The sequence below is a fragment of the Bombina bombina genome, chromosome 2 (assembly GCF_027579735.1).
Source record: "Bombina bombina isolate aBomBom1 chromosome 2, aBomBom1.pri, whole genome shotgun sequence".
In the NCBI taxonomy this organism is placed as follows: domain Eukaryota; kingdom Metazoa; phylum Chordata; class Amphibia; order Anura; family Bombinatoridae; genus Bombina; species Bombina bombina.
The window spans coordinates 495,381,339-495,453,427 of NC_069500.1; the positions used below are offsets into that span (position 1 = coordinate 495,381,339).

General features: G+C 39.2%; 1 protein-coding gene across 4 annotated transcripts; it reads right to left on the minus strand.

Annotated features, from left to right (window-relative positions):
• Nucleotides 1-1,680: 1,680 nt before the first annotated feature.
• Nucleotides 1,681-58,751, minus strand: LOC128649133 (rab5 GDP/GTP exchange factor). 4 transcript variants are annotated; one of them, XM_053702219.1, is made up of 9 exons: nt 58,737-58,745; nt 57,999-58,228; nt 50,148-50,302; nt 35,993-36,138; nt 35,773-35,842; nt 35,267-35,402; nt 33,778-33,869; nt 29,195-29,451; nt 1,681-2,306 (listed from the first exon to the last, which is right to left on the minus strand). In XM_053702219.1, the coding sequence occupies exons 2-9, from the start codon at nt 58,220-58,222 to the stop codon at nt 1,989-1,991; spliced, it is 1,398 nt and encodes a 465-aa protein (XP_053558194.1). In that variant the 5' UTR covers nt 58,223-58,228; nt 58,737-58,745; the 3' UTR covers nt 1,681-1,988. The 4 variants fall into 4 exon arrangements, with proteins under 4 accessions (XP_053558194.1, XP_053558195.1, XP_053558196.1 ...); XM_053702220.1 differs by lacking the exon at nt 58,737-58,745 and adding an exon at nt 58,393-58,706; XM_053702221.1 differs by lacking the exon at nt 50,148-50,302 and having other exon boundaries at nt 58,737-58,751.
• Between the last annotated feature and the right edge of the window lie 13,338 nt (nt 58,752-72,089).

The window sequence follows — 72,089 nt, forward strand, 5'->3', positions numbered from 1 at the left end:
GGTGAGGAGCCATCGATGAGTTGGATATAAGTGGGTATGGATTTTTGTGTTGTAGGGATAAAGTTCTGGCTAGAGTGATGCCCATGTAGCATCCACTGGCTTTAGAATCCACCATGGCAGCAAGAATCATCAGTTTATTATTCAGCTGTATAGAGAGGGCGAACTAATAAACATGGTTTTACTGCTGAGAAGAGGGGAACGTTCCTTACTTCCCAAAGATTTAGGTTTAACCTTGCTTTCTCGGACCTGGTGTCCTGACTCCACAATACAAACATAAAGCTTGGGAGCATCTCCAAGCATTTTCTGTCTCATACAGTGTTCCTCTAGCCATGCCGATCTGCATGGGTTCTTCAGGAGAATTAACTGGTACAGGTGAACTACAAAGGAAAGTTAGACTGGGAGTTAAAGGGTACATCCGTAGCCATTCTCTCTTCCTCTCTCTCAACCATCTGTCTATCTGAATACTTAGGGATATAGTGCTCTCCAGTGTATCTGGGATGCCAACTCTTGCTAGCTCATCTTTAAGAGACTCTGATAAGCCACATCTGAATTGGTAAAGGAGTGCTGGCTTGTTCCACTTTGAATCCAAGGCCAGATGACGAGAGTCTGTTAAATACTCCTCAACATATCTTTTCCCTTGTTTAAGAGTTCAGAGAGAGGCAGTAACAGTGGATTCTTTATATGGGTCATTATATAGTGAGTCCATAGTATGAAGAAAGTTATTCCAGGATTTTAGAATAGGGTCATGGGTCTGTAAGAGGTGTTGTGCCCATGCTTGAGATTCTGCTGTAAGTAGAGATATTGCTGTATGCACTCTTATAAAGTCAGTAGAATAAGTGCATGGTTGTAAGAATATTTGACAGGACGTTATAAAGCTGTAGTATTTGCTACGGTCCCCATTAAATCTCTCTGGTAGTGGTACACGGGGTTCAGATACAGCGCCTCCAGGGGGACTTGGTACCGCAACAGGAGCTGAAGCAGACGGAGGTGACAGAAGCCTGTAGCATCTGGTCAAGCCGAGATTGATTTGTTTGTAGGGAAACTTGGGCGGTCTGTATCTCTTGAACTGATTGGGTGAGAGCTGCTAACTGCTGGGTTATGGCCTTGAGTGCTACAGATATCCCAGCAGGGTCCATTTTATGATCAGACACCAGATAGGACCCCAATAGCTTGGGAAGTGGTATCACAAAAATAACAATTATAGTCCAAAAATTACATGCTCTAATTCATTAGTGCATGTAATTTCAACACTATCAACCCTAGACTACTGTATGTTTAACCCCTGCAAAGAACTTAAGCACAATGTAGAAATTCTGCTCGGGACTCTCAAAGCACTGCTGACCCCGAGCAGAAAATGTTCCCCATCTGTCTTGCGCAACTAGCGTTTTCTACTCGGGACCAGTAGTGCTCTGTGAGTCCAAATAGTGGTGCAGTGTCAATATTCATAATACTACTTGCTCTAATGAATTAAAGCATGTCACTTTTTTACTATAATGGCCCTTTAATAGAATGCTGTGTGGATGCAACACCATCTCAACACTGTGAAACAGTGGTAATACACTTGTAATATAAGAAAAATGAAGGACATATGCACACTGTCAGAGTGTTTGCATTTACTAGGGTTACATTAACTATTATTTGTTTACCTCCTCTTGAATAATGACAGTGAGAGTAACACCGTATGTTAAAACACGCATGATTATTTTTTTATTCTGATGAATGTTTTGAATGGTCTCATACTGCCACACTGGAGCTATTACAAAATAGAAACCTTGTTACTGTGTAATGTCTTAATCAGCACTTGTCTTGAAAATAAATCAGACTTTGAATATGTAGAATTTAATACAATTTATAGAAAAAGTTAATAAATAGTCTTCCTTCAAGTTGACACACATAGAAATAAGTCTATTAGCAGCAAAGTGTAACAAATTCATAGGATTTGCATATGTCCATCTCTTACAGTACATTAATAGTACTGTATAATATTTTTAATTGAGCTTTGTTGTAGTCCGATTAATGTCCAATGGGAACCTACAAATTATTTCCTGGACTTCTCCTTTGATTAATTGAGGCCAGGCTCTCACCTCTCGTTTCAGCCACTCAGCCTTCTGGATCAGTACATCCTGCCTGCAGCGTAGCTCTACAAGGTGTTTTGTATTCAATTTCATCTGCTGCACAGCACCTTTTTCATTTTGTAAACCATTTATAAGAACTTCACTCTGGTGCTTCATCATTTTCTCAAACTCTTCGTCTGTAATTCCAAGAGATGAGGCATCCAGTGTATCAATGAATGAAACTGCACAGCACTTAGAGAGAGAGAGAGAGAGAGAAATAATTAGCTTAACAATTTACAAAAAAAGCAAACTCTCACATACCATAGGAGCAGCATGTGATGAAAATCCTTAATACCCCTACGAGGAATAGGTAGGAATTCTGTAATGACACAATTTCTTCAGTGGCTCTTTCCCTATGCTGCTCCACCTTACTTTGGCCTTGAAGTTTTTTACCTGTTATATGGTAGCAAGATCTGATGTTCTCATCCCAAATGATTTTAATATATTTATAAAGCAGTTTACCTTATAGAACTATCACCTGCAGGTGGTGGATCAAGCCTTAACCACCTACATCTTTGAGAATGACAGTATTAGTGGTTATTTCTTTTGAGACTGTTTTATATGTAGGGTATGTTGGAAAGGAAGACACAATTTTTCAGAATGTCATTTATGCTTGTGTCATACTGACAACTTATCAGTTTAACACCCACGTGCAACCAGGCATAAATGTAAATACTGATTCGTTCTCTAACCCTTGTTCCCTGTCTGCATTTCAAGTATCTATCACTGAAGATAAATATAGAACAGAGTTCTACTCCATCTTATGTCAGACTTTTGTTTTTTACTTTCCTACTGTTAGATATTTCTGTTTCACAATTAGTAAATACAAGGGTCCAGGAAACAAACTTTAATGAATATGGGCTTATTCTCAACATACCATAACTGCCTAAATCTTGTAAGGAATCCCACCTTTTAGTATGTTTAACCCCTTAATGACCAGCAACAAACCCTTTACGAGGGAGGGTCTAATAGCGCTATTATACCCAGACAATCCCGCAACGTACAGGGTATGTCACGGCATTAAGGGGCTAATATTTGTTCTCATTTCATGAACCTATGCATATTATACGTAAACAGTCTTATAATTATTTATTCACTTCATTGCAGGATTGCTGTACATGGACCCTTGTCTTGTAATTGCCCTATGTGCCAAAAGTTGCAAGTCCTCCCCAAGCAGTTTGCCAGTTAAGAGTTTCTAAACCTGAATATATATATATATATATATATATATATATATATATATATATATATATATATATATATAATTCCCAGACTTTTCTCTCTCAATCTGGAGCCTCTGTGACTAGACTAAAACAGTTTGGGCCTACTTCTAAACAGATTCTAATCTGATTTTCAGTGCCCATATAGGAGCTGCCAGTGGGTACTTAAGGGCTTCTTATTTATTTTGGGGGGATATAAGGCTAATTACATTGGGAGATTGTATAAGTGTCTGAGGGAGTGTTTTTTTTATATAACTTTAGTTATTCAATAGTACTTGAGTACATACATAATCACCAAACAAAAATTACAGATATAAATAGGTATAAGCATTCTGACACTATCAAGTTATTGACAAGGCACAAAAGTACACTTATTTGAAAGGGTGATTAGTGTAAACATCATGATACCTACAAGATATACATAAGATGACTCATAAGGTTTAGACATTGAAATTACAAAAATGAAAAGGAATAATTAGATAGTACGTTCCCATGGGAATAGGACCCTCAATTACCCCTGTATTTGTCTGAAAAATGTTGACTTATATTGTATTGTTTCACCATTGTACTTATATCTATCTTCGTACCCATGGACAGCGCTGCAGAATCTGTTGGCGCTTTATAAATAAAGAATAATAATAATTAGCATCATGAATCTATAAAAGTGTGGACAATGCAAAAAGGTAAACTTACTGGAAGGGAAAATTGGTATTTACGTCATGACATCCAATTATAAATAGGACGGCTTGTAAATTTTAAATAAAAGGGATGCTGTGCTCAAGACCTTTTTTAATTATTAATGAACAAATTTAATACAATATTTTTTTTTATAAGACTAAATAAACAAAATCAAACTAAACAACACAATTTATGCTTACCTGATAAATGTATTTCTCTTGTGGTGTATCCAGTCCACGGATCATCCATTACTTGTGGGATATTCTCATTCCCAACAGGAAGTTGCAAGAGGACACCCACAGCAGAGCTGTAATATAGCTCCTCCCCTAACTGTCATAGCCAGTCATTCGACCGAAAACAAGCCGAGAAAGGAGGAACCATAGGGTGCAGTGGTTACTGTAGTTTAAATTTAAAAATTACCTGCCTTAAAATGACAGGGCGGGCCGTGGACTGGATACACCACAAGAGAAATACATTTATCAGGTAAGCATAAATTGTGTTTTCTCTTGTACGGTGTATCCAGTCCACGGATCATCTATTACTTGTGGGATACCAATACCAAAGCTAAAGTACACGGATGAAGGGAGGGACAAGGCAGGAACTTAAATGGAAGGAACCACTGCCCGTAAAACCTCTCCCCCAAATATAGCCTCCGAAGAAGCAAAAGTATCAAATTTGTAAAATTTTGAAAAAATATGAGGCGAAGACCAAGTCGTCGCCTTGCAAATCTGATCAAAAGAAGCCTCATTTTTAAAGGCCCAAGTGGAATGAGCTGTAATCCTTTCAGGAGGCTGCTGTCCAGCAGTCTCATAGGCTAAGCGGATTAAGCTTCTTAGTCAAAAAGAAAGAGTCCAGAGTAGACAACAAACAAAGCAGATGTTTGACGAAAATCTTTAGTAGCTTGTAAGTAAAACTTTAAAGCACGGACCACGTCCAAATTGTGTAACACAAGGATGGAACAACAATCTCTTGATTGATATTCTTGTTAGATACCACCTTAGGTAAGAACCCAGGTTTGGTACGCAGGACTACCTTATCCGTATGAAAAATCAGATAAGGAGAATCACATTGTAAGGCAGATAGCTCAGAAACTCTACGAGCCGAGGAAATAGCTACCAAAAAAAGAATTTTCCAAGATAAAAGCTTGATATCTATGGAATGAAGAGGTTCAAACGGAACTCCTTGAAGAACCTTAAGAACCAAGTTTAAGCTCCATGGTGGAGCAACAGGTTTAAACACAGGCTTGATTCTAACTAAAGCCTGACAAAATGCCTGAACGTCTGGAACATCTGCCAGACGCTTAACTAGCTGACAATCCTTTTTCCAAATCTTCTTGGAGAAAAGATAATATCCTAGCAATCCTGACCTTACTCCATGAGTAACCCTTGGATTCACACCAATAAAGATATCTACGCCATACCTTATGGTAAATTTTCCTGGTGACAGACTTTCGTGCCTGTCTTAAGGTATCAATAACTGACTCGGAGAAGCCACGCTTTGATAAAATCAAGCGTTCAATCTCCAGGCAGTCAGCCTCAGAGAAATTAGATTTGGATGGTTGAAAGGACCCTGAAGTAGAAGGTCCTGTTTCAGAGGCAGAGACCATGGTGGAAAGGATGACATGTCCACTAGATCTGCATACCAGGTCCTGCGTGGCCACGCAGGTGCTATCAGAATCACCGATGCTCTCTCCTGCTTGATCTTGGCAATCAGTCGAGGGAGCAGAGGAAACGGTGGAAACACATAAGCCAGGTTGAAAGACCAGGGCGCTGCTAGAGCATCTATCAGTGTTGCCTTGGGATCCCTGGACCTGGATCCGTAACACAGAAGCTTGGCGTTCTGGCAAGACGCCATGAGATCCAGTTCTGGTTTGCCCCAACGATGAATCAGTTGTGCAAATGCCTCCGGATGGAGTTCCCACTCTCCCGGATGAAAAGTCTGACGACTTAGAAAATCCGCCTCCCAGTGCTCTACACCTGGGATATGGATAGCTGATAGGTGACAAGAGTGAATCTCTGCCCAGCAAATTATTTTTGAAACTTCTAACATCTCTAGGGAACTTCTCGTTCCCCCTTGATGGTTGATGTAAGCTACAGTCGTGATGTTGTCCGACTGAAATCTGATGTACCTCAGAGTTGCTAACTGAGGCCAAGCCTGAAGAGCCTTGAATATCGCTCTTAGTTCCAGAATATTTATATTTTGAAAAAGTTTTATTAAGTTTTTAATAACAGGTTATACATAACAAAATTCAGCATGTTCAATCAGATTAATTGGACATAAAGCAAACAATCAGCAGGATATTAATGGTGTCAATCTCTTACCCGTTTTGGTTTAAGACCACTTTATAGCATGTTATAGCAATATATATCGCATTATTTCATAAACGGATATGAAAATTTTTTTTGTTTTTAACAAATGTTAAGCATTAACAGGAACAACAGAATCGAAGTCTGCCCATAAAATGGTATCAGAAAAAAAGTTGTCAGTCACCAGCTGGCCAACTGGTCAGCTGGTCAGCTGATCCCGGCTCTCTCAGAAGTGTGCTGCAATGCATTGATTGAAATTATTGAAGCTCTGTGTTTCTTTGCATTCTAGCTTCATGGTACATAATGAATGGCTCCCACTGTATGATGAATTCATCTTTGGTATGTAGATTCTCTGCAGCTAAGCTAGCCATTTCATAATGGTGTATTATTTTTTTTACAATGAGAGGAAAGTTAGGTGGAGTGGATTTCCAATACTGTGCTATACAAACTCTGACCACCGTACAAATGGTCATGACTAGTTTTTGGTGTTGTCTTAAGATATTGGGAATCGGGAAGTGTAATAGGGCCTGTTCCGGAGTCAGTTGTATATGTTTATGGAAAAGATCGCTAAGAAATGTTGAAGTGTTTTCCCAAATTTCTTTCGCTCTATCGCACTCCCACCACATATGTATGTACGTCCCCCTTTCATTACATCCTCTGTAGCAGAGATTCAGGGAGGGTCCTTCTGATCCTCCGAATCTAGTCGGATATATATACCATTTAAATGCTACCTTGAGATAGTTCTCTTTCAGCATAGCATTGTGTGAGAAGGAGAGGCCTCTGTCTAGATTAGTTAGCCAAGTCTCCAAGGACCAAGTCCTATTAAGGTCTTGTTCCCATTTCAGAATATGCGAGGGTTTCGCCTCTCTAGATTTGCCATTAAATATAAGATATAGTGTAGAGATTGTTCTATGCACCGGATCTTTAGCTAGGCATAAAGATTCAAAAGTTGTACTCAATGGTAGTTTGGAAAGCTCAGTTACTGCTTGAGTTCTTGATTTTAATTGTAGGTAATGGTACCATATATTTTTGTCAAGTGGGTCAATATCTCTATATTGTTCAAAAGAAAGAAAACCTCCCTCAACATAAACGTCTGCAATTCTGTACAGTCCTTTGTTAGCCCATTTGGTCTGTATGTGGGAATCTATTGTGGTTTGTGGTAATACTAGAGGTGTAAGTTTTGATTTGTCCTGTATCAAGGGGAATTTAGCGGTTAGTTTGTTCCAAAGGAAAATAGTATGGGACAGCGCTACATATTTATTTAGTGAAGGGTGGCTATTCTTTTTGGGAGTCCATAGTAGTCTATATATCTGGTCAGTGTTAGCTATCTGTGATTCTATCTGTTTCCACAGGGGTTGTTTTGTATTACTAAACCAATGTATGGTTTGGGCCATCCGAGCTGAATAATAGTAAGAAACTAAATGTGGGAGGCCCAACCCACCATCCTTCCTGTGTGTGCTCATAATTTTTTTGTTTATCCTAGGGCGTTTTCCCTGTCAGACAACGCGCAGGATATCTCTTTGGAGTGCATTGAGCTCAGCTATGGGGATGGAGATTGGTAGGGACCTGAATAGATATAGGAGCTTTGGTAGCAAGGTCATTTTTGTAGATATGATTCTGCCATAAAAGGAAATTTTAAGCTTCAACCATTTCGATATTAAATTTCTTATATGGGCAAACATTGGGAGATAGTTTGCATGGTATAGCAGAAAAATGTCAGTTGTGAGATTGATACCTAGATATTTAAGCTTTCTATGGGCCCAAGTGAAGGAGAAGTTAATTTCTAATAGTTTTTTAGTGTGTTGGGGCAGATTTATTCCAAGAGCTTCACATTTATCCCTATTTATTTTATATCCAGATAGAATACCGTATTGTTGGAGCATTGAGTATAGGGGGGGGAGAGATAGGAGGGGTTTAGTCAGTGATAATATGATATCATCCGCAAATAATGAAATCTTATAGTCATTGCCCCCTATTTGAAGTCCAGAGATATTAGGGTCATTTCTAATTTGAATGGCTAATGGCTCAATACAAAGGGCAAATAATAGAGGGGACAAGGGGCACCCTTGTCTCGTTCCGTTCCTAATTGGTATTGTTTTGCATTGATATCCTGACAGTTTCACAAAAGCTGACGGGTGAGAGTAGAGTGTGGTGAGGGCGTCAAGGAAAGCCCCCGAAATACCTGTTTTTTCTAATACTGCGAACATATACTCCCAATTAATTCTGTCAAACGCCTTCTCTGCATCCAAAGAGAGGAACAGAGAAGGCGTTTTTTCAGTAGTGGCAAGGTTGATCAAGTCAATTATTTTACGTGTGTTGTCCGGAGCTTCCCTGCCTCTAATAAAACCTACCTGGTCCGGATGGATCAGTCTCTCAAGGATAGGGTTTAGTCTGTCTGCCAGAATTTTTGTAAATATCTTCATATCTTGGTTTATCAGTGATATAGGTCTATAATTCTGGCAATGGAACTTATTTTTACCCGGCTTTGGGATGACTGCTATTCTAGCCGTTAGCATCTCATTGGGAATTTCCTTTTTTTGCATTATAGAATTAAATACCTGGGCCAACAGGGTAGCTAGTTCGTCTGAAAATAATTTGTAAAAAATTCCGGAGTAACCATCCGGACCAGGTGTTTTAGAAGTCTTTAAGTTTTTAATGGTGCGTTTTATCTCAATCTCAGAGATCGGGGCGTTTAGTCTAGATTTTTCTTCCTCGGTGATTGTTGGGAGTGAGTTTGCGTTTAAAAAAGTGTCTAATTTCGCGGATCTGTCGATCCGGCCTTGGTGTGTGGGGAGATTGTAAAGATTGTGATAAAAGTCAGCAAAGGTGTTCGCAATTTGGAGGGGGTCATTGGTATTCTTATGATCTGATAATTGTATTTGGGGGACTGTAGTACATCTAGTTATTTCCTTGAGTTTGTTGGCTAGCATTCTGTCGGGCTTATTCCCATATATGTAGTAGTGTGAGTCGATCTGTTTAATAGATCTAGCTGCTTCTTTGTTTAGTAATTTGTTTATTTCTTCATTTATGTTTTTCAATTCTAGTCTCTTTTGTTTAGTGGTATTAGCTGTAAATTGGGATCTTAACACATTAGCCTTAGCCTGTAGTTGTGTCATTTTGTCTTTATGTATTCTGTTTCTGTGATTGGATTCAGTAATCAGGTTGCCTCTTACATAGGCTTTGAGCGCTCCCCAGATAAAAATGGGATTAGGCGTGCTATCTGTATTTAGTCTAATGAATTCTATAATGTGTTCCCGTGTTTTCTGAGAGACTAAAGCGTCTTGTATTAGGTTGGCGTTAAGGGTCCAGGATTTGGTCCTGGCGGGTTGATAATTCCCGCTAAAGTGGTTTCCACGATAGAATGGTCTGACCAAGGGCAATTGTTTATTTTAGCGCTTGTTAGTCGAGGGACCAGGATTTGGCTAAGAAAAATGTAATCTAGTCTGGACTGGGTAAGGTGCATTGGGGAGAAATAGGTGTAATCCCTAGCCTTGTTATGTAGAGACCTCCAACTGTCTATCAGATTGTGGTCTAAGGTAAAATCTTTCAGAATGTTTATGGTTGAGCTAGGGGGTCTGACCTTTAAAAATTTGGTAGTCGTTCTATCCAGATCTTGGTCCAGGGCTAAATTAAAGTCGCCCCCCCATGATAATCTTATATTTTTTCCATTGTGTTAGTAATTTGCTTAGTTTAGTGATGAAGGGGCCCTGGCGCTCATTTGGGGCATAGACATTAACGATAAGGATCGGGGTATTTTGAATTAAACCTCTAACCAACAAAAAACGTCCTTCTCTGTCAGTAATAATTTCTTCTTCTTTGAAATTTAGGGAGGAGTGAATTAAAACGGTGACCCCGCATTTTTTTTTCCCACTAATTGCGTGATATTGTGTTGGGAAGACTTTATCCCAATACTTAGGAGTGAAATCTTTGGTAAAGTGGGTCTCCTGCAATAATACTATGTGGGCATATAATGCTTTATATGTGGTGATAGCCTTCTTTCTTTTCATATCGGAGTTAAGCCCTCTGACATTATGGGAGAGGATTTTTATAGACATATTGGGGTAAGAGATGTTTTAGCATTGAATGAATCCCTGTGAAGGATTTGCAAGTGAATAAAAAACTGCGAGCTGTATAAGGTTTTGGATATGACCCAACACATTGAGATGTTCTGAGAGTGAGAGAGCCGGGACCTACCTGAAGGCCAAACCATGGAGAGACACCTACTTCCATCCCACATCGTGGGAAGCACAGTTGCAAATGAGGTAATACATTTGAAGAGATCAAAATCATCTGATGATATGCCTGAACGAACAAAACACATATTATAATGAGCAAAATTAAACTTAAACTTTACAATGGTTTCCCTTGTCAGGGAGTAACATTTCAATGAGGTGGGTGAAGGGCACTTTTACAGGTGCTTAGGGCATACCTTCCTGTGGGAGGATTGGTGGGGGATAGGGGAGGGTGGAAGGGTTGAGTGAGTGTTGGATGTCAGTGGTAGTATGGTATGGCTGAGAATGCAAGTTTTGTGTCTTGTGTCATGATCAGAAGTGTTAAAAAAGAGTGTAAGAGGGAGGGGAAGAGGGGTAGGAGGAAGAGGAGGGTCAATAAGAGGGGGTTAGGGATGAATTAGTGTGGAATGTGCGAGAGAAATAGAGGGCAAGAGAGATAATGCGTAGGGAGAGTGGCATATGTCTGAGTTTGATGGTGGGGAGGAGAAGGAAAGAGGGGGAGGAGCAAAGACATGGTGTAATAAAACATATGAATGATATTAGTGACAATCATGACATTCTCAACACTCTATAGCGGTAATATTAATTATAGCAACAGTATTAACATCAGTAACTTCAACTATAACAAGAACGACCCCTGAGTGAGGCCAATAAATAGCCAAGCCTGCAAAAAACAGGATGAGCAGACTTGACTGATACAGAGTTCTCGGACCTGCAAGCTATTTTAACTGTTCAGTTATGTTGTTAGGGCCTGTTAGCCTCAGGTCCACTTTCAATAACCCAAAGCTTTAGAAACTTGAGAATTAAGATTCTTCTGGACCTTTTATTTTGTCAGGTCGGGGAGGATTCTTCTTCAGAGGGGGACTCAGCTTCTGAATGGATATTTGAGACAGTCTAAATTTTCCTATGTTTTTTCGTTTGGTCCACTGGGGTCCATTCCCTTTGAATGTGTTTCTTCTGGGGATTTTTGTTAAGGGGGGTTTGAGGGGGCTCAAAGGGGATCTCCAATCTTCTAAGAATCGATAGTCCCTCCCTCAAGTCCGAGCAAGCATAAGTGACATTACTATGTGAAAAAGCCAATTTGAAAGGAAACAGCCATCGATATTTAACTTGGGCCCTCGAGAGGGCTTGCGTAATGGGTTTGAGATCCCTTCTCTTCCGTAATGTGATTGGTGCTACATCTGCATAAATTTGGATGGAGTGGCCCTCAAAATTTATTGTTGGCAATTGTCTAGCCGCTTTGAGGATTAGTTCCTTCACATGGAAATAGTGGAGTTTGAGGACAATGTCTCTTGTGGAGGACTGTTGGGGTTTGGTAAGAGCTCTGTGTACTCTGTCCATTAAGAGTTTATCTAGTTCTACATCTGGGACCAGTTGGTGAAATAGAGAGGTCATGGTCTCGTCCAGATTTTTATATGTTTCCGGTAGATTTCTGATTCGTAGGTTGGATCTGCGGGACCTATTCTCAAGGTCTTCTATTTGATCCTCTAGTTTATTTATATATTCTGCATGTTCTGAGATAGATTTGTGTATTTGAGGTATTTCTTCTGCTATTACATCTGTTTTTTCCTCCAGTTCAGCAGTGCGAGAACCAATTTCCTTGATATCTTGTCTGAGATCCGACAGAGCGGATTTAAGCTCTTCCTGGAACACGGATTTAATTTGAGAAAGCAGCTCTTTATTTTGAATTTCTGATGGGAGAGGTGTTTCTATTTCTGTTAGGCTGGTGTTCAGAGGGTCTCCTTGAGTAGGGGAGCTTTTATTCACCTGTTTGTGTTTCAATTGGGATTTTGATAGGCATTCTTTGACTGTTTGCGTTTTATTCTTCATCATGTGATGCAATAGGAGTCCAGAGGAACAGAAAAAATAAGGGTATGTAAGTAGGTAGTATCGCTTTGGTTTAGTAAGCAGCTCAGGGGTTAAACGATGGGAGAGAGGTTACTGTGTCAAAGTTCAAAGCATGAATCTAGTTCCCTGCTGCAAAAGGAAGGACAGAGCAAATTGAATCCCTTCACCCTAACCTCATTTCATTCACTGCGTATGCATTGTAACAGTTATGAGTTGAACATAAAGCTTGTGAGGCAGGATGTGTATGATCTGTTAATAAAAGGCCAGTTACAGTTCCTCAGTCTGGCGACTACTTATATGTCCCTGAAAACACTCCTAAAGTGGATCCCAAAGTGCAGTCTTTAGTTCTGCCCCCTTAGGCTTAGGAGGTAGGTATGTTGTTTCTTGCAGGGGTAATGTAGAAAGGAACTGACTGGCTCAGTGGGTGTCTCAGCACATTGATATAATTTTATATGGTGCGTACAACAGTTAGCGACCAAAAGTCCATAGGGTGATTATTCTGTTCTCTGCTGGGATGTGTAAGAATCAACTGTCCCCTAGTTTTCCAGCCGTTAGCCGTTTGAGTGAATGGGGGTCTAATCAGCCACGTAGTTGTTACGGCCCAGTCAATATGTCAATAAGTTCAGTAACTCCCTCTAAGGGTCTGGCCTAAACATCACCCATCAAAGGCCCGGAATGGTTAATATAAAACTTAGGTAGATTGCTTACCCTTTTCTTTTTGTTTTTCCCCGGTTTTCAGCCTTATTCCAGGTCTCTGGTGATTGTGCTCGTAAGCGGGCAGGATCCGGGAGGCCCGTGGGCCTTAGAGGGTTGCAGCCAAGATGGCGGAGTTTCGCGCCACTTCACTAAGCCTGTTCTCTGTGAGAATCGTACTTCCCCTGTTGTTTGGGGTGTCCGCTCTGGTGTCCGGCGTGGCCGGGTACTCCAAAAGCCTCCGAACAGAGGATTGTGATATGGGGTTTCCCCCGATGATAGCGGGCAGGTCCGTGCAGCTCAATACCTCCGGGTACGTGCAGTGGGCTAAATCGCTTACCTCCTCCTTCCCTCTTTCTGCAGCCGACCTATGTAACTCTCCGGAGCGGAGCCCCGACCCTCCGGAGTGCTGTGATTGTGATGTTGGAGGGGAATATGCGGTCCGTTTTAAGGCTTGCCAAAACTTAGTAAAATTCCTCTCGTCACAGGCCGCTGTGTCAGTACGCACATATAATCAGAGCCGTTTTAATGAAAAGCTCAGGAGAAACTGCTCCCGTGTTTATCCAGCTTTCACCTGGCTACTTTAGATGTTTTTGTGGTAAAAAAAAGAAAAATAAACTTAGGTATTTACAAGTAATATCTGTTTGAGTTCGGGAGCTCTGCACACATCAGTAGCTAGCCCCGCCTCCAGTTCCAGAATATTTAATGGAAGGAGAGACTCCTCCTGAGTCAACGATCCCTGAGCCTTCAGGGAGTTCCAGACTGCACCCCAACCTAGAAGGCTGGCATCTGTCGTAACAATTGTTCAATCTGGCCTGCGAAAGGTCATACCTTTGGACAGATGGACCCGAGATAGCCACCAGAGAAGAGAATCCCTGGTCTCTTGGTCCAGATTCAGTTGAGGGGACAAATCTGTGTAATCCCCGCTCCACTGACTGAGCATGCATAGTTGCAGTGGTCTGAGATGTAAGCGTGCAAATGGCACTATGTCCATTGCCGCTACCATTAAGCCGATTACTTCCATACACTGAACCACCGAAGGGCGCGGAATGGAATGAAGAACCCGGCAGGAATTTAGAAGCTTTGATAACCTGGACTCCGTCAGGTGAATTTTCATTTCTACAGAATCTATCAGAGTCCCTAGAAAGGAAACTCTTGTGAGTGGGGATAGAGAACTCTTTTCCTCGTTCACTTTCCACCCATGCGACCACAGAAATGCCAGTACTACGTCCGTATGAGACTTGGCAATTTGGAAGTTTGACGCCTGTATCAGGATGTCGTCTAAATAAGGGGCTACTGCTATACCCCACAGCCTTAGGACCGCCATAAGTGACCCTAGAACCTTTGTAAAGATTCTTGGGGCTGTAGCTAATCCCAAGGGAAGAGCTACAACTGGTAATGCCTGTCTTAAAAGGCAAACCTGAGAAACCGATGATGATCTTTGTGTATCGGAATGTGAAGATAAGCATCCTTTAGATCCACTGTAGTCATATATTGACCCTCCTGGATCAGTGGTAGGATGGTACGAATAGTTTCCATCTTGAACGACGGAACTTGTTTAAGATCTTTAGATCCAAAATTGGTCTGAAGGTTCCCTCTTTTTTGGGAACCACAAACAGATTTGAGTAAAAACCCTGTCCCTGTTCCTCCTTTGGAACTGGATGGATCACTCCCATAACTAGGAGGACTTGTACACAGTGTAAGAATGCCTCTCTCTTTATCTGGTGTGCAGATAATTGTGAAAGGTGAAATCTCCCTTTTGGGGGGGAAGCTTTGAAGTCCAGAAGATATCCCTGGGATATAATTTCCAACGCCCAGGGATCCTGAACATCTCTTGCCCACGCCTGGGCAAAGAGTGAAAGTCTGCCCCCTACTAGATCCGTTCCCGGATAGGGGGCCGTTCCTTCATGCTGTCTTAGAGGCAGCAGCAGGCTTTTTTACCTGCTTACCTTTTTTCCATGTCAGGTTTGGTCTCCAGACCGTCTTGGATTGAGCAAAAGTTCCCTCTTGTTTATTATTAGAGGAAGTTGATGCCGCACCTGCCTTGAAGTTTTGAAAGGCATGAAAATTAGACTGTTTGGCCCTAGATTTGGACCTGTCCTGAGGAAGGGCATGACCTTTTCCTCCAGTGATATCAGCAATAATCTCCTTCAACCAGGCCCGAATAGGGTCTGCCCCTTGAAGGGAATGTTAAGTAGCTTAGATTTTGAAGTCACGTCAGCTGACCATGATCTAAGCCATAGCGCTCTGCGCGCCTGTATAGCAAAACCAGAATTCTTAGCCGTTAGTTTAGTCAAATGAACAATGACATCAGAATAAAAGAATTGGCTAGCTTAAGTGCTCTAAGTTTGCCAAGTATGTCATCCAATGGAGTCGCTACCTGTAAAGCCTCTTCCAGAGACTCAAACCAGTACGCCGCAGTGACAGGGGCAATGCATGCAAGGGGCTGTAGGATAAAACCTTGTTGAATAAATATTTTCTTAAGGTAACCTCTAATTTTTTATCCATTGGATCTATAAAAAAAAAACACAACTGTCCTCGACAGGGATAGTAGTACGCTTTACTAGAGTAGAAACTGCTCCCTCCACCTTAGGGACTGTCTGCCATAAGTCCCATGTGGTGGCGTCTATTGGAAACATTTTTCTAAAAATAGGAGGGGAAGAGAACGGCACACCTGGTCTATCCCATTCCTTATTAATAATTTCTGTAAACCTTTTAGGTATTTGGAAAAACATCAGTACACACCGGCACTGCAAAGTATTTATCCAGTCTACACAATTTCTCTGGCACTGCACAGTCATTCAGAGCAGCTAAAACCTCCCTAAGCAACACGCGGAGGTGTTCAAGCTTAAATTTAAATGTAGAAATATTAGAATCAGGTATCTTTCCTGAGTCATTAACATCACCCACTGACTGAAGCTCTCTTTCCTCAGCTTCTGCATATTGTGAGGCAGTATCAGACATGGTTCTTAAAGCGTCAGTATGCTCTGCATTTTGTCTCACCCCAGAGCTATCTCGCTTACCTCTAAGTTCAGGTAGTCTGGCTAATACCGCTTACAGTGTATTATCCATGACTGCCGCCATGTCTTGTAAAGTAAACGCTATGGGCGCCCTAGATGTACTTGGCGCCATTTGAGCGTGAGTCCCTTAAGCGGGAGTCAAAGGGTCTGACACGTGGGGAAAGTTAGTCGGCATAACTTCCCCCTCGTCAGATTCCTCTGGTGATACATTTTTTAAAGACAGAAAATGATCTTTATTGCATAAAATGAAATCAGTACATTTGGTACACATTCTAAGAGGGGGTTCCACCATGGCTTTTAAACATAATAAACAAGGAGTTTCTTCTATGTCAGACATGTTTATACAGAATAGCAATGAGACTAGCAAGCTTGGAAAACACTTTAAATCAAGTTAACAAGCAAATCTAAAAAACGGTACTGTGCCTTTAAGAGAAACAAATTTTGTCAGAATTTGAAAAACAGTGAAAAAATGCAGTAAATCAAACGAAATTTTTACAGTGTGTATAATAGGCTAACAGAGCATTGCACCCACTTGCAAATGGATGATTAACCCCTTAGTTCAAAAAACGGATAAAAAAAACCCGAAATAGACGTTTTTTAACAGTCACAACCAACTGCCACAGCAAGCTGTGGCCCTACCTTCCCCAATAAACGACTTTGGAAAGCCTTTGGGCCCTTTAGAGATGTCCTATAGCATTCAGAGGGCCTTTGAGGGAAGCTGGATGTCACAGTTTGTAATTTTTTACTGCACCAACTGTAACTTTTATACTACAACAGTGGAAATTGTTTCTAGTCAAAATTTAAGCCAGCCATGTGGAAAAAACTAGGCCCCAATAAAGTTTTATCACCAAAGCATATATAAAAACTATTAAACATGCCAGCAAACATTTTATATTGTAAATATCATAAGGGTATTACCCCTGGGAGAAAGCATGATACCAGTCGTTATTAAATCACTGTATTCAGACTTAACTTACATTAATCCGGTATCAGCAGCATTTTCTAGTGTTTTCCATCTCTAGAAAAAAGTATAACTGCACATACCTGATAGCAGAATAAACTGCACACCATTCTCTCGCTGAAGTTACCTCATCTGTGTAATCCCCTCAGACATATGTGAGAATAGCAATGGATCTTAGTTACAACCTGCTAAGATCATAGAAACCTCAGGCAGATTCTTCTTCTATTTACTGCCTGAGATAAAATAGCACAACTCCGGTACTATTTAAAAATAAACTTTTGATTGAAGAAAATAAACTAGCTATAATTAACCACTCTCTCCTACAACGTCCTAGCTTGTTGAGAGTTGCAAGAGAATGACTGGGTATGACAGTTAGGGGAGGAGCTATATTACAGCTCTGCTGTGGGTGTCCTCTTGCAACTTCCTGTTGGGAATGAGAATATCCCACAAGTAATGGATGATCCGTGGACTGGATACACCTTACAAGAGAAACAGCCATTGTGTTCTCTGGGCCAAAGAGGAAAAGGACCATCAGCATCAGGTCCAAAAGCCAGCGTCTGTCATGGTATGGGGGGGTGTCAGTGCCCATGGCATGGGTAACTTGCACATCTATGAGGGCAGGAACACAGTATATTTAGATAGAACTTTTCAGCACTTACAGGCTTAATGTTGCACGCCACCTAAGGACCACTGCCTAGGTCCCAAATTCATAAATCAAAGAAAAAGCAGGCAGGTGACAGCAAATATTGTTACCATTTATTGAGGAGGTAAAAAAAGGCAACGTTTCGGGATCAGTCTCCCTTATTCATGAATAAGGGAGACTGATCCCGAAACGTTGCCTTTTTTTACCTCCTCAATAAATGGTAACAATATTTGCTGTCACCTGCCTGCTTTTTCTTTGATACATCTATGAGGGCACCATTAATGTAAAAAGATATATACATTTTGGAGCAACATATGCTGCCATCCAGATTTAGTCTTTTCCAGGGACGTCCCTGCATTTTCCAGCAGGACAAGGCCAAACCACATTCTTTCCGGATTACATGGTTGCGTACGCAGAGTGTGGGTGCTAGCATGGCCTGTCTGCAGTCCTCACCTGTCTCCGATTAAGAAAGTAAGGCGCATTATAAAGCTCAAAATAAGGCAACTGTACAGTTACCCAGCTAAAGACATGTATAATGGATGAATCAGGGATAATTCCGCTTGCTAAACTTAACCAACTGGTGTCTTCAGTGCCGAAAACGCTTAATAAGTGTTATTAAAGAAAAGGTGATGTTACACAGTGGAAAACCGTCGACTGTCCCAACCATTTTGGAGTGTGTTGCAGTCATCAGATTTGAAATGTGTATATTTTAAAAAATACATTAAATTCGGGGGAACGCTTCCGGGCTGCGACCAAGATGGCCGACATACTTTGAAGCTGTGTGGACCCACTGATAATTTTGCTACATATCAGTGACTGGGGCATCCATCCATGCTAAAGACCTACATCCCTACACTTATCTAACTTTGTGGAACAGATTGGTGTGATTGGGTGGCTCTACTGCCTGCTTTGAAGTACCGGAACGGTGGGCCTGTGGCAACGGCACTGAGATGTTTGAGGCCTCCACCTAACCCCCCCCGGGTAAATCCGGGTAAGAACAGCCGTTGAGCTGTCAACTGGGGAAGTCATTTTAGTTAAAGGACACTAATTAACTGAGTCTCTTCCCGAATTCTTCAGACCTGAAAACTATATTTACGGACGTACAGTGTTTTGCAACCTTAACACAAAGTGATCACAATGGCGACTTCCCGCCATAGTGAGAGGATCATAGCTGCAGTGGACCGGTGGGAGAGAGAAACCCAAACGGCCATGGCGACATACTTAGCTAACCTCCAGCGGGACCTGTTTGACTTATTGGGTCCACACGTGGAAGATACCGCACCACTGAAGGATCCCAGCGTAATGAAAGCCTCTCCTGAGATGAAGAAGGGGGAGCTGGGGGCACCGTTGCTAGCTCCGATCTATTTGGAAGACACGCTGAGGCAGAAAAAGAAAGATACCGCTCAGCTCACTACAGCGCCTGATGCTCCATTGGACTTACCCTCGTTGTTTGACTGTGTAGAAATAAGTTGGGACTTACAAGTGAGGGGCACTGAGGTGCGCTGTCACCTGGGCCATATCCTTCCTCTGTTAGTCGAATATTGGAAGACCCCACCGGGTCTAGATGACAACCTGCCCGGCAAACAACGTGATTTCTCTGTTCTCTATAGGTTGCTGTGGGGAAGCGCAACAGGTGATAGAATCTGGAACTTTACCTCCTTATCGGAAAAGACTGCTGAAAATGTACACCAGAGAATAGGTGTGGGTTAGGTACGAGTTTTCAGCTGCGTAGTGAGTCAGATCTGGAAAAAGCCTTTAACGCTGACTTAAAAATATTGACAAGTAATACTCATCGCAGTAGTTTCTGTATTTTATGTTGACTGTGTCGTCTGATATTGTGCAAACTCATCCTACCATAAGTAATTTTACCCTTTGTTTCTTCATCAGTGCTGTTTGACAAAGATGCAGTGGTCATTGTATTTAATTACTGCTTTATGGGTTTATCAGCTATGCTCATTTAGGAAATCATGAAGGTTCACTGTTAGATGCGACTAGTAATACCCACAGCAATAATCTGCTTATTCTATCTGGACTGTGCCTAGTCTGATTTTATCTAAATTCACTTCACCTTAGCTTATACCTCATGCTGTAAATGTTATATCCATACATTTGTTAGGATTCAGTGGCCATTATATTACAATATGGAATAAGACCCAGATATGTTAGCTGTTTAAATTACAATCTCCGTTACGATTCTTTGTTAATATGTTTAATAACCAGCGACAACTCTAAGAAATGTAGTTAGCTAATTATGTTGCCTTAGCCTATAAAGGGTCAATCGTCAAAGGGGTACAGCTGACTCTTAGTTTCCACAATCTGAGACTCCCAGGCTGTCTGCGGCCGAGGCGGCAAGGGAGTAGTGAAATTTTCTTTCCATGGGTTTCTTCATAGTACCCGCATTTTCCACAGACTTTATTTTACACAGCATATTGCAGAGTGGGGGTTCCTGCACAGCATACCTAGTTTAATCTCCCTAGCTTGCCCTGCAGCTTAGCGGCTGATCTCTGGTGTACTCTCAATTGATATCAGCACCAGCGTAATTCATAGGTTGTTTATTAACATTCTTGTTAAGATGTATGTCTGAGGTGAGGCTCGCCACTTATTATAAGTCAACTGTCGATTATCATTTTGCTCTATATAGATGACTTCCCCCTTAAACTGTTTCATAATCCTTATGGTTGATAAGATATCATATTTCAATTCTTAGGTCCAAGAGTGGCCTATTTATTGTTTGTTTTTTTCCCCTCCTTAAAGTCCCCTATTATGTTTATAATGCAATCCAAGAGGTCCAAGAGAGGCTTCGTTAGTTCTTTTGGGGAAATAATTGACTTCCATAATATATATTATTATATTTTAGAAGGTTATGTTCTATCAGAAAACTGAGGTTCATTGCTTAATCTGTATTTATATTTTCAAGCAATATGTGTGTTCATGGACGATGTTATATGATGACTATTTAACTGTCAATTGTTATGCTTGGCGTGATGTTTTGAGTACTCACTTGCTTGTATTATTTCTCTTAAAACCTCAATAAAATAAATTTATATAAAAAAAAAAAAATACATTAAATTTTAAATATAGTACAGGGTGAATTAAATTTTCAAATGACTATTTTTGTTTGTTTTATGCATTTTCTATACTGTCCTAACTTTTTTCGGTATTTTTAGTTGAAAGCTAAACCTAGGTAAGGTCATATGCTATATTGTAAGCCCTTGAAGGCCATCTCTTATGTCAATGCATTTTGTAGTTTTTCACGGCTATAGGGCATTAGATAATGTGTGCTATATAGATATGATTGTGCTCACGCCTATGGAGTTACTTGTGAGAGGACACTGATTGGCTAAAATGCAAGACTGTCAAATTAACTGAAATAAGGGGGCAATCTGCAGAGGCGTAGATACAAGGTAATCACAGAGGTAAAAAGTATATTTAACCTCTTAAGGACCGGGCATTTCAGACTAAAACTTACCCAAAATAGCATTTTTAACATCACTAAATTTAAACAGAAAATAGAGCCTTTTTTATATTTACCTATCAAAACTATATTTTATTTTGCAGACAACCCAAAGTATTGATCTAAGTCCTTTTTGATATATTTCACGCCACCATTTTCATCAAAAAAACATAATTTATGTAAGAACTTACCTGATAAATTCATTTCTTTCATATTGGCAAGAGTTCATGAGCTAGTGACATATGGGATATACAATCCTACCAGGAGGGGCAAAGTTTCCCAAACCTCAAAATGCCTATAAATACACCCCTCACCACACCCACAATTCAGTTTAACGAATAGCCAAGCAGTGTGGTGATAAAGAAAGGAGTAGAAAGCATCAGCAAAGGAAATTTGGAAATAATTGTGCTTTATACAAAAAATCATAACCACCATAAAAAGGGTGGGCCTCATGGACTCTTGCCAATATGAAAGAAATAAATTTATCAGGTAAGTTCTTACATAAATTAGGTTTTCTCTCATGTAATTGGCAAGAGTCCATGAGCTAGTGACATATGGGATATCAATACCCAAGATGTGGAGTCTTCCACTCAAGAGTCACTAGAGAGGGAGGGAATTAAAATAAAAACAGCCATATTCCACTGAAAAAATGAATCCACAACCCAAAAAAATAAGTTTATTTTCATTTTTGAAAGAAAAAAAACTTAAATCAAAGCAGAAGAATCAAACTGAAACAGCTGCCTGAAGAACTTTTCTACCAAAAACTGCTTCCGAAGAAGCCAATACATCAAAACGGTAGAATTTAGTAAATGTATGCAAAGAGGACCAAGTCGCCGCTTTGCAAATCTGATCAACTGAAGCTTCATTCTTAACGGCCCACGAAGTGGAGACTAATCTAGTAGAATGAGCTGTAATTCTTTGAGGCGGGGCCTGACCCGACTCCAAATAAGCTGGATGAATCAAAAGTTTCAACCAAGAAGCCAAAGAAATAGCAGAAGCCTTCTAACCTTTCCTAGGACCAGAAAATAAAACAAATAGACTGGAAGTCTTCCTGAAATCTTTTGTAGCTTCCACATAATATTTCAAAGCTCTTACCACATCCAAAGAATGTAAGGATCTCTCCAAAGAATTCTTAGGATTAGGACATAAGGAAGGGACAACAATTTCTCTACTAATGTTGTTAGAATTCACAACCAAGGTAAAAATTGAAAAGAAGTCCGAAAAACTGCCTTATCCTGATGAAAAATCAGAAAAGGAGACTCACAAGAAAGAGCAGATAGCTCAGAAACTCTTCTAGCAGAAGAGATAGCCAAAAGGAACAACACTTTCCAAGAAAGTAGGTTAATGTCCAAAGAATGCATAGGCTCAAATGGAGGAGCCTGTAAAGCCTTCAGAACCAAATTAAGACTCCAAGGAGGAGAAATTGAATTAATGACAGGCTTAAAACGAACTAAAGCCTGTACAAAACAGTGAATATCAGGAAGTATAGCAATCTTTCTGTGAAATAAAACAGAAAGGGCGGAGATTTGACCTTTCAAGGAACTTGCAGACAAACCCTTATCCAAACCATCCTGAAGGAACTGTAAAATTCTAGGAATTCTAAAAGAATGCCAGGAGAATTTATGAGAAGGACACCATGAAATGTAAGTCTTCCAAACTCTATAATAAATCTTTCTAGAGACAGATTTACGAGCTTGTAAGATAGTATTAATCACTGATTCAGAGAAACCTCTATGACTTAGAACTAAGCATTCAATTTCCATACCTTCAAATTTAATGATTTGAGATCCTGATGGAAAAACGGACCTTGAGATAGTAGGTCCGGCCGTAACGAAAGTGGCCAAGGCGGGCAACTGTACATCCAAACCAGATCCGCATACCAAAACCTGTGTGGTCATGCTGGAGCCACCAGCAACACAAGACTGTTCCATGATGATTTTGGAGATCACTCTTGGAAGGAGAACTAGAGGCGGGAAGATGTAAGCAGGATGATAACACCAAGGAAGTGTCAGTGTATCCACTGCTTCCGCCTGAACATCCCTAGACCTGGACAGGTATCTGGGAAGTTTCTTGTTTAGATGAGAGGCCATGAGATCTATCTCTGGAAGACCCCACATCTGAACAATCTGAGAAAACACATCTGGATGGAGAGACCACTCCCCTGGATGTAAAGTCTGGCGGCTGAGATAATCCGCTTCCCAATTGTCTACACCTGGGATATGCACCGCAGAGATTAGACAGGAGCTGGATTCCGCCAAGTATTCGAGATACTTCTTTCATAGCTTGGGGATTGTGAGTCCCACCCTGATGAACGGTTCTCGCTTTAACAGAGGCCAAAACTGAAGAGCTCTGAGAATTGCACGGAGTTCTAAAATATTTATTGGTGATCTCGCCTCTTGAGATTTCCAAACCCCTTGTGCTGTCAGAGATCCCCAAACAGCTCCCCAACCTAAGAGACTCACATCTGTTGTGATCACAGTCCAGGTTGGCCGAACAAAAGAAGACCCTTGAACTAAACGATGGTGATCTATCCACTATGTCAGAGAGTGTCGTACATTGGGATTTAAGGATATTAATTGTGATATCTTTGTATAATCCCTGCACCATTGATTCAGCATACAAAGCTGAAGAGGTCTCATGTGAAAACGAGCAAAGGGGATCGCGTCCGATGCTGCAGTCATGAGACCTAAAACTTCCATGCACATAGCCACTGAAGGGAATGACTGAGACTGAAGGTGCCGGCAGGCTGCAATCAATTTTAAACGTCTCTTGTCTGTTAGAGACAAAGTCATGGACACTGAATCTATCTGGAAGCCTAAAAAGGTGACCCTTGTCTGAGGAATCAAGAAACTCTGTGGTAAATTGATCCTCCAACCATGTTTCCGAAGAAACAACACTAGTTGATTCGTGTGAGATTCTGCAGAACGTAAAAAGACTGAGTTAGTACCAAGATATCGTCCAAATAAGGAAACACCGCAATACCCTGTTCTCTGATTACAGAGAGTAGGGCACCCAGAAACTTTGAAAAGATTCTTGGAGCTGTTGCTAGGCCAAATGGAAGAGCAACAAATTGGTAATGCTTGTCTAGAAAAAAGAATCTCAGAAACTGATAATGTTCTGGATGAATCGGAATATGAAGGTATGCATCCTGCAAGTCTATTGTGGACATATAATGTCCTTGCTGAACAAAAGGCAGAATAGTCCTTATAGTCACCATCTTGAAAGTTGGTACTCTTACATAACGATTCAAAATTTTCAGATCCAGAACTGGTCTGAATAAATTTTCCTTCTTTGGGACAATGAATAGATTTGAATAAAACCCCAAACCTTGTTCCAGAAGAGGAACTGGCATGATTACCCCCTGAAGACTCCAGGTCTGAAACACACTTCAGGAAAGCCTGAGCTTTTACTGGATTTACTGGGATACGTGAGAGAAAAAATCTTCTCTCAGGAGGTCTTACTCTGAATCCTATTCGATACCCTTGAGAGACAATGCTCTGAATCCATTGATTTTGAACAGATTTTATCCAAATATCCTTAAAAAAACCTTAATCTGCCCCCTACCAGCTGAGCTGGAATGAAGGCCGCACCTTCATATGGACTTAGGGTCTGACTTTGGTTTCCTAAAAGGCTTGGATTTATTCCAATTTGAGGAAGGCTTCCAATTGGAGGCAGATTCCTTGTGGAAAGGATTGCATTTTTTGTTCCTTATTCTGATGAAAGGAACAAAAACAGTTAGAAGCCTTAGATTTACCCTTAGGTTTTTTTATCCTGAGGCAGAAAAACTCCCTTTCCCCCAGTAACAGTTGAAATAATAGAATCCAACTGGGACCCAAATAAATTATTACCTTGGAAAGAAAGAGATAGTAATCTAGAATTAGATGTCATATCAGCATTCCAGGATTTAAGCCACAAAGCTCTTCTAGCTAAAATAGCTAAAGACATGGATCTAACATCAATTTTGAGAATATCAAAAATAGCATCATAAATAAAATGATTAGCATTTTGCAGTAAGCGAATAATGCTAGATAAGTCAGAATCCAATTCCTGTTGCGCTAAATTCTCCAACCAGAAAGTTGATGCAGCCGCAACATCAGCCAAAGAAATTGCAGGTCTAAGAAGATGACCTGAATATAAATAGGCCTTCCTTAGATAAGATTCAAGCTTCCTATCTAAAGGATCCTTAAAGGAAGTACTATCTTCCATAGGAATAGTGGTACGTTTAGAAAGAGTAGAAATAGCTCCATCAACTTAGGGGATCTTTTCCCAAAACTCTATAGATTTTGCTGGTAAAGGATACAATTTTTTTTAAACCTTGAAGAAGGAATAAAAGAAGTACCTGGCTTATTCCATTCCTTTAGAAATCATATCAGAAATAGCCTCAGGAATAGGAAAAACCCCTGGAAAAACCACAGGAGATTTAAAAACAGCATTTAAACGTTTATTAGACTGAACGTCAAAAGGACTGGTTACCTCAATATCCAAAGTAATTAACACTTCTTTTAATAAAGAACGCATATACTCAATTTTAAATAAATAAGTAGATTTGTTAGTGTCAATGTCTGAGGAAGGATCTTCTGAATCAGATAGATCCTCATCAGAAGAGGATAAATTATGTTGTTGGTCATTTGAAATTTCATCAACTAAATGAGAAGTTTTAAAAGACCTTTTACGTTTATTTGAAGGTGGAAATGCAGACAAAGCCTTCAGAATAGAATCAGAAACAAATTCTTTAAAATTTACAGGTATATCATGCACATTAGAAGTTGAAGGAACTGCAACCTGCAATGTACTATTACTAATGGATACACTATCTGCATGTAAAAGTTTATCATGATAACTATTACAAATGACATTCGGCGAGATAATTTCTACAATTTTACAACAAATGCACTTAGCTTTGGTTGAACTGATGTCAGGCAGCAATGTTCCAGTAGAAGCTTCTGAGGCAGGATCATGTTGAGACATCTTGCAAAATGTAAGATAAAAAAACAACATATAAAACAAAATTATCTATTTCCTTATATGACAGTTTCAGGAATGGGAAAAAAATGCAAATAGCATAGCCCTCTGATAGAAAAAAGCAAGAGGCAAACATCAATGGGGTATTGAAATAATAAAAAAAAAACGTAAATGACACACTCGCGTCACTAATGACGCAACAGTGTGAAAGGTCTCGGCGTCAAGTATGACGCCGGAAGTGACGAACTTGTGTCATAGAATTACTTTTTAACGCCAAAAATGACGCAATAATGTTTAGCATTTGTCGCACCCGCGGGTCTAATACCGCCTGCAATTTGTAAGAAGTAGTCAATTGAGAAAAAGACTAAACCCCAGGTAAGAAATAAATTTCATATTTAAAAGATGTTTATATTCCCCAAATATGAAACTGACAGTCTGCAGAAGGAAATACATGAACCTGACTCATGGCAAATATAAGTACAATACATATATTTAGAACTTTATATAAATGCATAAAGTACCAAACCATAGCTGAGGTGTGTCTTAAGAAAATAAAAACATACTTACCAAAAGACACCCATCCACATATAGCAGATAGCCAAACCAGTACTAAAACAGTTATTAGTAGAGGTAATGGTAAATTGAGAGTATATCGTCGATCTGAAAAGGGAGGTAGGAGATGAATCTCTACGACCGATAACAGAGAATCTATGAAATAGACCCCCGTTAGGGAAACCATCGTATTCAATAAGTGATACTCCCTTCACGTCCCTCTGACATTCGCTGTATTCTGAGAGGAATCGGGCTTCAACAATGCTGAGAAGCGCATATCAACGTAGAAATCTTAGCACAAACTTACTTCACCACCTCCATAGGAGGCAAAGTTTGTAAAACTGAATTGTGGGTGTGGTGAGGGGTGTATTTATAGGCATTTTGAGGTTTGGGAAACTTTGCCCCTCCTGGTAGGATTGTATATCCCATATGTCACTAGCTCATGGACTCTTGCCAATTACATGAAAGAAATTGTCCACTTTATCACAAACTTGGTTTCTCACTAAAAGTATTTACAAATCATGGCACAAATGGTTGTAAAAGCTTCTCTGGGACCCCTTTTGTTCAGAAATAGCAAACATATATGGCTTTGCCATAGCTTTTTGGCAATTAGAAGGTCACCAATTGCAGCTGTGCACCACACATAGTATTCCCTGTAATGAAGGGGTTAATTAGGCAGACTGTAAGGTTAATTGTAGCTTTAGTGTAGAGAACAGTCTCCATCTGACACTTCTCCCTCCGACCCCTCTCAAACATCTCTCTTCCCTCCTCCACCCCCCAATGGTTACCACCATCTTAAAGGGAAAGTTGAATCCAGAATTGTTGTTGTTTAAAAAGATAGAGAATCCCTTTATTACCCATTCCCCTGTTTTGCATAACAAACACTGTTATATTAATATACATTTTACCTCTGTGATTACCTTGTATTTAAGCCTTTGCAGACTGCCCTCTTATTTAAGTTCTTTTGATAGACATGTATTTAGCCAATCAGTGCCCTCTCACTTGTAAATCAACGGGCATAGTCACAATGTTATCTGTATGGCAAACATGAACTTACGCCCTCTGTGTAAAACTGCCAAATGCATTGAAATAAGGGGCAGCCATCAAGGTTTTAAAAATTAGCATATGAGCATACCTAGGTTTAATTTTCAACAAAGAATACCAAGAGAACAAAGCAAATTTGATGGAAGTAAATTGAAAAGTTGTTTAAAATTGCATTCCCTATTTGAATCTTGAAAGCTTAATTTTGACTAGACTGTCCCTTTAAGTACTGGCAGACAGTCTGTCAGTATGCAGTATTAAACTTTTTTATTTTTTATTTATTATAATTATGTTCTTCAGTGTAGGATTATCTCCTTCCCTTCCCACCTCCCTGATCCCTCCCAAAAAGCTCTCTAACCCTCCCCCCTCTAACTAATTACTGCCATCTTAGGTACTGGCAGCTGTCTGCCAATACCCAGTTTTCCCAAATTTATGAAATAAAATTTAAAAAAAAAATATTTCTGTAGTGTAGCTGCCCCCCACTTCATTTACCCCCCTCCCAGATCGATTTCCCACCCTCTTATCCCACCTCTTCAGTATGATCCCCCTCTCCCTCCTCCCCCATTCCTGCCGCTTTGAGTTTTTTTTTCCCCGTAGCGTAGTTGTCCCGCCCCTCTTCCAGCGATGGGCCGCCCACCGGCCTCCCTCTTAACACTCCCACCCACCAACGATCGGCACCACCACTGCCCGATGCAACTCTATTTCTGCACTGCCCCACTCGCTAAAAGTAGCGATATTGAGGCAGAGAGAGGCCCAGGACAGCAGCGTTGTACAGAGTACAACGTTGGTCCTTAAGGGCTTAAAGGGACAGTCTACAATAGAATTGTTATTGTTTTAAAAAGATACATAATCCCTTTATTACCCATTCCCCAGTTTTGCATATCCAACACAGTTATATTAATATACTTTTTACCTCTGTGATTACCTTGTATCTAAGAACCTTCTGACAGCCCCCTGATCACATGACTGTGACTATATAAAATCTATTGAGTTGCATTTAGCATTGTCTTGTGCTAAATCTTAAATAACACAGTGTTATCTATATGGCCTACGTGAACTTATCAGTCTCTTGTTGTTAAAAGCAATTTTAAAAGCATGTGATAAGAGGCAGCCCTCAAGGGCTTAGAAATTAGCATATGAGATTACCTAGGTTTATTTTTAACTAAGAATACCAAGAGAACAAAGCAAATTTGATGATAAAAGTAAATTGGAAAGTTGATTAAAATTACATGCCCTATCTGAATAATGAAAGTTTAAAAATTTTGACTAGACTGTCCCATTAACAACCAGCGTCGTACAGGGTATGGCGCTGGTCGTTAAGGGGTTAATATAACAGTGTTGGTTATGCAAAATTAGGGAATGGGTATGAAAGGGATTATCTATTTTTTTAAACAATAAAAATTCTGGAGTAGACTGTCCCTTTAATTTACCCTATGGCAGTTCACAACTGTGATTATCCCTGGTACTCACAAGGTTGGTGAAGCAGTAGCCACCCTTCCCAGTCACAAGCCTTGTAGGATTGCAGAACCTTGAGATGTACTGCAGATTAGAAGCAAGCCGGGGTGGATTGGTTTTAAACATGGTGAATATCAGACAGGAGAGGAAGTCATCTGCTGTTGCTGGTTCCTGTTTGTAGCTTTGAACAGCTTTAAAGAGGTAGTGACTTGCTTTTGAAATACAGTTCAGCTTGTCTTGGGGAGCTCTCTTGGAATCCATCTCTATAAGTGCTAGAAATAAAGTAAAAATCCTTTAACACTTTTTGGTGGATCACAGAGTACATATTAGACAGCAAGAATAATAGGTCAAAACACAATCAAATAAAATGCTACTGTTTTCAGGTAACAATTCACATTGCAAAGGATTCTCCTTTTTCTGTTGTCTTGCTATAGAATTACATACCAGCCAAGTCTAAACATATTCAAAACAAATTAACATCTTGTTCGCTGTGCTTGTTTTTAGTAGCTAAACTTCACCCACCATTTGCTTTATTCTGAGGAGCAAATCCAGGCTTTAGTCTGTAGACAACAAGACTAGCTACAGTCATAGTGCTAATATTTAATGCGTTGTTTTGCAGTTATCTTTAAAGCCTGTTAGAGAAAGATAAGTAGCAGGTTTAGCATTGATAAGTCGGGTGCTTTTCCAGGCTTGAGAATTAAAAAAAAGCCACCATTTTCAAAGCTAAATTACATGAAAAGTAGGCAAAATAAATAATGAAAGTATATTGCAAAGTTGTTTTACCCCACAGATTCCAGAACTAAATATTTTATATTAAAATCTCATGTTTACTGTCCCTTTAAAGCTATCACAGTCAGCAATTGCATAGAGCAATAAACACCATAAACAAGGTTTGGTCCCCTGATAATGTCCATAATGAGCCAGTGACACCAAATGTGGTGTCACCGGGGTTCTAAAATAATTTGTTTACCATAGGAATGTGTGCACCACGTCACTTTAGGTGACGTGTAATCAGCTGTTGGAGGGGTGTGGCGCTTACTGTGCATGCGCAAGAGGCCCAACCGCCTCCAAACAGCTGTTTAAGGCGACTTATTTGAGAGCAACGGATCGAGGAATTCTATGGGCAATGCCGCGCATGCGCACACGGCCCTACTCTTCACTCATCAGACAAGGCACTAGCGGCAAACTGGACCCTATTGGTTGTACAGTCACTGACTTCACGGACCAATCAGATAATGCAGTAACGCTTTTTTACTATGTATAATCTGATCGGTCCATAGTCCGTTTGATTTGCCCACCTCCATTCAATTTCCAAATTGTTCCATCGCTACCTACCTGGGCATCTCTTCAACAAAGAATATCATGAGAAGGAAGAAAATTTGATAATAGAAGTAAATTGGAAACTTTTTTTTTAAATTGTATACTCTATCTGAAATAATGAAAGAAATATTTTGGGTTTAATGTCCCTTTAAGGTTTTTTTTTAAGATAGAACACTAAGCTTACTTCCTCTTAGACCTAGGTGGAAACTTCTCAGGGCTCCACCTCTTTACCTATAAATACATACTAACCACAAAAGGAGAATAAGACCCTTCTCTATTATACCACCTGAATGTTGTCAGGCTTGCCAGCTGGGTATTATCATGACATGCATAACTGCTATCAGAAATGGTCTGTGGCAATAATTTTACTTATCCCTATTACCCAAATGACAGTGTATCCTTGCTCTAGAATAAAAGAATAGGTGTCACAGAGAAGTCCAATGGATGCTGTTACTGAATTTCTACTCAAATACTCTGAGCTGGCTATGCAAGTAGTGTTTTTTCCCTGGGGTTGCCTTCAGTACATTAGGATGTTGGTGCTTGCCATACAATAAGGCCAAACAATTCTGGTGGCTCACTTTTTTTTCTCCCTCGCTTCAGTGGCCTCTTCTTTCTCTCATAGATGCCCCCCTCTTTAGTTACACCTACAAATGACTTGGCTTGCACCGTTTAAGCTATATTTGGTTGTTAGTTGCATTGTTTCTCAAGTTATATCTCAGGCAATAAAGGATCTGCCTCAAGGACCATCAGCATCACCTATGGAAAGCTTCATATATTGCCAGGAAGTTCCCCAGGCTCCAAAAACATCCGAAATTTCAGGGAATGAGATTTCAACCATGGATAATTTAACAGTGTTTCGTGTATTCAGTCCAGTATCACACCTCATGTCCTAGTATATTAGGCCAGGCCTTTGGCTTGTACATAAAGGCTTAAATACAAACCTTCCTCTGATCTTTAAGACTCCCACAGGGATGGCAACTTAAGTGCTTCAAAAGCACACTTTATTCTTCCTGTCTTGCTAGATGTAGCAAACTATTTTGTATTCCATATAAATTATGGGTGCAGATATTGCAAAAGAATGTTCTAAAATTCTTGTGGTTAGTTATTCACTTACTTGGCAAGGGTTTATTTTAAGGAAGTGGGGTTGCTTTTTTAAAACTGCTACCTCCCCCATAAATCACACAGAGGGGCATAAAATCTTGTTTTGGAAAGAGAGGGCCCCCTCTTGCCAGTCATAGATCTCATGTCCCTGTAATTGGTAATTAATTGCATAAGGTAGTCATCTGTCTACTACATTACTTTTTGCATGCTCTGGGCTCTAAAAAAACCTGTATCCCTTTTAAAGGATAGGACACATGCCCAGGGGGCATCATGGCGAACCATATGGAACAAAATACAGGGTTATAGAGATCCTCTCCCAGCCAAACATACAGCAACATTAGGCCCCTCAGTCCCACAATCCTGTGTCCATCCAGTTATCAGATGATTGTTCAACTGACAAATATCTCACAGTATTGGTCCTATTTTGGAATATCCTGCAGCTTTAAAGAGCCCCTTACTACCCTTCTCATAACAGAAATACATAATAAGATTCATCATTTGAAGCAAGAGAATCCATTCAAATAACATTTGTATTCCTTATAGCTTTTAAGATAGCTCAAGAGCAATACTGATTACCTCGTAGAAAAAGTTAACCCTATTTAATATCCAAAGAAAAGGGAGAACTGAGTGTAAAAAGATGACATTTTGTGAAATTATGTTTGGTGCACGTTTGAACAGGGGTAGAAGCTGGCATGAGATAGGTGAAGTCACACTTTGAAATTGCTTTACATTTAAGTTAGATTAAACTATATCTAATATTTTTATTGAGTGAAATGATCACTCAACACTGAAGGAGCTAATGTCTATTTAAAGGGGCATTATACACCAACATTATTATAGGCTATTAAAATAAAGCATTAGGTGTAGATAAAAATTGCAATTAACATGCATTACCTATTTTGCAGCTAACTCTCCTAAAAATGGGATAAACCATGCAAGGTGGTTCACTGAATATGTATACCTACGTACTATACTCTAATCAGTGAGCTATTGTTTTTTCCTCCCTAACTGCCTAGTTTAGCTCCCTGTGTGTAGAAGCTAATTTGCCTAAAATCAGACAGCTATGCCTTCTCTGCTGCACCGGTGATTACACACAGGGAGCTAAGCTTCTCACACACTTCTCAGTGAAATATGATCCTTTACAAATAAAACAGTTTCTCAGCAGACCTCATATAACTTAGTGCAGCTTTAGTGAGCCAGACATGTCAGCTAGTGACTTCCTAGCTGTAGGCAGTTAGGGAGTGAGGAGAAAACAATACCTCAGTGATTAAAAGTATAGTACTTAAAGGGACATTATACACTCATTTTTTCTTTGCATAAATGTTTTGTAGATCTATTTATATAGCCCATAAAGTTTTTTTTTTAAAATGTATAGTTTTGTTTATTTTTAAATAACATTGCTCTGATTTTCAGACTCCTAACCAAGCCCCGAAGTTTTATGAGAATACCGTCGGCTACCTTCTCCAGCTTGCTCCTGTTTGTGTAAAGGGTCTTTTCATATGCAAAAGAAGGGGGAGGGGGGAGTGTCTTATTTCCCACTTGCAGTGGGCTTTCCAGCTAACTTTTCAACAGAGCTAAACTGAGAGCTTCTAAGTAAGTTTTTAAACAGTTTTATACTGGATTTTTATATCCGTATCTGTGCATCTTATTCTTTATAGTAGTGTCTATTACATGCAGTTATATGAAAATGAGTGTATACTGTCCCTTTAAGTATACATATTCAGTGAAACGCGCTGCGTGGGGTTATCCCATTTTTAGGAGTGTTAGCTACAAAATAGGTAATGTGTGGTGTCAATTGCAAATAGTATCTACACCTTATGCTTTATTTAAATAGTCTATAATATTTTTGGTGTATAATGCCCCTTTAAGTTCTTATTTATAAAGGACTTTAAGGGAAAATGAACACAGAGATTAGGTTGTGTGCGTTAACTGTCTGCATTCTAACTGCTGTCACTAAGTATTGAGTCTTAGGATGTGCTTTGGTAAAATGTCTGTGGGCCATAACATTTGAATGTACTGCTAACTGATCTATCCACTTTTCGGTAAGGATTATTTAAAGAACCTAGTTCTGTCAAAATAATTATCTCTGTGTGATACATTCAACAAGCTGGATTTTTTTTTTATATCCCTAGTGCTGGGTAGGTCATTGGCACGCACTGACTAAGAAAAAAACTTACCAGTACTAGCTAAAAATAAACAGTCTTTAACTTCTTGATGTTCTTCATCTACAGGGAGCTGAATCATCTTAGGAGTGACCCAATGCAGAGACCTAAAGAACAAACAAAACAAAAATATGGTTTGTAGATCTATAAGGCTCTTTTTTAACAAAAAAAACACAAAACAATAAAAACAGGATAACATTTATTGTGCTTAAGTAATACCTGGTAGAAAAATAATAAGGCCATACACATTATTTGGAAACAATTTGAAATGGGAGTCATACCTTCAAAAAGGGAAGAGTAAATTTCCACTTTCTAGTAGGTACTAGAATTGTTTCAAGGCAAAATCATCAAATTATATTTTGCATCCTTATCACACTTTAGGAAGAGATACAGCCTGATTTAGAGACTCTTTCCCTTGATGTATGTGAGCTTGGCGTTGAGAAATACAAATTTAATAAATAAATAAATATAAATATATATATATATATACACACATACACACACAAATATACACACACACTTATCCATATGGGACTGCAATCTCTTGTCCTCTGTCAGAGCTGGTGTCTGTAGATATCAATAGATTCACATGACTTAGCTCTCTATTTCCAAACATTTATTATATCTTAAAGGTGTGGAGAGAAATATCTCTTCTCTCTCTCTGTATAGTAAAACTTGGGTCCCGCCGACAATATTTGGAGTATAGCTACACAAATTATTTTTAATTTCAGTGAGCGCACTGTCTGCACCATATAGGGCCACTTTAAATAACGCCACTTTTCTTTGAAAATCTCGACAGACTGACGGACTGCGATGCCAGTTAGGCAGTTTCTCGTCAGTCTGTCATTGTTTTGAACATCAGGGCCTAAGTGAGGGTGAAGATGTACACTTGCTGTTCAGATTATGAAAAGGCAGGAAAAACAACAACTCTTGTGCTGTTACACTTACCTATGCTTCTAGCCTCACAGAACAATCTGCTTAAACTGATGGTAAACTCTCCCCTTTTTAAAATCAGATCCAGAATGTTGGTGATATTTTAGATGGAGTTTCATTCATCAGTTGTAACGAAGATGTACTATAACTTACTTATATATATATATATATATATATATATATGATATGCAAATATCCCGCATTCCATCGTCCACTTCCAAAGTCATTTTTTCTGTGAGCCAACGGGTTTGAATTGTTCTTCAATCAGCGGTCTCCCCATTTGGCACTTTGGTTGTAGCTAGAGTTCTGATTGGACAACAAATCAAACCTTTATCTCACGGAAAAAAATGACTTTTCAAATGGGTGATGGAGCACGGGGTATTTGAAAATCATATCTATATTAAAAAGCCAGTTATAGAACATCTTAATTACATCTGATGAATTTAACTCCATATAAAATATAACTAACATTCTGGATCTGATTTTAAAAAGGGGAGAGTTTACCATCACTTTTATTTGTTCCTATTTTTTACAAAAAAGGAGGCACTATCTGCAAATTAATTTCACTCACCTGATCCGCTTTTGAAGGAACAAGTCCTTTTGTTCATCTTGTGAGCCGTCTGGGCAGAACACAGACCTATACAACCGTGTCATGACTAGCTTCTCAATGTTATCAAGCAGCCGATCCCTTTCCTCAGCCATATCATCTGGCATCAAGAAAAAGGTTGTGATATTTATTTACTGCTGAAAAATTAAACATCTGGTATGAAATAAAAAAAAAATCTGTTGGATGTTTTCTTAAAGATAGCTGAATCTTGTGATTTAAATCAGAACTATCAGGCCAACATCTAGCATTCCAAACAGAGGGGGTGTCTGTATGAATAGGTGATGTTGTAGAATAAATTTGGGTAAGTACACTGGCACTGTTTTTGAAGAGCATATAAATTGTTATACTAGAAGAGGTAGAACAATGAAATAAGTTAGCACTTTCATAACTATTTTTTTTAATTATTTTAGGTTGAATATAAGCTTTAAATCTTTGCTAGATGGTAGCTCATGTCCACACCATTCCACTACCTGAAAAGTTGTCTGCAATCTTGTGGTAGAACATCTGGACTTGCTCTCCTTTATTGTCCAAGGTTAGATTCTATAAGATATTTACAGCATTTTGTTACAACAGGATCAAGCTGTGCAGTGACTTACTTGCCTATTTTAACATTCACAACAGGACTTCCCCAGTGAAAACAAAATATTCCCTTTCTAACCCTGAATATGGTTCTATTTTAAAAGTTCTTACCTCTGAATCCTGCAGACTCTGAATGAAATTAGTGCAGACTGACAGCAGCTGTTGAGAGTCAGGCCGATGAACAATTTTGAGGAAATCGGAAAAGTCTCCTTGGGCAAGGGAATGGAGGCACCTGAGGGGGATGTGAAATGCAGAGTCTGTGGTGTAAACAAGAAACAGCTTGTAAGCAGTAGTTAAACCTCCTACCCACATTTAACAGCTTTACCTTCAAGTTTGACAAAGAACAAAAGACACAACTCTTTATTTTTCATATTCATGGCAACTGAAGTACCAGAATCCAGTTAATACATAAATTCTCCAGTATGCTTTATAATAACTGACTCTTCTTAACTCTCTCTCTAATATTCTTATGACAACACTTTATTACTACAGTGATTTTTTGTCTTCATTCTGTTTCCAGGAAAGGATAAAAAGAGTGGCCATTAAGATTTGTTGTACTATTTGGTCTATGTTCTCAGCAATTAATACGCACCTTTTAAAGTTTAGGGTTGATACTACAAGGGTTAGGGCTTCATTTTAGGCTTGGTCCCCACCCTTGCACACATTCACTATTAAACCCCTGCAAGGTAGTGATGCATTCAACCTCCTCCTTTTATCACATGGCTGTTGCTTATCCTGCCATGTTTCTCTCACTGGTAAGCTTCTTTTCTGTAGTTTAAGTATGGTTAAGGTTGTAATCAAAATACTTCACCAACCTTTTTATGTTTAATAAATCTAGGAATAATATCCTTAAAGTGACACTAAAGTCGAAATAAAACTTGCATGATTCAGATAGGAGTTGATACTTTCTGGTTTACTTTAATTATCAGATTGTACACAGTCTTTTAAATGCATGCTTTCTGAGGCACCAGCTCCTATTAAGCATGTGTAAGAGTTCACAGTGTATACAAGTCTGATTGGCTGATGGTACAGGGAGATGGCAAATAGTGAAATTTTTCAGAAAAATAAAAACAAAAACTACTGGGGGATTTTTGTTTTTTCAAATTTCTCTTTATTAAGAATCCAAGTATGTTACATTTCATCAAAACAGTGTTACAATCTACATTGCGAGTAAAGTTGTTAACAAAAATTATCGTTTAACAAGAATTCTTAGTTTTACATTTTGTGCATACACAAACATTAACAGTTGTCCTCTGTTATTTTATTATTATTCTTTATTTATAAATCGCCAACAGATTCCGCAGCGCTGCCCATGGGTACAAGGATAACAGTACAATTTTTGTGGAACAGTTCTTATACCCTTATAGTGTGATTGTTAGTATTTTGTATAGAAGGGGTTTGTGTTTCCGGTATGCTCTTCTCTTATTGTCTTTCTTTTATGTTTCATTCTGGTGTAGGGGAATCTAGTGGGGTTAAATACACTAAGTATGTTCTAAATATTTTGGGGAGTGTTGTTGGTGAGGTCTTTTAAGTGCTCTGTAGTTCAATAAAGGGTTCCCTGTTGACAGTTTTGTAGGAGCTATATTCTTCAAGCTATTAGGTTTGTTACTTTGTGTCTCCACATCTCTTGATTTGAGACTCCTAAATTATAGTTTTAAGCTATGAGGACTTTTGTACTATTTGTCATTTTTAAGAGAGGCTTATGGTGTTTATGAGGGAGTTTAATGGATTTGTTGAGTAGCCATATCGCGGGATCTAGGGAAAGTTTTGTCTGGAGAGTATCTCCAATTTCTTTAACTATATCGCTCCAGAATTTGTTGATCTGAGAACACCACCACATATGACCCATACCGCTACCTATGTGCCCGCATCTCCAGCACCTATTACTAGTTCTAGGAAACAGTTTGTGAAACCTCTTATGTTATGTAGTATTTTAAAATTTATCTCTAGTATTGAAGAAGAGCATGAGGCTGATTTTGAATTGATAAATATATTTACTGCAGTTTGGGGGGGTTATCACTATCCCCAGTTCCCTTTCCCATGCCTTAACCGAGTGTGGTAGGTTACCAGGTGGAGGGTGAGTATATAATTTGTGTATGTGAGAGCGTGTGTTTTACAGGCAGGTTTGATACATATAGTTTCTCCAGGTTAGTTAGCAAGCGGGTCATGTTGAGTGTTTGTTTATGTGTGGTTATATAGTGATGTATTCTCCTGTCAAAAACTACTGTTTATTTAAAAATCAGAGTAATTGCTATTGTAGTGTCTCTTTATTATGCTTTTATTGATAATGCAATTCTGCTGTTTTTAATGGTCTGTTAAGTCCCTTCTATTAGAATACCTTAATGACAGCAAAAATGTGTAGTGGCAAAGAACTAGATTTAGGTATGGTTGCAGTGGGTACACGCTATCTGCTGTTCTTCCCTCCAGATGGCTCTTTTGAATTGTAGCCACCTTGTTTGCTCACCCACAAGAAGTCCCCAGAATGTGGACTACACACATTCTTATTCTTGCTTTTTCACAGGGACCACAAAAACTAGTACAGAGAGCCACAGGTAGCCCATGGGTCATCAGTTCACCATCCCTGCTTTAGAAAACAATTACAAATACTTTGCATTAATAGCATCATAAACAGCAAATTCATCTATAACATCTGCTTCAGTTTCAAATCATTCTGTCAAATCTGAACTTCTAAACTCTGATTTATTTAATATAATTAACATTGTACTCATGTGATAAAGGTTCATCAATATCAAGCATTTCAAATTCCCAACTATATGGAAAAATGGGTTTATCTACCATATCCCTATCAAACTATTGCAAGGGTTGTGCAATATTTCCTCCATAAATACAGCCAATACCTATAGTGCAGAGATTTGTATCCTTCCAAGAAAGTTTATTTTAGAAAGCACAGTGATTATGTGATACGTTTGGACTCAGGGCTTCAAAAGTGTTGAAAAAGAAAATTAGAAATTAACAAACAAATAAGTCATTTCTATATCTTGGCCCATACACTGGGTAATACTTACCAGTGAGACCCCATCTCCAGAGGGGCGTGGACATAATTATCCACTCCCCTCATTTACCATAAAAGGCTGTAGTAGGACACCACCCCTTCCTCCTCCTAGATATGTCCAGCCAATAAAAACTAAATTTATGCTTACCTGATAAATTTATTTATTTCCGGATATGGTGAATCCACGACTTGAGTAATTACTGTTGGGAATATCACTCCTGGCCAACAGGAGGAGGCAAAGAGCACCACATTTAAACTGCTAAGTATCACTCCCTTTCCCACAATCCCCAGTAATTCGACCGAAGGGAAATGGAGAAAAAGGAGTAACACAAGGTGTAGAGGTGTCTGAGGTTATAGTCAAAAGAACCGTCTTAAAATAAAGTGTGGGGCCGTGGACTCACTATATTCGGAAATAAATACATTTATCAGGTAAGCATAAATTTTGTTTTTCTTTCCTAAGATATGGTGAGTCCACGGCTTGAGTAATTACTGTTGGGAACCAATACCCAAGCTAGAGGACACGGATAAATAGGGAGGGACAAGACAGGCAGTCCTAAACAGAAGGCACCACCGCTTGAAGAACCTTTCTCCCAAAAGAAGCCTCAGCCGAGGCAAAAGTATCAAATTTGGAAAAAGCATGTAAAGAAAACCAAGTTGCAGCCTTGCAAATTTGTTCCACAGGAGCTTCACTTTTGAAACCCCAAGAAGAGGAAACAGCTCTTGTGGAAAGAACCGTAATTTTCTCAGGAGGCTGCTGTCCAGCAGTCTAATAAACCAAACTAATTATAATTCGTAACCAAAAAAAATAAAAATTCTACATCTGTAAGTAGAATTTAAGAGCACGTACAACATCCAAATTGTGTAACAAATGTTCTTTGAAAGAAGGAGGATTAGGACACAGAGAGGGAACCACAATTTCCTGATTGATATTTCTATTAGAAACAGACTTAGGAAGGAAACCTAACTTAGTACGAAGAATCGCCTTATCGGCATGAAAAATAAGATAAGGGGAATCACACTGCAGAGCCAATAGTTCGAGACTCTTCGAGCAGAAGAGATAGCAACAAAACCTTCCAAGATAATAGCTTAATGTCTTATGGAATGCAACAGCTCAAACGGAGCCAGCTGTAAAACTTTAAGAACTAGGTTAAGGCTCCAAGGAGGAGCAACAGACATGAAGACAGGCCTGATTTTGACCAAGTCCTGACAAAAAGATTGCACATCTGGCACATCCACCAAACGTTTATGTAGTAAAACAGATAAAGCAGAAATCTGACCTTTCTTTGTACTGACAGACAACCCCTTCTCCAGGCCTTCCTGAAGAAAAGATAAAATTCTAGGAATTCTAATTCTACTCCAAGAGTAGCCCTTGGATTCACACCAATAAAGATATTTATGCCATATCTTATGGTAAATCTTTCTAGTAACAGGCTTGCAAGCCTGAATCATGATCTCAATGACCGACTCAGAAAAACCACGCAGTCAGCTTCAGAGAAACGAGATTTGAATGAAGAAAAGGGACCCTGAATACGGAGGGCCTTCCTCAGAGGTAGTCTCCAAGGTGGGAGATATGACATCTCAACTAGGTCTGCAAATCAGATCCTTCGATGCCACGCAAGGGCTATTAGAATCACCGATGCCCTCTCCTGTTTGATACAAGCAATGACTTGTGGAAGAAGAGGAAACGGAAAAAACAGGTATGCCAACCTGAAAACCCAAGGAACCGTCAAAGCATCTATCAGAACGGCCTGCGGATCTATTGACCTTGAACCTTACCTTAGAAGCTTGGCGTTCTGATGGGATGCACTCCCCATTTGATGACTAATCTGGAAAACACCTCCGGATGGAGTTCCCACTCCCCGGGATGAAAAGACTGTCTGCTCAGAAAATCTGCTTCCCAGTTGTCTACTCCTGGAATGTGGATGACAGATAGACAGCAACTGAGGGTCTCTGCCCACTGAAGAATCCGAGTAACCTCCTTCATTGCTAAGGAACTCAGAGTTCCTTCCTGGTGATTGATGTTAGCCACACAGGTTATGTTGTCTGACTGGAACCTGATAAACTGGGCTGAGGACAACTGAGGCCAAGCCAATAGAGCATTGTAAATCACCCTCAACTCCAAGATGTTGATGGGAAGAGCAGACTCCTGAGTCCAAAGGCCCTGAGCATTTAACAAGTTCCTGACTGCTCCCCAGCCCAGCAGGCTGGCGTCCATGGTCATGATCAACCAGGAAGGTCTCCGAAAGCATGTGCACGGTGAATCCACCACAGGAGAGAATCCCGTGACGACTAATCCAACTCTATTCTCTGAGATAGATCCGCATGGTTACCATTCCATTGTCTGAGCATGCAACAACTGGAGAAATCTCAAATGGAGTCAAGTGAAAGGAATGATGTCCATGGAAGCCACCATCAGATCAATTACCTCCATACATTGAGCCACTGAAGGGTGAGCAGTAACCTGAAGAGAGGCAAGAGGAAATGATTGTTTTTTCTGACCTCTGTCAGAAAAATCTTCATCAATAGAGAATCTATTATGGTCCCTAAGAACACTACTCTTGTAGCAGGGGAAAGGAAGCTTTTTTTTTCCAGATTCACATTCCATGTGTGAGATTTTGGTTGTTGAAAAGATGGCGCCTGAACCAATATGTCGTCCAGGTAAGGTGCCACAGCAATTCCATGAGAACGGATCACTGCCAAAAGAGCCCCCAGAACCTTTAAAAAAGGAAGGGCCACAAACTGGAAGGGCCAAATGGAAGAGCCACAAACTGGAAATGTTTGTCCAGAAAGGCAAATCTCAGAAATCTGTGATGGTCCCTGTGAATAGAAACATGAAGATACACTTCCTTTAGGTCTATGGTTGTCATGAATGGACCCTCTTGTACTAAAGGAAGAATGGAGTGTATAGTCTCCATCTTGGAGGATGGAACTTTGAGAAACTTGTTTAGACACTTCAAGTCTAGAATTGGACGGAAAGTTCCCTCTTTTTTGGGAACCACAAATAGGTTGGAGTAGAACCCGAGACCCTGTTCCTGCACTGGAACTTTCACTCCCAGGGAGGAAAGATGTTGTATACATTTCAAGAACGACTCTCTCTTTATCTGATCTGCAGATAATCTTGAGAGAAGGAATCTGCCTCTGGGAGGAAAAGTCTTGAATTCCAATCTGTAACCCTGGGATACTATGTCCACAGTCCAGGTATCTGGGACATCTCATATCCAGGCTTGAGACAACTAAGAAAGTCTGCCCACCTGATCTGATCCCGGATCGGGGGCAAACCCTTCATGCCGATTTGGAATCAGCTGCGAGTTTCTTTGATTGTTTCCCCTTGTTCCAAGACTGATTGGGTTTCCAAGAAGACTTGGATAGTTCCTGCTTGGAAGAAGGGGAAGGCTTTGCCTGAAGTTATGAAAGGAATGAAAATTACTCTGATGTCCTTTAGGCCTATTCTTCGTATCTTGAGGTAGAAAAGACCCATTTCCACCCGTAATATCAGAGATAATTTCTGCCAATCCGGGTCCAAACAAGGTTTTGCCCTTGTAAGGAATCGCCAGAAGCTTGACTTTAAAGGAAACGTCCGCAGACCAAGATTTCAACCATAACGCCCTCCAGCTTCTTGTCCATCGGATCCTTAAAAGAGCAGCTATCCTCAATAGGAATAGTGGTTCTCTTAGCCAGAGTGGAAATGGCCCCTTCAACTTTGGGTACAGTATACCAAGGGTCTTTAATGGAGTCCTCGAAAGGAAACATTTTCTTAAAAATGGGAGACTGAGAAAGACACACCCCTGGTTTCTCCCATTCCTGTGAGAATCTACCTAGCATGGTCCGGGCACAGGAAAAACCTCCAAAGTGGAAGGTCCATCAAAGAAACTATTAAGTTTACTAGATTTCTTAGGAGTGACGACAGGGGTATCAGTCATTTAAAGTAGTTAAAACCTTCTTTAACAATACACAAAGGTGTTCAAGCTTAAATCTGAAGGATACCACCTCAGAAGAAAGAATTATACTGTCCAAATCTTTGATTTCACCCTCAGAAAGTCCCAATGCATCTTCCTCATCAGACTTATGAGAAAGGGCAACTTGGGAAGCAGAACTGAGGACAGGCACCTTTCTGAATTTCTAGATTTCCTCTTGCAAATACCGCTGAAGATACCTGGGCAGCAATTTCTGCTTTTAAATAAACAGAGGAACTGCAGGGCACTGCATGTGACGCCATTGAGGCTTGGGACGTAGCAGGGGAAAGATGAGGTATCATTTTAACAGCATCATCCTGAGAGACATTAGGCTCAAACATTTTACCTTTATTTTGCAAGGTTTTTTTTGACACATGAACAAAATTGTAGAGGAGCTGCAATTTGTGCATCTAAACATAATAAGCATGAATTCATGTAAGCAGGCTCTTGCTCCATATCAGACATGTTGTGAAACAGTAAATAAACTTGTACAGATAAGTTTCAAAGACTTTAATATTCAATTAAAATAAGCTAAGGAAAAAATGCACTTAAAATTTTATCCAAAATTAGGATCAATCCACAGCTAAAATTGTGAGAAAAGTTAAGAAAAAAACATTTCAGAAACATTAAATAAACTTCTAAAATACCCCTCAGGCAACCCCACACCTCAATTACTGAGGTGCTTTACCGCTACCAATTAATACCAGATCACCCAGAAATGGAGAACAACAACTTTTTCCTCAGAAACGTTATGAAGTAAAGCCGGTCATGTGACCGCAACTGCCGAGCTAAAATTACTGAGAGGCACTAAAAATAGCTTCCTTGTACACAGAGTACCAAAAAAAAAGGATTTTCAAACCAGACAGTTTAAAATGTTGCATTGTTTATTTTAAAGCAAAGGGGAAATGAATAAGCTGCTGAAATAGAAAATTCAGCCTTATTTTCAGTTTAAACTTGAATAGTTTTATCAAGAAAATGTGTCAGAAAATAAAGCCTAATAAAAAATTGTTACCCTTTCTTTTAAAAAAGTTTAAATGTTAGTATCACACATGCTACAGTGCCTGCTTCATGCCCCAGTGCAACCCATACAACAGGATTATCTATGTCCCAATAAAAAAAGCAGTGTCTTAATTTGTTAAGTGCATGGTCTCCTCAACTGGAAGAAAAATCACTTACCTGCTCTGCTGTCCAGCATGTAGACAGTTACAAGGTATAAGAAAACACAGTTCTTCACAGAGACCTTTGAAAAAGAAAGAACAGAGTAGCCAACTAGTTCTAAACTAGGGCAGCAATTGTTAGAAAAACTCAGTAAGTACCTCTTTACAAGTTCCTACCTGCTTTAAAGCCACCACTACCCGACTGCAAGGAATGACGTTGAATTTGGCTATACCCCAAAACTAGCTTTTAGATGAAATCAAAATTTTTCTTCAGATACCTAAACTTTACCTCCTCCATGCACCAAAGGCAAAGAGAATGACTGGGGGTTGTGGGTAAGGGAGTGATACTTAGCAGTTTATCTGTGGTGCTCTTTGCCTCCTGCTGGCCAGGAGTGATATTCCTAATAGTAATTACTCAAGCCATGGACTTACCATATCTTAGGAAAGAAAAAGTGAACCAAGCAAGGGAGGGAGCCTTATAAATATTACCCAGGGTAAGGGCCAGTAAGAGAATACAAAGCAGATATAAGAAAGGGTGGGAAATAAAATCATAACAAAAAAGGAAATACTGCAAAAAAACTTCTAATTGTATTCTATTACAACAGAAGATAATATTTTATGGCCAAATTTGGCAGCAGCAGACTGACGAACATCTAATTTATAATGAGAGATGAAAGTGTTATAAGAATTCCAAACTGCAGCTTGACAGATTTCTTCAGGAGAAGCATCAGCTTGAAGTGCCCAAGAGGTTGATACAGCCCTAGTGGAATGAGCCTTAATCTCTTCAGGTACCTGTTCCCCTTTTTGTTTATAGGCTCTGCCTAATAGCCTGCACAATCCAGCCAGAAATTGACGATCTTGATTGAGCTTGACCCTGACGAGGGCCCTTAGGAACAACAAACAATCGTGGACGGATATAGGCCAAAGCTTAAAAAAATTGAATTCAACGGATCCCGAGTCCACCTTATCCCAGATATGGCAGAAATTGCAGAAATTTGAATTTTAAGAGTTCTAGCACTAAGACCCTGAAGAAAACCATTGTGTAGAAAATCAATTAGTGTAAATATGGTGTGTAATCATCCATGATGAGAAAATGTCCCATATGTGATAGTATGCCTTAGAAGTAATTCCCTTTCGGGCTTGTATAAGTGTCTGAATAACGGGTGCTGAAACATTTGTTGCAGTCTGTAGATCTCAGGAACCAGGCCACTAGCTTCAATTGTTGTGGATTTGGATGAATTACTGGTTCCTGGTTCAGCATGTCCCAGGAGACTGGGAGATGCCATGGAGGTTGAATCGCCAGTTTGTGTACCAGAGGAAACCAAGGTCTGCGAGGCCAGAAGGAAAGGATAACAATGAATGTTGCTGACTCCAGAAGAATCCTCTTTAATAGTCTCGGAATGAGAGGGATTGGAGTTAACACATAGATGAGATGGTAAAACCATTTGTAAAGAAAGGCATCTACTCCCATGGAAAGAGGAGTTGGGTAACGGATGAAAAACTTTGGAACTTGATGATTCAAGGCAGAGATCATGAGATCTATCCTTTGAAACAGCCACCTGTTTAGTTGCGTTGGAAGAATTTGACTTCTGCTCAAGTAATCTGCCTGAATATTCTCTGATCCTGGAACATGGACTGCAGAGAGGAACTGAATATGGTGTTGGGCCCACTTGAAGATTGGAGACACCTCCTTTAAGGCAGCTAAACTCCTTGTTCCTCCTTGAAATTGTAGATAAGCTGCAGCTGTCCTGTTGTCTGAGGATTTTCACCGCCTTTCCTATTAGTAGTTGCTGAAAGGCACGAAGAGCCAAGAAGACTGCCTTGATCTCCAGCATGTTTGATAGAAGAGACTGCAATTGTTTCTTCCATGTTCCTTGAGCGAATTTGCCTTGGCAATGTGCTCCCCCATCTGGTCTTGCTGGCATCCGTCTGTACAAGGATACAGTCCAGTTTTTGAAGAGGAAGTCACTTTGATAGGTTCTTGATCTTTAACCACCAAAGGAGGGATATTCTCAGACTTGCAGGTATTCTGATGTGCTGGGATAGGCCTTTGCCTCTTTCGAATCTCTATAGAAAGTATCTGAAATGGGCGCATTCTCCACCTTGCCCATCTCACCATGTTAATTACTGGGGACATATGCCCCAGAAGTTTCATCCACTGACATGACGAAAGAGCTGAAAATATTTCAGAAGAAATTTGATGCGAGCATCGGGAAGAGAAACAATCTCCTTTTGAGTGTTGAACTGTGCTCCTAGGAACACTAGTTCCTGACAGTCAGTGTTTTTTCCCTGCTTTGTTTGCCATGTGCTGCTGGCAGCCATTTTACTCACCTCTCTTACTGAATCTGGTACAGAGTGTGTAATGCTGCTAATTTCCTGCATGCCCTCTTATGGCCAGACTGGTGAACATCATCTGTGTGAGACAGGTTGCAGTCTCAGAATTGTGAAGTCATCACTTATTATTTAAAGGGCCTCTGGGGTTCAATATGTTTTGCCCTTGCGTTGTCTCAGACCTGTTTATGAGTTCCTGTGTTCCAGTTCCTGTGGATTACCTCTCTAGTCGGACGTCCCTTCTGGTACCTGATCCCTGGCTTGTTCCTGACTCTGCTGTTCTCCTTGTTCCGGATCGTCTGACTACCAGCTCTGGCTTTGACTCCTGGCTTGTTATTTGACTTGTGGTCTTTTTATTATTTTTTGTTATTAATAAAGGCGTGATTATTTTTGCACTTCTCGTCTCAGTCTGATTCCTGGCACACTGACTGGGTCGAAGCTGGCTCTTCTGGAAATGTATGTTCCAGCCGTGATCATGAAGAAACTTCAGTAGGATGGCTCTGTGAGCATAGGCCTGTTGAGGTGAATTCGCCAGGAGAATATCATCTAGATAATGGATGAAGAATAACCCTCTGATGCAAAGTTCTGCTGGAGCAGTAGAGATTCTTAAGGGAAGAGCTGAAATTTGAAAATGGCGGTCTCCGACCGAAAAATAAACTAACTTTCTGTGCATTTCTGCAATGGGAATTTCGAAGTATGCATCCTTGAGGTCTACTGAAAGCAAATAGGTTCTTGAAAGGATGAGATTGATTACTGAAAGAACAGACTCCATCTTGAAGCTTTGAACTTTCAGAAAAGTAACCGTCCTTTTTTACCAGAAACAGAACCCTTGGTCTTGAGCTTGAATTGATACCTGTTGGATAACACCGTCGTACAAAAGTTTGGTGATAAACTCGTGAATTACTGTACCTTCAGTTTTACAGGATCTCTGGGGAGTGGAGATTTTACCAAGCATGGCAGAGCTTTTTGAACTCCAGATGACACCCCGATAGAAGAATTTCCAAAACCCAATGGTCTGATATAGTGGATACCCAGACCTTCCTGAAATGGTGTAGCCTTCCTCCTAGTGGCCAGTTCTGGGGTGACCCACCGTCATAGTTTTCTAGACTGAAAAATTTTGATACTGACCAGGTTGCCTGTGGGCAAAAGAAAACCCTCTACGGCCTCTGGTAACCTTTGGGAGAAAAGGACTCTTACCTCCAGATCTTTTAGATATCAGTGCTTCTAATTGCTTGCCAAACAACATATTCCCTTCAAAGGGAAGACTCGGCAAATTCATCTTGGAACCTGGGTCTGCCTCCTAATGTCGTAGCCATAGGGCCCTTCTTACAAGATTTGCAGTAGCCATGGATTTAGCGTTAAGTTCCAAAATATTGGCAGAGGCTGATAAGCAGAAGGAAGTAACCATTGTTAAATCTGAAAGAAAAGGAGGTTACATTTTCATTTTCTTGCAAAGCGTTAGACAAGTTAGAAGACCAAACCTCAGTAGCTTTTAGGGTAGAACTAAAAAAAAGAGAAAGCAGAGGATAAAAAAGTCCCCTTGTTGAAAATAAAGTCTCTTTAAAATTTGCTCCATTTTTTTACCCATGACATCTTTAAATCATACTGCATCATCCACAGGATGAATCTTCTTTTTTTTTGAGAGCATAGCGATTGCAGCATCAATTTTAGAAAGGGAAACAAATTAGGTATGCAAAGTCTTTTCCGCAGGAAAATTCTTATATATTTTATTAGGAACAACAGACTGTTTATCTAGCTTTGAAAAGACGTTTAAATATATAGATTTCAAGTTTTCAGAAACAGGAAAGGACTGATCTGGGGTTGAACACACACACACACAAAATATACACACACACACACACCACCACATACACACACACACCACATACCACACACCACATACTCATACACACACCACATCCACACACACACCACATCCACACACACACACCACATACACCCCATATATACACACCCCATATACACACACACACCACATACACCCCATATACACACACACCCCATATACACCATATACACACACACACACACACACACACCATATACACACCCCATATACACACACACCATATATACACCATACCAACACACACACACACCACACCATACACAAACACCATATACACGCCCACACCATATACACACCCACACCATATACACACCCACACCATACACAGACACTTATTAAAGAACAAAAAAAAATCTGTCTAAGTATTTTGGTTGGCTCCTACACTCCTAGAATACATTTGTTAAGCCCTGACTTACCTTTTCTGCAATGTGCTTTTACCCTGTACCGCACTGGAGATCAGGAACTGAGAGAGTGAAAAGAGAGGAACGTAGCAAATATTTCCATTGAGATAGAATGGAACAGTGACACCCGCAGGCAGAAATTAAAAGTGCAGGCAAAAAAATTTTTAACTGCCACTGTTGTTCTTTCTGCAGAGACCCTTCAATTTCTGCGATAAGAACGCAGATCACACAGCGTTCTGCCTTGGAGCCTACTACAACCTTTTATGGTAAATGAGGGGAGTGGATAATTCTGTCCACGCCCCTCTGGAGAGGGAGTCTCACTGGTAAGTATTACCAGGGGAGCCAAGATAAGATAATATATAAAATTATAAAGGAAAATAACTGCTGTCTGTTGAGACCATAAAGATGCCTGGTATCCGAGGGGGCACCTCCATTTAAAAACAGACATACACTTAAAAGTAGAATTGCATAATCAGCAAATGCATAATAATGAGACAAAAGCTCTTAGTCTGAATTTCAAATAAGTAGTAGATTTTTTTCTCAAGTTAGTCCCATTTCCTTCCACTGGCATCATGTGACAGCCATCAACCAATCACAAAATGCATATAGGTATAAATTGTGAATTCTTACATATGCTCAATATGCTAAATAGGAGCTGGGGCTTCAGAAAGTGGACACATAGAAATATTGTGAACATTTTGATAATGGAAGTGAATTGTAAAGTTGTATGAAATTGTGTGCTCTATCTGAATAATTAAAATTTTATTTTGACTTTAGCGTTCCTTTATGTAACTGTGTGAGAACTGCAGCAAATATAGCTTTACAATATAAAGGACTTAGTGATTTTAAAGGAAAAAACTGCTTATTTCGTGGTGACCAGCGATTGCGAATGAAGGCTGCCATCAACCTAAGACACAAACTGCATGACCTCACACACCCTGAATCCTGAAGAAAGATAACAGTGCCCTTGCAAACATTGGGGAGCTAACTATAAAACAATCCACCTGCCCTTAGCCTGTGAAAAAGCCTGTCCAGGCAGCCCACACTGACCCAGCACAGGAAACGTAGCTCTAAAGGGTAGAAGAGTGGGACATAGCCCTGTCTGTCTTGTGATAAGAGGACAAAACTAGGAATCAGAGGAGCCAACTTTTACATTTAAAAAAGGGGGGGGGGCTCAAATTCTGTTATCCCCCAGGTTGTCATCTGGTAATAACTGTGTGAACCAAGATATATATTATTATTTATTTAATTATGTTGTAAATATATAAAATCCCCCTCTCCTTGGTTCATACAATAACTTTAACTTTCCTTAGCTGATAAATATTAATCATTTCTGCTTTGGATTACTTAGTATTTTTTATATCAGCAAATGAGGCAGTTCTCATTCTAGGATAAAAACTAAGTGTTCATAGCACACCAGAAAGCAACAGTGCATTGTTAAAATAACAAATCTGTGACTGAAATGCGGAAGTGATTGTCAAAGTTAACAATAATGCAACGGGGCTACATTTTGTTGTTTCTCATACGATTGGGGTACTTACGTGGATCATCTGATGTATAGTATGTTTTGGATGATTGGCCACAGGGAGAACATTTAGAGTTTGTGCAATTGATCCCCTCTCCGGCTAGATCTGTTCTTTTCTTCAAATTGAATTTACTTTCCTTCTCTTGTTTCAGCGGGACACTTGTGCAATGCCTGAAATGTGGTGCTAAAATTTTGATTCTATATATTTCAACAGACTTCAAATTAACATAAGGAACATGTTAAAACTTATGAAAAGACAAAACCATGTTACAAAATACCCATTAGCATAATTGGTGCACAAATGTGAATGAATACATGCATGTTGAGTACCCTGTGTATAGCCACTTATGTAATAACTTCCCAGAAGTCTTTGGGAATATCCCGCAACATACACACAACCTCTGATTTCTATCAGTGTTCGTTCTATTTCTACCTATTCAAAATTCAGTAGTGGGGGTTTTGCCCCAACTGAATATTTGCACTGTATTGATTATGGACTGTGGCCAACTTCCAGTTGGGTCTCCTTAGCCAAAAGCAAGTGATGGAGACAGTAAAACATGTGTCAATGTGCTCCAGGGGCATTCTCTCTGGATCTGCTCTACCTGTGGGTCACTAGCAGCCACATCTGTTCCAGATTTGTGCATGTTGCACGATTAGCACAAGTTACTACATTTACTGAGTAAAGACAATATAGGCTATGTACCAAAATGATCACCTGCAAATTAGAGGGTGATCTGGCCACTCATTGAAAATAAAGAGCTCCCTTCTATGTAAAGCAGGGTGATTGCCGTTTTATTACAGTGATCACCTGCATTCTAGGGGATAACTCCTCATACTTCTTCTACTTAGCAAGAAAAGGTCAGCTGCTGCAGGAGGTAACATGGCGTCACCTTCTGCCTACAAAAAGGAAAGCAAAGGATAGAATTGTGTTGTCTTTTGTACTGAAGACGTTAATAATGATCTTCATGTTATATATACAATTTCACTTTTTTTGCCTCAGAACTTAAAAGGACAGAAAACCCCAAAATTCTATTTAAAGATTTGGATAGAACATACAATTTTAAAAAAACTTTCTAATGTACTTACGTCATCAAATCTGCTTCATTATCTTGTTATCCTTTGATGAAGGAACAGCATTGCTCCACTGGCAGCTAGATGAACACATCTAGTTAGCCAATCACAAGAGACAAATGTGTACAGGCACCAATCAGCAACTAGATCCCACTAGTGTAGGATGTGTGTATTATTTTTCAACAAGGGATACCAAGAGAAGGAAGCACATTTGAAAATAGAAGTGAATTTAAAAGTTTCTTAAAATAAAATGCTCTGAATCATGCAAGTTTATTTTTGACTTTCCTATCCCTTTAAACTCTGAAGTTAATATAAAATGTACATTACACATACAGGGCTGGAAATATTCAAACTAGTATGAAATTTCAACAGATAAGTAGAAAGTTAGACTTTTTTGACGACTAACTCCCCCCCCCCTGTAAACTACAGGGATGTCTTATCACTTTAAATATTAAGCTCTATAACTCCAGTACGGATTTACTTGGTCTAGCCCAGCAAGCAAATGTCCATTGCTGTCTAACAAGCTTGCCCCAAAACTGAACACACTGTGGTCAAACAAGGCTGTATTTGTGCAGCATTATTACAAGGTCAGTATATTAACAAACAAGGCTGTATTTGTGCAGCATTATTACAAGGTCAGTATATTAACAAACAAGGCTGTATTTGTGCAGCATTATTACAAGGTCAGTATATTAACAAACAAGGCTGTATTTGTGCAGCATTATTACAAGGTCAGTATATTAACAAACAAGGCTGTATTTGTGCAGCATTATTACAAGGTCAGTATATTAACAAACAAGGCTGTATTTGTGCAGCATTATTACAAGGTCAGTATATTAACAAACAAGGCTGTATTTGTGCAGCATTATTACAAGGTCAGTATATTAACAAACAAGGCTGTATTTGTGCAGCATTATTACAAGGTCAGTATATTAACAAACAAGGCTGTATTTGTGCAGCATTATTACAAGGTCAGTATATTAACAAACAAGGCTGTATTTGTGCAGCATTATTACAAGGTCAGTATATTAACAAACAAGATGCATGAAGTGGCTGCTTTCTGTTACATAACGTTTCAGTAGCCGTATGTTTTCCCCACTTCCCAAAATAAAACACAGAACACCCAACCATGTGAGACTTCCAAACAGTTAAAGGGGCATAAAACCCAAAATGTTTCTCTCATTATTCAGATAGAGGATACAATTTAAAAAAAAAGTTTCCAGTTTACTTCTATTATCACATGTGCTTCATTCTCATGTTATTCTTTGTTGAAGAGATACCTAGGTAGGTAGCATGCACGTGCCTGAAGCACTACATGACAGGAAATAGTGCTGCCATCTAGGGCTCTTGCTAATGTATAACATTGTTGCAAAACTGCTGCCATATAGTGCTGCAGACACGTGCACACTCCTGAGCTTACATACCTGCTTTTCAACAAAAGATAACAAGAAAATTTGATGATAGAAGTAAATTGGAAAGTTGTTTATAATTGAATGTCCTATCTGAATCATGAAAGATTTTTTGGGGGTTAAAAGTCCCTTTAGGAGCCAAAGTTTTAGGAGAGACTTTCTGCAGCTGGTTTACCTTAACCATTTCTAATAGGAAGCTTCAGTGTTAGTATCCAACGTACGTCATTTAATTTCTGAGTTTCAAATGTGCGCATAGTACGACAACAAAAATATGAATAATATATATATATATATATAATACAGAACATTGTACTTTAGATTTTTCTTTGCATGAATGTTTTGTAGATTCATTTATATAGCCCATCTAGGAGTGTTTTTATAAAAATGTATAGTTTTGCTTATTTTTTTTAAGAACATTGTGCTAATTTTCAGACTCCTAACCAAGCCCCACAGTGTCAGATGTATACATGCGTTTACAGACTCCTGCTGGTTCCAGTTTATGTTATCTGTCTTTTCATTTGCAGGGAAGGGGGAGGTGGGGATTATCTGCTCTTTTTGTTTACCCAGACCCTTTCAGTGGGTGTCCCAGTTGACCTCATCAACAGTGTTAAACTGGGAGCTTCTAAGTAAGTTTTTAAAAGGTTTTATATTGGAATTTTAGATCAGTATCTGTGCCTATTCTTCTTTATAGTAGTGTCCATTACATGCAGTTATATGAATATAGGTGTACGCTGTCCCTTTAAGTAATTGGGATTTATTAACCGTTTAATATAGTATACTTTTAAAACCCTTCACCTTCAAAAAGATCTTTACCACAATGTACATACAGTTTTAAAAAACATCCTAAATAGCAACAACTCTGTTTCACTTTTATCAAATATGTTTGTGATCTGCAGATTAGTGGTTACAGACAACCTAAGTGATTTAAGTAAGGTGAGGTTGAAAGAAAACAAAAAGTCCATTAAGTTAAACATATATAGATCCTCTATTCCTGTTTCGGGAATAAAAAACAGCGAAATAATGATTTCACGAATGCTTTTGCATTTAATATATTGGTCCTTTTTAAAGTTATTTTATTGGCAATTGCTACCGCCTCCATTATTACATTGCACAGTTAGATTACTCTTAAACTACTCAACATAGAGACCTAAAATAGAAGTAAATATAAAACTTCTTAAGAGATGTCCCAGTTTGTCTCACCTCTTCTTATAGCATTAAGGGACACTGAACCCACATTTTTTTCCTGATTCAGATAGAGCATGCACTTTTAAGCAACTTTCTAATGTACTCCTATTATCAATTTATCTTCGTTCTCTTTCTATCTTTATTTGAAAAAGAAGGCATCTAAGCTAAGGCGCAAGCCAATTTTTGGTTCAGTATGCTGGATAGCACTTGTTAATTGGTGGGTGAATTTATCCCCCAATCAGCAAGAACAACCCAGGTTGTTCACCTACAATGGGCCGGCATCTAAACTTATATTCTTGCTTTTTAAATAAAGATAACAAAAGAATGAAGAAAAATTGATAAGTGTAAATTAAAAAGTTGCTTAAAATGGCATGCTCTATCTGAATCATGAAAGTGTCAGTGTCCCTTTAAAAGATCCATTCCTTTTGTTATATTCATAGTTGTTACCTGAACCCTTTATAGTTCTGCAGTGTACCTTTTAAATAACTGGTCACCAAAACTGCACTCTTCTCAAAGTGAGATCTGACAGAGTTAAAGGGCCATGATACCTAAATGTTGAAACACTTGAAAGTGATGCAGCATAGCTGTAAAAAGCTGACTAGAAAATATCACCTGAACATCTCTATGTAAAAAAGAAAGATATTTTACTTCAAAAGTTCCTCAGTAGCCACATTCCATTGTAAAGGACTTCTAAGCAGCAAATCAGTATGCCTGTCCCGGGACAGCTAAGGGATTGAGCCTCGTGCACTCATGTTATTTCCATATTTGGTTTATCTCATGAGATCACAGTAAAAGAGTTCATGACCTCAGCACTGCTGATGGGCTGCTGTTCCTTTCTTTATTTTTTTTTTACCTGCAGCTGGGCAGCAGCTGAATTATAACTTTTTACACAGAACTTACTCTGCTGAGCTGAGGAGTTTGTGAGGTAAAATATTTTTTTTGTCAGCTTTTTACAGTTATGCTGCATCAGTTTCAAATGATTTAGCATATGGGTAATGTCCCTTTAAGCTTGTATTCTTGTGCACCCATGACGCTTTTTGTATGTGCTAATTTGCCTAAGAAGCTGTTGTCTGACATTGCCCTTTGTTTTTAAGCTGTTAGCCACTGTTTAACCAAGTCTTGCCCAATATGATTAATATTTGTGCTTCTAAAATAAAATAAAAATCTAACATTTATCATTATTAAATTTCATTGCAATTTAGCAACAATTTATTTTATTTTTTTGCATGCCCACTTGCAGGACAATTATATCTAGCTCTGACCTAATCACCTTACACAATTCAAGTGAATGTCAAGTTTGATGAATCAGTGCCTGGTTTTTAAAAACTCTATTAAAAACAGGGGCACTTTCATTCAAACTTTACATTTCACTCGTTTTGTTAAAATACTTAACTTTTAATCTTAAAAGCCGATCCAGCGCTTCCCCCGCAAGCCTCTTCATATGTCAAAAATTAAGAATCTGGCTTCCTCCAATCACGGTGTTGCCTCAGACAATGATTCCCCGGGGGGGGGGGGGGGGGGGGCGTGATTGGAGGATGCTGTATTCGTCATTGCCGACGTATGAAGTGACTATCGGCAGGAGGGGGAATCGCTGGAGCAACTTTCAAGATTTAAAGGTATTTTAACAAAACAAGTGAAATGTAAAGTTTGATGAATGAAAGTGCCCCTGTTTTTAATAGGTTTTTTAAAAAACGGACACTGATTCATCAAACTTGACATTCACTTTAAGTACGGTCTAATCCTTCCTCAATAATATTTTATAAATTCTTAAAAAATATAATGGAACCAACACTAATCTTTGAAGGACTCCACTTAATTCAAATCTTTATTGTCTGTCTTTCAAACTAGAAATCTATCCATGCACTAATAATAGCAACTATTCCCAGTCCCTTCATTCTAAACAACTGTCATGTTGCAATGTATCAAACCCTTTGCAAAATCCAATTATGTCACATCAACTAAATTATATTTATCTATGTTTCCACTTCCTCATATAAAATAATTTAAATAGTTTGCCAAGGTCTGTTTCTCAAGAAATAATACGGATTGTCATTCATGAACTTGTTTCAGGAACATAATTCACTATAGTAGCATCCCAACCACTAATGGCAGATTTATTGGGTTGTAGCTTCCCAGATCAACTGCCATGAAAGATTAAACAAGTTCTAATGTAACTTAAAAAAAACTGGGCCAAGCAGTTTTTTATGGCTTTATTTAAAAGGGACATAAAACCCAAAATAAATGTTCATGGTTTTCATGATTCAGACAGAGCAAATGATTTTAAACAAATTTCCTATTTACATCTACTATCTAATTTGCTTAGTTCTCTTGGTATCCTTACTTAAAACTGATACCTAGGTAGGCTCAGGAGCAGCAATGCATTACTGGGAACTAGCTGCTGATTGGTAGCTGCACATAAATGCCTCGTCATTGGTTCCCCAGATGTGTCCAGTTAGCTCCAAGTAGAGCATTGCTCCTCCTGCAACAAAGAATACCAGGAGAATGAAGCAAATTTGATAATAGTCGTCAATTGGTATACAATCACATGCTATCTAAATAATGAAAGAAAAATTTGGGGATTCATGTCCTTTTAAATTAATGTTTATACTGGCTTGTCTGTTCACTTTTTTAATATAACATTAAAGTGAAGGTCAAGTGTGATAAATTAGTGCCCGGTTTTTAATAATTCTATTAAAAACAAGGGCTCTTTAATTCATAAAAATTGACATTTCAAGCGTTTTCTTCAAAAATGTACCTTTTAATCTGGAGAGCTGCTGCAGCGCTTCCTCCACCCGTCGCAAGCCCTCTTAGCGGGTCCAAAATGACAAATCCAGCTTCATACAATCACAGCATTCCCTCAGGCCATGATCCCCCTGGGGAGGGGGAAGCTGTGATTGTAGGAAGCGGGATTCGTCATTTCTGACGTAAGCAGGGGCTTCCGACGGCCGGGGGAATCGATGGAACAGCTTTCAGGATTAAAAGGTACGTTTTTGAAGAAAACGCTGGAAATGTCAATTTTGATGAATTAAAGTGCCCATGTTTTTAATAGGATTATTAAAAACCGGGCACTAATTCGTCAAAATTGACCTTCACTTTAAAGCATTGTCACATAACTGACAATTTAATTAGAAACACACGCTCACATTTATATTAAAATATTTGCATGTTTTTACTATAAAATACCAAGGGGCCGATTTATCAATGTCTGTCCGACATGATACGCTGTAGTGTATCATGTTCGACAGACAACGCTGAATGCCGACAGCATAAGCTGTCGGCATTTAACATTGTGCACAAGCAGTTCACCAGAACAGCTTGTGCAATGCCGCCCCCTGCAGATTTGCGGCCAATCGGCTGCTAGCAGGGGGTGTCAATCAACTAGATCGTATAGGATTGGGCAGACTGCAGCCTCAGAGGCAGCAAATCAGTTATGGAGCAGCTGAACAGTTTGCATGGAAACAGGGGCATCAAGCTCCATTTTGAGCTTGATCATGTGGCCCCCAATACTCTGTATGTCATCTGTGCATTGTTAGGTTATGGAGTATAGTATTGCGCTGAACCAAAAAGGATCAAGCCACTCTTAAAAACGCAACTTCCTCTTAAGTAGCATAAATAATGATACAAGAAAACAAGGGGTTATTAAGAGGGCGCAACAAAAGCTAAAGATTCCTATAAAAACACCTTAAATAAATTAATACATTTGCAGCAAATAAATTAAAAGGATTTATTATAATATGTCATAAAAAATTAGTTTTTTAAAAATAGGGACGTCTCCCTTAAATAAATAACATGCACAACAATAGCTTACTTAATAAATGTAGCTGTATGAAATCAATTTAAATATTCTAAAATATCATGGATATTTATGAAGTGACTTTTATTGGAGTATATCATGATATTTTAGAATATTTAAATTGATTTCATACAGCTACATTTATTAAGTAAGCTATTGTTGTGCATGTTATTTATTTATTTAAGGGAGGCGTCCCTATTTTTAAAAAACTTTTTTTATGACATATTATAATAAATCCTTTTAATTTATTTGCTGCAAATGTATTAATTTATTTATGGTGGTTTTATAGGAATCTTTAGCTTTTGTTAGTGCCCTCTTAATACCCCCTTGTTTTCTTATGTCATCTGTGCATGTTGATATTGTTCAGCAGTGCAATTTACACGAGGAAAGAAAATAAATGTGTATGTACCTGTCTGTGTTAGAAAGAACCTTTTGCTTCTGCTCAATCCAGCACCTGGAGCAGTACCCATGCCAGATTGGGTTCCCATAAAAGCCACATGTCTTCCTGCACAACTCTGGCTTATAGAGAAAGCCTTGAAAGTTGATAGCCATTTCATCGTGGTGGTTATGATGGAAGGGGTACTGAACCTGATAGGGAGAAGATTGCTCCGGGTCAGGGCATGCCAAGCTCATTGTGATCTGTGGGGAAGACATCAATGGCAGATGTATCAATACACTTGGTGCTGAGCTTGTTATAAGGCTCAGTACCCACTGGCGTCAACTAACAGTTGCAAATGGCCAGTAGTCAATCCTAAAACGTCAATTACCAGGAAATAATTTAGAACATTAAAATAAGGTTTTACTCTGATTTGGATGAGGTGATAGTAAAAGATAGATCTGTTTTAACCCGTTGTCACATATCCAATAACATATAGTGCTTGCTTGCCGTTTATCACTGTAACGTTTAAAATAACATTGTACGCCTAATCATCCCATCAACGTCGCAGGCACAGGTAAAGATTAGCGGTTACAGGTTTCCGCTCTGGATTTCAGCATACTGGAAAAGATCTAGCTACACACGATTTCTTTTAGGACACATCCAAAATATAAACATATTCATATAAGTCACACATGCACCCCCAAAGTCAAACGTCGTTAATATAAAAAAGAAAAATAGTGCAGTGGTCATGTGTCTCTAATCACTTACGACGTTGCTTCCGGGTCTATGAACCCGGAAATGAATTGCGGAAGTAGTCGCCAGTAACTATAGAAACAGAGGATCCAAAAGAAGTTGGGAGGCTAGAACGGTATCGGAAATGACGTGGTGTTCCACTTGATAGGTGCGTTAACTCATAGATTGCCGCAACGTTCAATCAGTTATGATACAAACCCCTTCAGCAGCAGAGAGCGTTAGACAGCGGCTGAGGTGAATCGCAGCTATCAGCAGCTGTGTGAAGCTCCCTCGCTAGGTTGTCTGATGCAGTATACTAGGTCCCCAAGGCATTTCTGCTTTAATAATGCTACTAAAAAGAAAATACAAATGTAAAATGGTTAAGATAAAGTAACATAAGTTGATATATAGCAAACAATTTTGTATTACGTTAGAAAATGATGTACAGTACATTTTAAGTTATGGTCCGTTGTAATTTTTTCATTTTCAGGGTTCACTGGGCATCCCATTTTGTCATTCCTTATGGTATGTCCCCTCTTTTTTTTTTTATAAAATAGGGAAATAAGTTATTTAGTTATACTGTATATAGACGAAAACAGATGGGGGACGCTATGCATAATGCATATTTGGGGAGACTAATGAGTTGCAATTAACGGTGTAAAAGCCGGAACGGAACAGGTAGGAAATTGATTCTCCATCTGAATTACGAAAGAAAAAAAATGGGTTCAGTGTCCCTTCAATGAAGGAAATTGATCCAAAATATAATGGGATGTGTTTAGGGTTGCCACCTTTTGCCCAGAAAATTCCTGGACACTTTTTAAGTGGGCGTGGAGGGTGTGTGTCTCAGGGCGTGTTTTGGGGCGTGGCTTCTGACGGCATCATATTTATTACGAAATTTTTATATTATATATATATATATATATATATATATATATATATATATATATAATATATATACAGTATATATATTATATATGTATATATATATATATATAATGGGCCAGCTATGGGTGTTTTTTAGTATGAGAACCATAGGTAGGAGTTGCCTTGCAAAGAGAAAAACTGTAGGTTTACCACTATTTAATGCTGTTCTTCTATATTAAATTTGCAGCACCTTAGATTTGGTGAAGCCGAAAATCCATTTAATTGTACTTTTTACTATCTGAATATTAAAAAAAAAAAAAAAAGCTGTAACATAAGAAGCGCATAAGATCAAAATACATTAATATTCAAGGCATAAACAATGAATTTCATCATTGGCCTTATCTGAGTTCCTCTGAATGTTGATAGCTTTATAGCAAAATGCCCACGGACGGAATGCACAAGGGCTGTTCTTCACATGGCCATAAGCCATTATGTTTGAATGAACATATAAAATAAATGTAATACTAGTTATATATGTTATTGCCTTGTTAAATAAGGTGTTGGTGGCAGAGTTAATTTAAAGCATGGAAAAATCACATTTCTAAAAATGTTTTGTTACAGCTTTAACTCCGTGTATTATTATTCTGTCAGCTGCTTATTTTACTTTAGCCTCTTTACTGGATACAACAAGAATTGCGCTCCATTTACCTTAACAAAATAAACAAAATCAGTAAGAAATAAACCTCATCACCTGAGTTGCAACAACCTCCTGGCTGGTATCTTTAGTCCAAGATGTGACGACTCCCCTCCGGCTCCGACTCTCTTCCCCCCTCCCACTGTGTCACACTCATCATACTCCGTCTCTCTTGCAGGCTGCAGACTAGACTACCCGTTTTTTTTTTTTTGGAACCCCGGCTAAGCGCTCCTCTGGCCATCTTATATTTTGTAAAGTCTGTGCTCACTGCGCCAGGGGAGCGCTTAGCCCGGGGCATTTGAGGCTTGTTCCGGGACACGGGACACAGAGCCTCAGACCGGGACTGTCCCGGTGAAACCGGGGCGGGTGGCAACCCTAGATGTGTTAGAGACTATTGAGAAAATTTTTAGGAACAATAATCTTTGTGATGTAAAATTTAATTAACCCTTTAACTACCAAAATAGTGTCTGGAACCAAACATAACAGCCCGGAACAGCACCTTCCCAGGAAACCAGATACACCAAATTCACAAATCACCCATGACTAAATGTAATAAGTGTAATCAGCCACAAACCATCCTCAGAAACCACGTCCCATTGCCTGTAATACACTTTCTCATGAAAATTGACGGAACGGCACCTTCCCAGCAAACCAGATACATCAAATTCATTAGTCACACATTGCTAAATGTAATGAGTGTAATCAGCCACAAAGCATCCACAGAAACCACATTATGATATCTGTTCCAGACAGTAATACACTTTTTCATTAAAAGTGATGGAACGGCACCTTCTCAACAACATATACAGACCAAATTCACCAGTCACACATAACTAGATGAAATAAGTGTAATCAACCACAAACCATCCACAGAAACCATGTTCTAATACCTGTTCCGGCCTGTAAAACCCTTTTTCATGAAAAGTGACGGAACAGCACCTTACCAGCAAAGCATATACATCAAATTCACCAGTCACACTTGAATAAATGTTTATAAAGTGTAATCAGCCACAAACCATCCACAGAAACCACATTATGATATCTGTTCTGGCCTGTAATACGCTTTTCATGAAAATTGACGGAACAGCACCTTCCCAGCAACATATACTGACCAAATTCACCAGCCCTACATAAATAGATGTGATAAGTGTAATCAATCACAAACGTTCCACAGAGACCACGTTCCAATACCTGTTCCTGCCGGTAATATGCTTTTTTTCATAAAAAGTGATAGAACGGCACTCTCCCAGCAACATATACAGACCAGATTCAGCAGCCACGCATAACTAGAAGAAATAAGTGTAATCAACCAGAAACCATCCACAGAAACCACATTCCAATACCCGTTCTGGCCGGTAATAAGCTTTTTCATGAAAAATGACGGAACTGCACCTTCCCAGCAAACCAGATACATCAAATTCACCAGTCACACGACTAAATGTATAAAGTGTAATCAGCCACAAACCATCCACAAAAACCACATTATATCTGTTCCAGCCTGTAATACACTTTTCATGAACATTGACCTAACAGCGCCTTCCCAGCAACATATACAGAACAAATTCACCAGCCCCACATAACTAGATGTGATGTTGCTGTGAAGGTGCAGTTCCGTCACTTTTCATGAAAAAGTGTATTACAGGCCGCAGTGGGTATTGGAACGTGGTTTCTGTGGATGGTTTGTGGTTGATTACACTTATTTCCTCTAGTTATGTGTGACCCCAGAGGCAGAAGTTGTTTTCACTTTCTGTGATTGAGAATTTTTTAGTGAAATTTTTTTCTGCAGTTCATTTTTAAATAAAATTAAATTTTAAATTAGGCAGTTACACTAAAGCACCAGTTCAAATGCAATGTGTTGGTTAACTGAAGAATAAAGACATTTTTTAAGTTTTTTTTAATATGCTGCAGTAGTTGAAAATTGCATTGCAAATTAGCTGCAGACAAAAAAAAAGGTAAAGTTTCTCTTGAATAAATTTGTTTCCTTTTGTCTTGGTCTAACATAGAAATTTAGTAATTAAAAAGTGCATTGCTGATACGAATGTCTTAAATTCAGAAAAAAACTGCTTTGCAGACTAGAGAAAAGCCAGGGTGCGGGACTGAAAAAAATCTGAAAGCCAGTCAACAATAAAGGCACTGCTGCTTTCCAGCGCTACTTCATATGACTGTTCACTTCAAACAGCACTTTGCTCCAGATGCACTGTGTTGAGGAAAACTTATACAGTGCAGCCAGCTCTGTTTGAAGGAAAAAACAGCCTAATGTGGAGCAGAGCAGCAAAGTTAATGTTTTATCAATTCCTGCATGCGTCCTGTTCTTTCTGCAGACATGATGTATTTTCTGTGATGACATCTCAGATCACTGCATGTTCTGCCTTGGGGTGTGTGACTGGTGAATTTGGTCTGTATATGTTGCTGGGAAGGTGCAGTTATATCACTTTTCATGAAAAAGCGTATTACAGGCCGGAACAGATATCATAATGTGGTTTCTGTGGATGGTTTGTGGCTGATTACACTTATTACATTTAGTCGTGGGTGACTTGTGAATTTGGTGTATCGGGTTTTCTGGGAAGGTGCTGTTCCGGGCTGTTATGTTTGGTTCCAGACACTATTTTGGTAGTTAAAGGGTTAATTAAATATATCACAAAGATTATTGTTCCTAAAATTGTTCTCAAGAGTCTTTAACACATCCCATTATATTTTGAATTAATTTCCTTCAAAAAAGGCCTGTTCTGTTCCGTTCCGGCTTTTACACCGTTCCAATGTAGTCCGCACTATAGAGTGTATCAGTAGGGGGCAAGGCTCTTTGCACCAGGAGTCAGGGTTATTTTACTTATACTGAATTTCATTGTTAGAACCCATTTTCCACTGTATACTACATAGATTTACATAGTTTAGCTATCAGACTTGGTACCATTACGTGTATCTAGCATCAACACTTGAGTCTGTAGACTCATATTCCTCTGTGTCTTTTTGCTTTATTTGACCTAAAAATTGTACTATGGAGCAGACTGGGACTGTCCCTTCTGGAAGTTTTAGTTTGTATTCATTACAAATTCCTGGAATTTTACAATTATTATTATCATGTATGTGTATAGTGCCGCAAAATTCTGCGTATACAATGACAAGGATTTGTGATAAAAAAACATAACATATCAGACTAAACAAATCTAGTACAGGAGGAAGAGTCCCTTCTCCGGAGAGCTTACAGTCTACAGGTTGAGGGTGTAGAGACATAAGGTTTGAGGTAGTTTGTCACATGGATTGAATTAGCAGCAATTAGTCAGGCAGTTCAAGAATTATTCTGGTTAGGATGAAAGATTGTAAGGCTCTCGGAATAGGTGTGTTTTCAAGGAGCGTCTGAAGCTTCACAAGGTTGGATACAGTCTTATGGAGCAGGGTAGAAAGTTGCAGGGGACAGGAGCACCACGTAAAAAGTCTTGGAGGCGGAAATGGGACATAGAGATAATAGCAGTGGAGAGACGTAGGTCAGAGGTTGATCGAAGAGGACAGGCCGGGGAATATTTGGCGATTAGAGCAGAAATATAGTTGGGAGTGAGGCTGTTGAGTGCTTTGTAAGTTAGGGTTAATACTTTAAATTGTATTCTGGAGTGTATGGGGAGCCAGTGTAGAGACTGGCAGAGTGGAGCAGCTGATGTAGAGCGACAACTTAGGTGAATGAGTCTAGATGAAACATTCTTAATAGACTGGAGGGGAGGAGAGACAGTGTTTTGAAAGGCCATTTAGAAGTAGATTGCAGTAGTCCAACATGTGACAAAATGAGGGAATGAATTATTATTTTTGTAGTTTTTTGAGTAAGGAAGAGAATTATGTACAGCAAACAGTGGAGGGTGCAGCTTTGTCAAATGTTGATTTTAGTTCCGAATTATACTATAAAGCCACAAGGTTTTGGCAAGAGAGGGATGAAATGTTGGAGAGTAGAGGTTAAGTGGAAAAATCTGTGAGATACATTTAAATCCCTGAAAGGTAGCAGTTTTTTGGGGGCTTGCAAAGTTGCAGCAGGTAGAGTAAGAGAGAAATTTAGTAGATGGTGGTCAGAGAGAGGAAAGGGGAAGTTGGAGAAGTCTGACATGGCACAGAGATTGGTGAAGTCCAGGTCAATTGAGTTACCTTCACAGTGTGTCAGAGGCCAAAAGAGGTGGTAAGAGAGAGAGGTTTAGTGGCAGCAGGCATGTTAGGATTGTCTACGGGTATGTTGAAGTCCCCTTAAAGGGGAATTAAACCCAATTTTTTTCTTTCATTATTTAGGAGGAGCAAGCAATTTTAAACAACTTTCTAATTTACTTCTATTATCTAATTTGCTTGATTCTCTTGATATTCTTTGCGGGAAAGCATACATAGATATGCTCAGTAGCTGCTGATTGGTAGATGCACATAGATGCCTTGTGTGATTGGCTCACCCATGTGCATTGCTATTTCTTCAACAAAGGATATCTAAAGAATGAAGCTAATTAGATAATAAAGTAAATTGGAATGTTATTTTAAAATTTATTTGCTTCCTAAATCATGAAAGAAAATGTTTGAGTTTAGTGTCCCTTTAAGATAAGAGAAGGGACATTACAAAAGAGAAAGTGTGGAAAGCAGGCTTCAAAGTGGTGCAGAAATTCTGATGCTGGCCCGGGGGCCAAGGATAACGATTTCTTCAGGATAGGTTGGATAAGGTTTTGTCTTCTAGTACTTTGAAAGGTCTTATTTCTGCTCTTACTGTGTTATGCCACCAGAAGATAGCCAGAATTCCAGATATTCAAGCTTTAAACAATCAGACGAATTGTAAAGCAAATTACTACTCCATGATATCTTAATTTGTTTTTGAGAATTCTACAATCTCCACCGATTGAATGCATGATTTGGATATTAAACTATTGTTTTGGGAGGTTTTAGTTATTTTGGCTCACCCCCCTCCCACACACACACACACAGTCTGCCAGTATGCAGTTATGGGATATTTTTATATATATATATATATATATATATATATATATAAAATCTTTTTTTTTTTTTTTTAAATGTATTTCTGTAGTTTAGGGAACCCTCCTCATCCACCTACCTCCATGACCCCCCCCCCCCCAACAGCTCTCTAACCCTCCCCCTTCAGCTGCCAGTAGCACATTATAGATATTAATTTTTTTATTATTTTATGTGTTCTTTTTCTGTAGTGTAGTTGACCCCCCTCCACAATTGCATATTTTGTTTCTGCAATGTAGGATTACCATCCAGCCCATAGGGCCCCATCTCTTCCTCTCCTCTGCTGTAATATTTTTTTCCATAGTGTAGGGAACCCCACCCCTTCCTCCCCCCTCTTTGCTGGGTCGAGCCTCCAACCTTCCCTCCCACCTGTCCAACTCGTCACCAACAATCATTGTTATAGAGTGGCGAGGATAGTCTAATGGTTGGCGATCTGGCTTCTTATAGTAAGGGAGCATGATCAGCGCTCCCTTACTATATGAAGGCAGATGCCTTTTGCCCCAGCAGCATTCTAAGCTGACAGCGGGGACTGCAACATCTGCCTCTGTGTTGGATATAGGTACTACGTCAACATAGTACGCTGGGCAAAGTACTGTGAGACATAGTACCTAGGTCCAAATAGCACAAGGGGTTAAAGGGACATGAAACACAAATTTTTCTTTCATGCTTTGGAAAGCGCATGCCATTCTTAACAACTTTCCAATTTACTTCTTCTATTAGCTAATTTTCTTTATTCTCTTAATATCCTTTGTTGAAAAACATATCTCAACAGGCTCAGGAGCTGTTGGTTGGTGGCTGCACATAGATGCCTCTTGTGATTGGTTCACCCATTTGCATTGCTATTTCTTCAACAAAGGATATCTGAAGAATGAAGCAAATTAAATAATAAAAGTAAATTGGAATGTTGTTTTAAATTGTATTCTCTATCTGAATCATTAAATAAACATTTTGGGTTTCATGACCCTTTAAAGGGACAGGAAACCCCAACATTTTCTTTCATGATTTGTATAGAACATTAAATGTTAAACAACAATCCAATTTACTTCTATTATCAAATTTGCTTTGTACTCTTGTTATCATTTGTTGAAGGAACAGCATTGCACTACTGGCAGCTAGATGAACACATCTAGTTAGCCATTCACAAGAGACAGCAAGATGAACACAAAATACAAATGTGTGCAGGCACCAATTAGCAGAAGCTCCCACTAGCATAGGAGATGTGTTTATTCTTTTTCAACAAGGGATACCAAGAGAACAAAGCACATTTGAAAATAGAAGTGAATTTAAAAGTGTCTTAAAATTACATGCTCTATCGGAATCAAGCAAGTTTAATTTTGACTTTCCTATCCCTTTAAAGGGACAGTCAAGTCCAAAAAAAACTTTCATGATTCAAATAGGGCATGCAATTTTAAACAACTTTCCAATTTACTTTTATCACCAATTTTGCTTTGTTATCTTGGTATTCTTAGTTGAAAGCTAAACCTTGGAGGTTTATATGCTGATTTCTTATACCTAGAAGGCCGCCTCTAATCTAAATGCATTTTGATAGTTTTTCACCACTAGAGGGTGTGTTTCATATTGATAACATTGAGCTCATGCACATGAATTTACCATGGAGTCAGCTCTGATTGGCTAAAATGCAAGTCTGTCAAAATAACTGAAATAAGGGGGCAGTCTGCTGAGGCTTAGATACAAGGTAATTACGGAGGTAAAATGTGTATAATTATAATTGTGTTGGTTATGCAAAACTCTGGAATTGGTAATTAAGGGATTATCTATCTTTTAAAACAACAAAAGTTCTGGTGTTGACTGTCCCTTTAACCTTTTAACGCCGTTATGCCGTTCTATTCCGTCATAATTACACTGGGCTTTAAAGCCGTTATGACGGAATAGAACGTCATAACAAACGGTGTTCCGATGTAGGCACTTTCACCCTGTCACTAAAGGGTTAAGTCTGTCCTAGTTCAGTTCAGTTAATTTGTATTTAGTTAAATAATGTTGTGTGTAGTGCAGCACTCCCACCACAAGAGGTCGCTGTGGCTTATAATTTTACTCTTGTCAATATCAGAATAATTGCTTAGCATGTGTAAGGTTTTTTTTCTGTATTGGTTGTAGCAGGTATCTGGTCTACAGGTGTCAGGTACGGAGGAAGCCATGAGATGTGATATAAAATACCAGGGAGGGTAGGAGGCAAGGTCTGAGTAAGCAAGACATCTCAATAGTGTAGCACAGTTAAAAACATGTTTTGTTTCCCCCATTTATATACAGAGGCTCTGCTTAGCAGGGGCTTAAGACATCAGGTCTTCATTTGCTGGAAGTGGAATTCAGAGAATATACACACAGTCACACACACACACAAAAATCAGATTTTCTGGGGCATTTCTGTTAAAGGGACATTAAACCCAAAACCTTTCTTTCATTATTCAGACAGAGAATACAATTTTAAACAACATTCAGAATTACTGCTATTATCTAATTTGCTTCATTCTTTAGATATCCTTTGTTAAATATATAGCAATGCACATGGGTGAGCCAATTGCATGATGCATCTATGTGCAGTCACCAATCAGCAGCTACTGAGTCTATCTAGATATGCTTTTCAGAAAAGAATATCAAGAGAATGAAGCAAATTCGACAATAGAAGTAAATTAGAAAGTTGTTTAAAATTGTATTCTCTATCTGAATCATGAGAGAAAAAAATGTGGGTTTAGTGTCCCTTTAACCTACTGCCAGCAACCATCATTTGAATTAAAGTCTGCAGTAAACTCAGCAGCATAGATAAAAAAAAAATCTTTACCTCATAAAATGCCACCTACTTGTGCAACTTTCATTAGTGTTTTAGCAAAAGTAAAATACAGAAAAACAAATACTTGACATATCCACAAATAGTGTTCTCCATTTCAGCAACCCCAAGGTTGGTAGGTTAGCAGGTTAAACATATTGAGGTAATATCAGTATCTAATTTTAGGCTGTGTAAGATCTATATAAACTAGGGTGCATTGTGATGTCCTGCTATGCAGATGCTAATTAATATGATGTTAACCCTTGCTTGCTTATTTTGGTACATGCTGTAAATGTATTCTTCCTATGCCAATTATGGGCTAGATTACAAGTGGAGCACTAATTTATTGCACGCCCGCAAATGGGCAAATTTGCTGTTTGCAGGCTCATGATAAATAACCAGCCATTAGAAGTGGCTGGTTATTGCTACTGCGATCTCGCGATATTTAGCGCTCAAAAAATTAACCAGACGTCAGACCTCTGGTTAATTTTTTAAAGATAACCCAACCGTCCCCCCAAAAAAGTGTAGTGAGCCATTTCAAGAATAAAAAATGTAGCATATTTTATTTATTTTTGAAATTACTGCACTAGGCAGTTTTTGGGGGCTAAAGTTGGCGGCTGTGGGGTGTTAGAAAAAAAAGGCACTAAAAAGTGCCTTTACATTGCAGTATATGGGAACTGTGTTTTTCCTGTAAATATAAATGTGTATGCTTATATGAATATGTATTTGTGTTAATATGTGTATATACACATATTAACACATAAATATATATACATTTATATTTACTGCCCATCGCTGTACCACTTACCCCCTTCGTTGCGCTTAGGTTCTGTGCCGTGTATGATGGCATCAGAATGAGGCTCCCATTGTAGACTATAGAAGTGAGCTCTTGTGAGCTCAGTGCTTCCGTGCAATGCGAGCGCGAGGTCGCGTTCGTATTGCACCTCACTTGTAATACCAGGGCACATTTTTGTGTGCTGGTATTACTAACTTGAGCACAAATATCGGTTTTACAGAAGTGATATTTTGTGCTCAACTTGTAATCTGGCCCTATGTGTTTGATAAGGGGGTAGGGGAGTTGATAAGAAGCTTGAGAGGCTTCTTACAAACAAAACAACTAATAGCTATGACATAGCTCTGTTATCCTGCTGGTAAGTAAAAACAAGCAGGGGCTCCCAGTAAAAAGATGACCAGACCCATTCTTCCCACTTTCACCAGTTTCATGCCAGCCATCCTGGAAAAGGCAAAGAGTAAGTGAACTATCACTTCTTGCCCTGCTGATACTGGGACTGTAAACACAACAGCAACCCCTGCTGAATTGGATTGATAACTGCAGCTTATTTTGTGGAAAGTTAAAGGGACAGTCTACTCCAGAATTGTTATTGTTTAAAAAGATATATAATCCCTTTATTACCCATTCCCCAGTTTTGTATAACCAACACTGTTATATTAATACAATGTTTACCTCTTTGATTACCTTGTTTCTAAGCCTCTGCAGACTGTCCCCTTATATCAGTTCTTTTGACAGACATGCATTTTAGCCAATCAGTACAGACTCTTAAATAACTCCACTGGGGTGAGCACAGTATTATCTATATGCCACACATGAACTTAAAGTATCTAACTGTGAAAAACTATCAAAATGCTCTGAGATAAGAGGCAGGTGATTGTCTTAGAAATTAGCATACAAGCCCACCTAGGTTTAGCTTTCCACAATGAATACTAAGAAAGCAAAGCAAAATTGATAAAAAAAAAAAAAAAACTAAAAAGGAAAGTTGTTTAAAATCGCATGCCATAAATGGATTGTGAAAGTTTAATTTTGACTAGACTATCCCTTTTAAAAGGACAATCTAGTCAAAATTAAACTTTTATGATTCAGATAGGGTATGCCATTTTAAACAACTTTCCTATTTAGTTTTATCATCAAATTTGCTTTGTTCTTTTGGTATTCTTTATAGAAAGCTAAACCTAGGTAGGCTCATATGCACTCATTGGTTAAAAGTCTGTGAAAAGAACTGAGGTAAGGGGGCAGTCTGTAGAGGCTTAGATAAAAGGTAATCAAAGAGGTAATAAGTGTATTAATTTAACAGTATTGGTTATGCAAAACTGGGGAATGGGTAATAAAAGTATTCTATCTTTTTAACCAGGAATTTCAGAGAAGAACTTGTCCAAAATATCAGATTTTTTTTGTATTTCTGCTATAACTCCATTTAAACAGATACTGTCAACCACCCTCTTTTGCTCCAAACCCTCCATTCCTTTGGCATCTGCGACACAGCTATCACGTGGTTCTCTTCCTATCTGTCTAACCATACCTTTAGTGTAGCCTTCTCTGGGGCATCCTCTGCCCCGTTACCTCTTTTTGTTGGGGTACTGCAAGGCTCTGTCCTCGCTCCCCTCATCTTCTCAATTTACATGTGCTCATTAGGTTCCTTAATAAAGTCCCACAGGTTTCATTATCATTTGTATGCCGATGACACCCAAATCTACCTCTCTGCACCAGAACTCTCTCCTTCCTTGCTAAAGCGTGTTACTAACTGTCTCTCTCATATCTCATCTTGGATGTCCTCTCACTACCTCAAGCTAAATCTCTCCAAAAACTGAGCTCCTTATTTTCCCCCTTCTTCCAAAATCTCCACCCCCCATTTCTCTATAACTGTTGATAACTCAATCATTACCCCAACCCCACATGCCCGATGTCTTGGGGTCACACTTGACTCAGATCTATCTTTCACTCCTCACATTCAGTCATTGGCTAAAGCCCCTTCCACCTTAAAAACATCTCTAAAATTAGACATCTCTTTACACAAGACACAACTAAGATTTGAATCCACTCTCTCATCCTTTCCTGCCTCGACTGCTGCAACTCCAACCTCTCTGGTCTCCCTAGCTGCCGCCTAGCTCCTTTACAATCCATAATGAACGCCTCTGCCAGGCTCATTTTCCTTACACGTCACTCTTCATCTGCTGCACCTCTCTGCCAATCCCTTCACTGGCTTCCTCTTGCCTCCAGGATTAAACACAAAATTCTCACTCTGACACACAAAGAAAGAACACAAAGCCCTCAACTGCACTGCTCCCCCCTACATCTCAAACCCTGTCTCCAGATACTCTCCCTCCCGTCCCCCTCGCTCCGCTCATGATCTCCTACTCTCCTCCTCTATTGTTACCTCCGCACATTCCCTTTTACAAGATTTTTCCAGACTGGCTCCTATTTTATGGAACTCTCGGCCTCTCTCCACAAGACTCTCCCCTAGTTTCGAAAGCTTCAAGCGCTCCCTAAAAACTCTACTATTCAGGGATGCATACAACCTACACTAACCTTTCTATCTCCACTGCTATCCCCTTAAACCCCATAGCATGTAAGCCTACAAGCCCAGCTGTTTCTAGTTCGCACTCATTAGAGCCGACTACAACAGTGCAACTCTCGGCAGGGCCCTGTACCCACTTGACCCCTGTAAATGTTATTTTGTATACCACCTATGTTCATAGCGTGGTGGAATCTGTTAGCGCTCTACAAATACCTGATGATAATAATAATAATAAAATAGAGGTTGTTGTTTTTTTTTTTTACGGGATTATATAAAAAAAATTGTTAACTTTTTCACCGAACATTGGGTTTCTAACTGAAATTATTTACATAGCGCTTGTGCAATCATGACACAAATGATTGTAAAAGCTTCTCTGGGATCCCCTTTGTTCAGAAATAGCAGACATACATGGCTTTGACCTTGGTTTTTGGTAATTAGAATGCCGCTAATTGCAGCTTGGTACCACACTTCTAACATTCCAGGCAGTGAAGTGGTTAATCAGGTACTTGTAAGGTTAATTTCTCTTGTTAAGTGTATCCAGTCCACGGATCATCCATTACTTATGGGATATTAACTCCTCCCCAACAGGAAGTGCAAGAGGATTCACCCAGCAGAGCTGCTATATAGCTCCTCCCCTAACTGCCATTACCAGTCATTCTCTTGCACCCAACGAATAGATAGGATGTGTGAGAGGACTGTGGTGATTATACTTAGTTTCATACCTTCAATCAAAAGTTTGTTATTTTATAATAGCACCG

Bases quoted from the DNA above. Each gene is read 5' to 3' on its own strand.
- LOC128649133 (XM_053702218.1), bottom strand. From the start codon at position 58,243: ATGTCTTCCCCACAGATCACAATGAGCTTGGCATGCCCTGACCCGGAG. The intron at 36,139-50,147 runs GTAAGTACCCCA...TTTACACCACAG, and splicing joins CTATACATCAGATGATCCAC to ACTCTGCATTTCACATCCCC. The intron at 35,843-35,992 runs GTAAGAACTTTT...AATATCTTATAG, and splicing joins AGAGTCTGCAGGATTCAGAG to AATCTAACCTTGGACAATAA.